The 72,089-nt window shown below is 33.5% G+C and overlaps 1 long non-coding RNA gene across 3 annotated transcripts; it reads left to right on the forward strand.

Annotated features, from left to right (window-relative positions):
- Nucleotides 1-17,929: 17,929 nt before the first annotated feature.
- Nucleotides 17,930-46,923, forward strand: LOC118194885 (uncharacterized). 3 transcript variants are annotated; one of them, XR_004759168.2, is made up of 6 exons: nt 17,930-18,110; nt 26,160-26,564; nt 26,748-26,860; nt 29,388-29,484; nt 33,826-33,971; nt 44,954-46,923. It is a non-coding gene; the product is annotated as an uncharacterized LOC118194885 (long non-coding RNA). The 3 variants fall into 3 exon arrangements; XR_004759166.2 differs by lacking the exon at nt 29,388-29,484 and having other exon boundaries at nt 17,933-18,110; nt 26,142-26,564; XR_004759165.2 differs by lacking the exon at nt 29,388-29,484 and having other exon boundaries at nt 17,934-18,110.
- Nucleotides 46,924-72,089: the final 25,166 nt, after the last annotated feature.

A 72,089-nucleotide genomic window follows, 5' to 3' on the forward strand; every position in this document is an offset into this window, starting at 1 on the left:
CACACACCTCGAACCTCTCAACCCAAGACTAACTTAGATAATTAGGACTATGGCAACAACCTGCCTATATTCTTTATAATGTTTACTTTTGCAATTAATGTACAGGTCTAGGACTCGCAAGACCAGATCGTGCCAGTAAAATCTTCAACAGCAATGAGTTTTTCCTACACTTACTAATCGTGTATTTAAATTACAAGTTTGTGATAAATAGGTTCAAGAAGGGCAGGGTCAACTTATGTTATCACCTCAAGTTTATGAATGATATTATTATTGGTATGGCATTTTTGCCTTCTTAATTTTAATAAATATTCAACTTTTTATGCAAATCTTAGGGAAGAAATATCTGTATTTATGTGATCAATTGCATGTTTGAATCTCTTCCCTAGTGATCAGCATTACGTGCTTAATTTGTTTTGTATAAATTATGTGCATGTTCTAAGGTGATAAAACTAACTATGGAATTAATGTAGGTAAGTTTCTCTTTAGACTACATAGCAGTACTTAATGATCAGTTTTATGTATTATGCTTATCAGTTTTATTTTTAATTTTCATGTATTATGTATGCATTTTTAAGTGTTATGTATACAGGCATTAGGGATCAGCTTTCTGTATTTCTGTACTCAGTATCATGTTAGTTTTTCACTTTAATATTCAGTTTTGTACTTATGTATGTATTATCCTGTCTGCAAGTACTACGAAAGAAAATGTGGGTGAATGGTTCAATTTGTAAAACAACTACAGTTTAAGTATGCGCAAAGAACTAAATTATGCAGGAATTTGTTATCTTAGTCATAACAGGTACACAATCTTTTAAATGTTCTTACATAAGAGTCAGGCACATGGAAAGTTAAATTATGTTTGGGCGCTAGGATTTTTTTTAATCATCTTTTAATCTCTCTCTTTATTCTTTTTTTTATTTTTTATTTATTTTTTTTAAAGTTTACTATGTGCAATAATTTAATAGGTTACAACTTTCCTCCATGCAGGACCAACGATTTCACAGAAGCCCCATAAAGATACGACGGTTGTGTCACGATAAGCACCCGCATGTAGACATTTAGCAAGTCCAGAAAATCCACGGCAGTTAATTTTTCAGGCAAAGCCCTTCTATCTTTACTTTATCTAACACAAGTTTCTGTCTATTCTAACAGCGATTCTTAACAGTCTTTTGATTGCTTCTTTGCTTAATTTTAAGTAGTTCCTAACAGGATACTCTTTCCCCGTACAACAACATCCAAGCTTATATGTAGACTATATGAGGCTCTTAGCCGTCTATTCGGCTGCGTTCCCGGAGCAGGATGGAGCAGAGAGTAGATGGTTTCTGCCAGGAAGATAACACACTGTGAGGCTAAGGCCAGGTCAGTGGTCTTCCTTGGTGGCGCTCACTCACTCACTCGTAGTGACCTTTCTTTTTGTGGATGGTATTTGAATTTTCATAAGTGTTTGCACGCCGTCGCTGCTCCTCGTGGCTATCGCATTATAGACTCAAAATTCCTGCAAAACATCTGTAAAGATTGGTATTTACTTCGATCATAATAACGGTTTAATTTTATCCACATTTGCCACTACTTGTTCCCCATCTTTATCTTCCAAATATACTAATTTACTAATTCTTTCAATAATGTATAGGCTTTTGAATCGATTCCAAAATTAGGCAACTCGCCCGTAGCCTGCCGATAATAAAGAATGTTTGATTTTAAGAACCTGATCTCCCACTTTATAAAACTTCCCTCCTATTAACGTAATAATAAATATTTTGTTTCTCTGTTTCTCTGTCTGAAGTTTTAACTGCTTCATCTATTAGCTTTGGATACCTTTCATGTAGAAGTCCGGGGCTCTCTTCTGTACAAAGAATAATTTTTCCAGCTGCGTAATTAACTTTTGGCCTTAGGTAAATAAGGAGAACGTAAGTATATGACATCACCAATAAGACCTTGGGAAGTCAATGTCAGAAACAATTGCAGGGTGCTATTTAAAATTCGACCTCATGCTGTACGTGTTACGAATCTTTATTATGCTGTAAATGGCCCACCAACAGCCGAGTGGTAAAGTCGCTGAACACTGGTAATCTCTTTGAACGGGCTGACTGCATGGGCGTTTCGGTGGTTTTCCCCTTGTGTATACGAGCCATTTTTCCATAGAAAGTCCTCCATGAAGGCATTCCTCCTCTTAGGCAGATATCTCTCGTGTGCTTCGCCGTAATCAAGTAAACCAAACCATTATACTGTAAATGGCTTGACTTCTTTTGTATATAACCTGATACCGAGTATAATTTATCAATTGTTTAGTGTGTGTAAAAGCATTTGACAGAACAAAACGTTCGTTAACAACAACTTGTTATTGTTGTTATTTCTTATCCCACTTGATCGACAGCAACATCTAGATCAAGTCCACGAACCCGTAAATTTTCAAACAATGAAGAACTGCTCCGGACTGGAAGCTGGCTCTTCAAACTGGCTCCGGACTTTCTTTCTTCCTGAAGCTGGCTCTTCAGGAAACCTATGCATGATAAGATATGGGCTGGAGTGGCCTGGGTCAAATTACATTTCGGGCAAAAGGGATAAACTTTAAGGTCCGACACATGTCGTTGAGTACGAAGATGACCAATGCGAAACCTAGCGAGAGCTGTCTGTTCACATCTACTGTTTGAACCGATCATAGCAGCACCAGGGCAATTACAATTGTACCACTCATGACTAGGCGCCTTGCTTCAGGTATAGATCATTTCCAATTTAACCTGGGAGGCGAGTTCCAAGAAAGAAAAACAGCCACCTCTAGAGTAGAACTCTTAAGATTGCCCTTCCTGTCTGGTAGATCTGCAATCTCGTTACCATAACCATCTACATGTGATGGTACCCACTGGAAGAAAATCTTATTATGGGCACTCAAGCGGCTCAAGTATTGAAAAATATATAACAGTCACCATGTTTCCTCCACTCAGCCAGGTGTTGAATAGAATTTCAGCTATCGCTCAGAATCCAGATGTCAGAATGACACTCTCACCAACACAAAAACTCAAGGCCTCCTCAATAGCTATGAGTTCGTCACGGAAAACTGAGCAGTAATCGGGGTTTCTCCTACAGATCCTAATGCCATTCCCCTACTTGATAAACACTTCGCTACGTGAGGTAGCGCCATCACTTCTGCTACCATCAGTGTAAAACTGCAGTGCATTACCAGGGAAGTGATGTATAGTTTCGAAAGCAAGCTGTTTAAGATAAACCGGGTGCTGCGTACCTTTGTTAGTGTAAGAGCAGAGATCTGTCCTAAAGAATACTCGATCACAAAACGACGTAGTAATCTCAGTACCACATGACAGAGAGGAACAGGAGTACGAGAGCCAAGTTTTCAACACAAGTTATTACATCGGTCTCTTCTGAATTCAGAATACAGCGGTTTAATATTATCGTTTCAGGTTTAAGACAGACATAATATCAGAAGAAGGAAATGTCAGAAGTTCGCAATGACGATCATTTCTCTTGAAAAAAGAGGCAAGAGGACTTCAAACAGCTAAAAATGTAGTACTCTGATTAAATTATAACCAAATAAACACCATCTGAGCATTAAACAACTGTACATTTAAAATTTTTGTGAAGCATGAATAAATGAAAAGGTAGCAAGAATGGCTGTTGTTAACTTATGGCGACAAGAGTAACAACTAATTTCTATTCTCTTCTCAGAAACTTCATACAAATTCAGTACTCACTCGGTAAAGGTCTAATTCAGAAGCTCTGTTGATGTATCGTAATTTCAGCATCACATAATCCGGTTAGAATTCAAGAGATTTTGAAATACCAATTCTAGGAATCATGGATTCAGTACTGATCAACAGTAAAATACTCTTCAAATTTTATTCTTCTGCAGTTTGAAAATGATCTCCTTGTCCATGTGTTTGACTCAAAACGCTTACTGTAGTGAACAAATGGTAAAACTTGAAATTGACAAATCAGGTTTAACTGAGAGCTAACTGATGGTTACAAAATAAAATTTTAAAACAAAGGTGTCTCATATTGCCTGTTTTGTTTTGTGATGAAAAATGCAGTTCGAAAAGGAAATACGAAATTTGTCTTCTTCTCAGTTTCTGTTGCAGGTTATTTCGCTATTGTTTACTTGTGAGCTATAAATTTTAAATAATCAGATAGAAAAGGAAAAACAGAAAAGGGAGATTTTTAACCAAACAAAGCCGCGAAATTATTGACATTTTTAAATCATTTAAGATGCAAAATTGCAGAAAACGCATGTCCTCCCAGCTACTTTCGAATAACAAAACATAAACGCGTACCCGATACATTACCTAATTCATAGCTACTCTGATGCGTAAAAGTTGTTTCTAGAACATCAATTCAAACAGATTCAGTGGCAGTGCTCTTAGAAAATCAAGTAATCGGAAAAACCGAAGCAGATCATAGAGTAGTAGCAAAGAACGAAAAATCGATGCCTCTGCAGTCGGGTATTAGCACTTTGAAGGTTACAAATTTACATTTCGAAAGGAGAAATCTAAAATGCAAAACTGCTTGTGTGAATATGTGATAGCAAGAATGAAGATCTTTAAACGCTCCTCCATACAGGTACTTTTCGATTACATTTAGTCTGTTGAAGAGTTAATGATGTTTAGGTAACGTGAGCATCGCAAATTGTTCTTCACGCTCAGCTTGAAAACTTTTCAATGGAAATACGTGGCAAGAAAATTTAATCAATCTTATGTAAAGACCCTGAAATGCTCTTAATAAAATGCTTTTGTGAAATAATAAATTAATTGATGAAATTTGATGACATATAATTAGTGAATCCATGAGCAAAATTAATAAATAAATATTTTAGAAACTCTCTTCAGTTTGTGGCGAAAGTATAATACAATTACACACTTCCTTATATAATCTTCTTGACTTTATTGTTGAATTTTGCTGGGTTTTATTTTTGCGAAAGTGCGTGAAATAAAGTCAAAATAATACTTTGAAACTTAACCGTGACCAATAGATTTGACAATCACTAATGAATAGAACAAAGACTCGCTCTCTCTCTGTATCTCTCTGTATATACACACGCATAGATGAAATAAAATTGAAAGCTGAAGATTTATATCACATTTATGTTGGCTGCTTTTACAGTTAGTCAGCAATCTTTTAGTTGTTTACATTTTTCATAACAATAAATTTATCTATAATTACTCAACTATTATTCCTTAAAATTTGCAGACGGTATTTCATTTTCCACTCTTATAGTAGTCACATAGGGAAGGGGTGGTCATGGGACATTATCAGTTGCTTAAAGTTCCGAATTTCAACAATTCGTTATATTATTTTATTATGTTATTTTATTGATTTGATTTTTTTTTTCAGTTTTCATTTAGTTACAGTTAGACTGTTAATCCCTTATTTTGGCTTAGTTATTATTTGTTGATTACTTAATTACGTTCGCAGCATGCAGCTCATTGATAATCTTAATTTGAAATTGCTGAACTTTTGTTTATAGAAATATAAGTATAGGAATCGAGGAACCGTCTATAACCAACACTGTCCGCTGCTGCACTTTCTTTCTTAATGCACGAAATGTAAAAGATACCAACGTAAATAGCAATTCAAGGACGGGAGCGTATCTCGTCCCGTTCGATCCGTCTGTGAAGAAGCCATACGGCAGTTTGGTGCTGTTGTCACGAGGCAGATGTATGTAGTTTTCTAGGTTGTTATCAGAGGTATGACAAGGGATTTGTGGACAGCGTTGCTCATATTCGCCGAGATCGTAACTCTATCACCATAACGTATGCGTGCGGTGCAACCTTGTGACATTTACGACTAAGTGGTGGTATAATGAACTTAATATTTTCTAGTCCCATCTCCAAGTGTTAGATATGTGTCTCTGCAAATATGTGTCTAGTCCCATCTCCAAGCATCTCCATTAACCGCTAGAAAATGCCAAGCAAATATAAAATGGTGTTCTGTATATAAGTGAACCGCACATGTTTTTTCAATCAATAGATAAATTTTTAACTCTTCACACGGATTTGTATTTCTCAGCGTCACCTTCAGTTATCAGGCCGACTATACATAAGTAATTGTAAGCGAACCGTAAATAAGGGAATAACGCAAGTGACTACTATGAATGTGACAAGCAAATATTACACAGGAACTCTGCAAATATGTGAACAGCACATATGATGTACATTAATATACCCAGTTGATATTATTCAGCATGATGCATCAGAATAGCTTCTTATATCTAAGTTACCACTGACTTCTAGAGTAAGCATTCTCTGTAAACTCAGAATCACAATGCATAAAACGTTGCTAAAATCCTCATTCAGGACAGTCAAAGTCTTGACAGGTCTCTTTAATAACCCTATGTCACAAATACCCATCTTCCGACGTAACTTTATAAATTACGCTACAAATTGTAATACTTTATAAAGATTTTTCTGCATGCCTTCGTGATGCTATCGAGTTGCATCACGAAGTTTTATGTTCTCCAATGGAAGATGTTTTTTAAAAAACATCTTCCATTGGAGAACTGGATTTTCTAGAGGCATTTCACATTCATAAAAATCTTTCTGTTCTAGTTAACGATCCTAATTCCAATCCAAATTTGCCTTCGGCTTTTAGAGAAATTATGTTTTAGTTCTGGTTTCGCCAACAGATGGCGCCACTTGCTTATTCTTGTCCAGGCTTTCTTATCTTATCTAAACATTATTTCCTATCTTGTTCATTTGCGGTTTTGCAGCTGAAGATGATGGTTCGGTAAAACCATCGAAACTAGTCCTGTGAAAATTTTGTGAATTAACGCTGATTTTTGTTGTTTGACTTCTGAATCAGTGTGAGATGACGTTTGAGAAAGTGGTATTTTCAAATTAATAGATGTTAGAGTTTGTGAATACCTTTAGAGGAGGTCTTGAAAATCGAAGTGTATTTTTTATTTGAAATTATGCAGTTATCCAGGGTGAAAGGTCTAATTTGAGGATACCGTATTGTGTGATGGAAGAGAAAGAGTTTTCCCCGTTCGCAACCGAAGGAATAAACTCTCATGAAACCATTTCATCTCACATGTGAGCTTTCTGAAGATTTTCGCTAAGTTTCCTCATGCATATCAGATAAATGGATATTGGTAATAACCAAAGGTTCGTACAAGTCTAATGATTTTACTGACGTTCTTGTGCTTATGGAGTTTGCGAAATAGGAATTACTTTAGATTATTTCTTCTGGTCAGGCATTTGAACAATGCGTTTTGGTCTCCCACGTGCAGTAATCCACATCAATCTATGAGCAATGGCGTAAAGTGTCTGAGAATATGCTTCATCTCATCAAAGGTAAGTGTTAGTCGTTTCATGCTAGCAATCCTAATTATGGAAATTTTGACCTATCTGATGCAGTTTATGATAAAACTATAAAAGGCTTAAGAAGTCAAAATTCCAATGTAAATCTATCTTGATAAATCTGGTTAAATAGCTTCAGATAACAGGTTTTTGGATAATGGCATCATTAACGATAACGGTCCTTAGGCCTGTAAAAATTTTAAAATATTGAATCTTGTATCTCGGATCATTTTGTCTCACCCAAAAGAGTCTCTCTGCCCCTGCTACATATATATATATACCTATTCAAAACAAATTTATTAACTTAACTTATGATAATGATAAAGTTGTTGGTAATAATGATAATGTAAATAATGTTATGAATGTTAACATGTGTGATACTGATAGCGAAATAGACACCCAGATTGGGCAGACTGGAAATTCTGAAACCGTTTAATAACGGAGAATTAAACTGATTATGGTTGAACCCGATGTAGGATTCTCTGAAATTTTAAAGATACTGAGATATGACACCAGACTGACCTTCTAAGCAGTATATTCTTAAAAATATTTCTCAAATAAGAAAGAAAGAGATATCATCTGCTATCTAGATGAGCCTAAAATAGATTATTATGTGATTACCAGCAAATTTGAGAGGCCGATTGAAGTTGTCTTAACTCATAGTTGCCTAGCACATGCGAGCAACATAATTTCACTTTCACAGTTTAGGTTCCGGAAGAACTTATCCACCTCTAACAAACTGTATACAGTGGTCGAAATAATCTCCGAGAAATAGCAATACAAACGGTCAGAAGTGGCCTTTTCCTTGATGATGTCAATGCTTTCGATCATTACTGGCTGAACTCATTCATATACATAATTCACAATCTGGCCTTCCCAGATTACACCAAAAACACGATTAAATCCTACCTGGCAGACAGATGCTTTTTCATATTCCAGGCAGTGGTTCACAAAGGTCTCTGTTACCACCCACTTATTCAATATTTATGTAAAAACATTCCACGCATACCCAACACCACACTTGCAAAGTATGCTGTTGACACAGGGATTCTTGCTCAAAGTGCAGTTTTAGTCCAGCCCATACAAAACTTACAAAATCACAGCCAAGTACTTGACACCAGGTTAAAGCAATGGAAGATTATGATTACCGTAGACAAATCTCTATTTTTTTTTTCGAAAAAGAAGAAAATCAGCAAAATTCTCCTGTTTTATGAATGGGTTTTACCCTGAACTTAGCAAGTCCCCTATCTTGGGATGAGCCTTAATAATTCTCTCTCATGGACCCCACACATTGCTTTGATCCTCCAGAAGTTTCGCGTACATACTCCTAAACTCTTCCCTTAATTACTGCAAAACAACGTTCTGTCTATTGGTAATAAGTTACTCCTTTATAAATCCATTTTGCGTGCCGTATTGTGCTATTCCTGTCCAGGTTGGGCGTATTCCTGTAAAACGAATAGAACGAAACTAACAACTGCCCAGAACAGTGTCCTAAGGCAAATCTCAAACTCTCCCTGGTACGTTAGAAACAATAGAAGCCATGAGAAATTAAATGTTTTCCAACTCAGAGCACATTATTATCGCCTAGCAAGAAAACCCTTTGAAAATCGGAGGAAAATTAATAACTTCTGAAATTAAAATCTCAGCTATGATTACAATAATCCAAAAAATAGTAACTACCTGTGACTGTTTTAAATTCCCAAATTTTTGTTAAAGTATGCTTTTCTTTATTTTCTTGCTCTCTATATATGTACATTTCCTGATACTTGTTTACCTCTGTGTTGTGATACGAGCACCATCTGATTAAACACCTACCTATTTTTGTTCATCACCAGTTAGCAGCTTCTTTTAAGTCAGAGTTATTACTATGTCTTCGGCTTCACTTGATTTTTTTTTTTTTTTTTTTTTTTTTTTTTTTTTTTTTTTTTGCAAATTTTTATGCCCCTTAATTTATTGTCTTTCAACCATTCAAAAATTTAAGTGTATTCGATTTGGGGTAGGATCTTGAACGTAGGAGATAAGTATTTAACATTGTTCTACTAATCAAGGTCGAATTTTACAAAAAGCTATAAATAGCTGAAAGTAAAGAAAGTAGTTTTTTGAAAACAATTTTATGGCACCTACGTGCATAATATGATTTTAATTTTACATGTACATATATCGATATAGTAGTATTTAATTTTCGTGTACTCTAGCTGCTTTCTATTTGAACGTAATGAATTGTTGAATGAAATGTTATAAAGTAGTTTAGTCTTAAATATGTGATGATTACCTTGTCTGTATAAATGTTCGGCCTTTTATTTGGGGAATGTTCGGCCGTTTCATTAAAATGTTAATGTTCTTGATACGCACGTTTTATTTTAGATTAACTGCCAACACTGTAAATAGGAAGTACAGCATACACTTTACAAGCAGCTCTATGTAAGACTGAGTATCTGAATATTAAGTTATGTATTGGGTTTAATGGATTGGTGTTTAAAACTCTCTACAAAAATATATTGGGAAGTACTTAGAATTTAAATTTTTAAATGTCTTCAATGCGCGATATTTGCTGCATCATTGTAAATTTGCTTGTTCTAAGAGTCTAATTGTCTTTATGTGAGATGCATCTTAAAAGCAGTTGGATAGATCGTATTTCATTTTACTATTTTATAGTCAAGAATTTTAAAATAGACATTTTCCGAACTTGCAAACTTGGATTATGTTTACCAAATTATGAAATCCTGAGGCAATGAAATAGAAGCATGCAGAATAACAGCACGTACAAAATGAATAACTAGACACATCTATTTCGGAGCATTCTATTAATGCCTCAACAAATTATTTAAGTTATCTGATTTATTTTTTAAGTGAACTTAAGTTTAATCTTTTTCTAAGCATATCAAGAAGTGGCCTAAGTGTATATAATTAGTCTTCTAAATAAGCGTTAATAAATTACCACTTTCTTCTGTTTTTTAGGCTAAGTGTAGTGGCTTCTGTAATTATAAAAAAAGAAATTGTAAGCGATTACATAATACGTAGTTAAAAGGAAAATTACAGGTAAGGTAATTTATAAACGTTTGAAAGAAGTTAGACGTTTTGGCAAATGTTCAAAAAACGGATTCAAGTTTAATCCAGATTCAGTTTTGCTTTATTTTCTTTTCTATTTGCAGTAGATCATTCTGCGATATGAACAATGAACTCAAAAGTCAGATGAGTCAGTTTTCTCTCCAAGAGGGTAAAGTAATTTAGTGATTAGTTGAAAGGTTTCACCATTAAAATTTAACAGATAGAATATTAAAAGTATGTCAATGCGTTCCAAACTGTGCATTGCTTACACGTAATTGATAAAGCGTAATTGTTAGTTCGACTCAACCATTTTGACAACGACTTAGTTCAGAAATTTTAAGTTTTATATTTTAAAATTCATAAAAAGTTTAGTAGCAAATTAGTAAAAAAACGCTTCTGATAAGATTTATCCCAACTGTTAAATTTTAGTAAAAATAAATTTTTATGAACGAAGAAAGTTTCTTGTTATTATCGAAGAAAGTTTCTTAGCATGGTGAAGTTTCATAAAGCAAGAAAGATAAGTACCTGCCTAAAATGAGTAATGCTCTGCAGTTCCAAATGTGTATATGCGAAACATACGTAAAATATGCAAAATAAAATTCTATATTGTGCATAAGTGTAATAAATATTTCGTTACAAGTAAAGGGTATGTACATACAGGTACAAGTTGAAGCAAGGCGGATATCTGTACATTCAAGGAGGCATATTAGATACCACCCGGCCTTGCTAAATGCTAAGGTTCAGCCCAGATGGAATTTTGAGGTAGAACTTCCGAAACTAGGCAAGGGATAGCTGCCAACCCTTTGACTTGAAAAACAACCTTAGACCATTATTGTCATCCTTGTAGCAGTTATCTATTCGCTACTTTTCTGAAGAAGCGTTGAATGATTAAAATGCTATGTAAAGGAGCTTCTTCAGAGAAATACTCGGATTCTTCAGAGAAATACATAATCGTAGAGAATTATAATTTACTTCCGTTTACCTAAATTTTTATATGTGTTCAGGTTACTTCAAAATAATGGTACGTTTAACAGGATTATTCACTTAAGCATTTCCTAGCATATTTATTTATGGTAATTAACCCTCGTTCTGTCTGAAACATCCGAATATAGCATTTTATCTTAAAGAAATAAGGTTAGTCCACTTCCAGTTTCGAAACTAATAAAAACCTCTTCCTGAAATTTACATCACTCGCACGCGTTTTTTAAGGTCCAAGTCGAAATCCGTTATTACAATTCAACAAATAATTTCCTTCTATAAATCTGCAGCGCAAAAGTGAAGCAGAAACGGGAAGAAAGATAACATCATGTGAAACGAGAGATGTTATCTTTATCATTAAGTTCTTGGATTTCATTTCGACCCCATTATCATGCGTTATGTAGTAGTAAACCTTTTTGTTATAGTTTTGACTGTAGTTACTTTAAATTTATTTTCAATGTGTGAACAAGAAATATATTTTAAGTAGCGGTATAAAAATAATCAGTATTTAATTAAGTTTGAAAATTTAGGTAGGGTTAAAAGTCCTTCTCCTGAAATTTTGAAATTGTGCCTTCTATGTGAAAAAAATAATTCAAAATTTTCGAGGTGAAATAATATGTGGAAATATATTACGAATGAAGAATTTATAAATATGATTTGCACAAAAGCAGATAAGGTAAATATTCCCTCCTGGTGCAGTATCAAAACAAAGATCATAAAATATTATTTGACTGCCCGCGGAATTGGTTTCAAGAAGCTTTTCAAAATAAAAAGCAACATGGACAAAGTTTTGCATCTCCTGCTCTCAATAGGAAGACACTAAATTAGAATATGAATAGACAGGTTAAGACAGACGTTTTTACTGTTCAGTTCTGTCTGAAAAATGTACAATAGTTGCTGCGAAAAAATTGTTGCCTGTCTCTTCAAAAAATAGTTCCCCCTCCCCCCAGTAGCTGAATGGTTAAGGCTACTGAATCCTGCAAATTCATCTTGTGTTCAAATTCTGAACAGACTGGATGTACGGTTGGTTTCTTAGTGGTTTTTCTTCCATGTGTGATGTGAATATAAGTCTTCCTAGAAAGTCCTCCACAGAGGCATCATTCATCATGAACGAATAGCCCTTGTGGTCTTTATGATACTGAAATAACCAAACAGTTATGAATAATAAGTAATAAGCTTAACATCAGTGCAGACATTAGTCATAAATTTGTCATGGAAGATCTCATGGTCTGCTAAATCAAACTTACTCTTGTGTGACCTTAAATCTGAGGCTCTGTTTTGGCATATTATTAAGAATTTTGAATGGAAGATTTATTCATACTGTGAAAGAATGATCAGCTGCTGTTTACCTTACTAATCAGTGTCTTACAGTATTGTAATGGCTTGTATGATTTTTCATAATGTGATGCTGCATTATGTTTTACTCTTCTTTGCTATAAAACAAGTATATTCCTAATCAGGTATTTCTTCTTTCGTAAGAGTGTTATGTAACATGATGTGATGGATTTGTTTTTGGAGTACAGAACAGTATCTTTTTAGATGTTAATAGAAGCAGTGTATTTTATTTATTTACTTATTGCTTTAAAACAGGTTTTGAATCAAGTCGTTTTTTATTATGTAATAAACTTACTTAAACTTACTTTTTAACATATTAATGTGATATATGTGAATGACATAAGTCTGTTAGGCTAGCTCCTTTAATAGAAAAAAAGAACTAAAATAAAATGATGTACCTTGAAAACTTTTTATTGAAAACAAGACTACTATCTTTACAGTGTTGGCTAAGATTTATCCAGATGGTTTTTTGCATTTATTCTGGCATCTCCATATAAATTCATATAAATAAGAATTCAGTAAAGTAGGTCTAATACAATATTCTATATAAGGCTGTTGACTTAGAATGAAAAAATATCTAATTATTGCAGTTTGTTTTAACAAAATTTGAATAGAATGGAATAAACTGCACTACGTTAGGAAAAAAAAGAGTGAAAAAACTTTTTTTGGCTTTATTTTCACTATAAGTATGCGTTTTGTATATGTTTGTTACTAGAGGACTTAGCCTATAGATATGAAGCTAAATAATATTTTTTTTTATGTTTTTACTTATGCAAATTAATTAATAAGAACAACTGTGATTTAAGCATTGTCCTTGCAGTGATATGCATTGAATCTTATGTATGTTCTGGAATTATGAATTATCATTAAATATTGAGATATGTATAATATTAGCAGCATATGCATGTTTTTTTCCTCATTTATTCTTATAAATTTATCAGTATTTTTTCTACGTATTATGAAAAGTAACTATCAGAGCAAATAAATGTATTAGTAAATAGTATCTGTAAAGTTCTGTGTGTAAAGGTATTATTTTTATTTTTATGTATGTATGTATGTATTATTTTTTTATTTTATTCTGAGCTCAATAAAGAACAAAAAAAAAAAAAAATTTTGGTATGGAATTTTTACTGTACTAAATCTGTACAAAAACTGATTTCTTAAATATAGAATCCCACAGCCATCAGAGCATGAAAGTAGTTTCTGTAGCATTCTGCACTTTATTCTAAAAACATTATAATTTAAAGGTGTATATCTTGAATCAGTATTTAAAATCATAAAGCTTTTAAGCATTTGCCTTTTCTGGAAACGCATACGAATTTAACATTTTTAACCAATATGGCACAATAATAGACGTTTGATCGCATGTGAACAAACTTCAGATAGCATATTAAAAATAAAAAACAAGAATTATATGCAGACAAGATTGCATAGACGTTAGGAATTTTTGGAAACAGGAGATATGAAAATGAGCAACGCCCTCGCCGGGACTCAAACCACGGATCTCTCGAATACGCGTCGAGCGTGCTGACCACTACACCACGAAGGCATAAGAAGGCGGAAGAAATGCCTCATATACTCCCCATTTAAAGGGCGACTGGGGGATTAGGGGAACCAATCGCCAATTGTAAGCAGGAGATGTGAAAAATTAGCAATGCCCTCGCCGGGACTTGAACCACGGACCTCGTCGAGCGTGCTGACCACTACTCCACGAAGGCGGGAGAAATACCTTATAAGCTATTAAATTTTTCAGAAATTTAAAATGTGAGCTGGCATGCACTTGTGTATTTATCATGTAAAATTGGTTTACAATTTTAGAAAAGTATCTGTTGATTCAGAAAAGCTTTAGAACTTAAAAATTACTGAAGTTGTATTCATACCACTTTAAGTGGTTCGAGGAGCATAAAGATGAGTTTTAATTGATGTCCTGGCCAAAGCTTTAATGTCCTTTCAGTATTTTAATGCGTAGTGTAAATAAAAACAATATTCTGAACTCCATCAGTGCTGAAATGTCATAGCTGAGAAATTAAGAATTATCATGCAAATACAATACTGAGAGGCTTATAATTTTTATATAACACATGAAATTACCTTGAATTCTAAAAGAAAAATAGTTAAAGAAATATGAAAATGCGATTTTTAAAACCAGTATAACCTCACGCAAAACGAAGAATATATCTGAGAGAAATCTCCTGTCAAAAAATATGTTTTGAGATGCCTAACATTATGCATGCATTTAAAAGTAAAAACTGAAAATTCAATAAAAGAAGCCTTCTTATGATACTCAGTTTCAGGATATCCTTAATTACCTGTTAATTAATTAATTAATACCTGTAATATTTTTTACTTCTTCAGTACATAAAGCTCTACCTGTTCTACTAATGGTATTTTACGAGCTTCACAAAAATTTAAACGACAAAATGAAAATATAAATTACTGAACATAATGTAGAATGTACAGCGATAATCAAAGATCTTTCTATTTCATAATACTGACAATTTGTTACATCAATGATAATCACAAATTTTATGCGGAATCTGCTATGTTATTAAATGAGGAGTTTTTGTTGAAAATGAGGGTGAATTATTCCAATACTACATGCAATTAAATCATGAACATAATAAATTAAATTAATATGTAAGAAGGAGTAAATAATGCATAGTTTATTGACATGTTAAATTTTACGAATAAGCTTTGTTAGCTTGTGCTATAACATGAAACTAACACATTTCATTAAAAAAAAACTTTTACTCTGAATGAGATCAGTTTATGCCATTTAATTATGCAAAGTCCATTTATTCTACGAAGGGCTAATGCAACAGTTCTAAGAAATAAATTATTGCGTAGCACAACAGCCTGGAAATTATCTCTACCAGAAGTTAACACTTATTCTAAAACGCATGCTTAAAAATGTTGTTATTATTAGAAAAATATAAATTTACAGAAGTAAAGTAATGAAGTAATGTCTCTAAAATGCATCCAGCCTAAAACTATAAAAAATCCCAGCATTCTAACTCAGCGTTCCCACAACGCAACAAGCTTCAGTAATGAGCCATTTCTTCCGTTCCGAAGTTTGTTATGACTAGAATACGTGACGTCATAGGAATTTTCAAACCGCGTGCTTACGCTTGAAGTAGAGTCGGTGTTGTCTTAACCCGATAGAGCACACTTGGGATGTCATGGAGCGGCACTTCAGAGTTCAAAAACCACCATGTCGGAATCCCTCGACTTTGCGTGACCTCTGCTCAGACATTTGGTGCAACCTGTCTCCAGCCGTCTATCAAAAAGTTCTGGCATCAATGCTGAGGCGAATTTGCAGCTGTTTTAAAGGCCTTGCAAAAAGTCGCACAGCAGGTTATTAATCACCTCTGGTCATAATGTTTTGGCTCCTCAGCTTATATGGTTAGGCGAAGCAGCTGAGAAAAACGAAGAAATTTCATCTTTTAATGAAGATGATACAGAGAATGCAGAAGTGATGAAGAGAATGAAATGTCTGAACTTCAAATGTTTAATTGAATGGTATATATATATATACTCGAAGAATTACAACACGTGATCTAATTAACAAACTTGTAGAAGTTAAATATGGTTGTCAAGTATTAATGTAAAATCCAAAACCAAGAAGTGGCTTAATTCACTTTAACACGAAAATATTTTTTGGTAAGCAATGGAACTCCCCCCCAATGAAGGGATTTAGCCATTATAGGCGTTGTCCACTGCTAAGGCTGGAAGCGGTGGAACCTAATAGGCGGGCTATCGTAGCTTCCTATTAAGGAACAGCCATCCATGCCTTTTCCGGGATATGAAGTAGGGCTCTTTAGTAGGGCAGTTATATGACTAAAATACAAACACATGTAAGAAAATCAATAAGTCTTTCAGCATATATAGAGAAGGTGGGATTAATGGCATTTGTAAATATCTCAAAGCTGGAGTCGCTCAAGGATCGGTACTTGCACCGACTTTTTTAAATTTATATATAAATGATCTCCCACAACCCCTTTTGCGTAAAACAGTCAAATATGCTGAGGATACCATTATTATGTTACGCTCACGCAAACCACAACATGCCATAGAAAATTTACATTTTGGAATTAACTACATAAATCTTTTGTGTAAGTTCTGGAAATTCAAAATAAACACCAGCAAGAGCAATATTGTTATATTTAGAAGGTATCGTAAAAATCAGCCAGTTAATATTAACATTACAATACATAAGTCTCTACTTCCAGTTGTCAGTTCAACAAAATATCTAGGAGTCATTCTAGATGAACAATTAACGTTTAAAGATCATGTGGCATATGCTTTGACCAAAGCCTTCATGTCAATCTACAGTTTAATAGGGAGAAAAATCAAAATTTAATCTCAGTATTAAGAGAACTTTATATCTAGAACTAATTCGGCCAATACTTTTTTATGCAGCTCCGTGTTAGGCTACCGCGCCAAAATATTATCGTCGCAAGATCATCGTCCTCCAAAATAAAATCCTTAGAAGCCTAGCAAATTCACCATCGTTTGTCAGAAATCAACAGATACATCAGGATTAAAAATTCCTCATGCCCAAGATTAGTTACTGATGACCGCGCATAATTTCTTCAGAAGTGTATAAAATTCAGAACATCACTATATAGCACAACTTGCAAACTATGATCCAACAATTGTGCATCCATTCAAGCGTCCTCGTGCTATTGCATATTAAATTTCGCCAATGGAGGCCCAAAAGTGCAATAACCTCGTTTTTCTCCCTGCTCATAGTTAATAAATCTCATCAAAGCAACATATGACTAAAGACTGTGATTTAAATGGCAAATTATTATGACTTTTGTTTTGAATTCTTTAAAGCGGGTATAGGACTTTGTTGTACCTTACTTCAACCCATATTATTACGCTCAACGCATTGTCATTATTCTAGTATTAGCCCATTTAAACTTGGCGAATAATTTTCAAGTCCTCATCGCAAGAATACAATTTCATGATACATAATTTACTTCATCTATGTTTATTAAGTTTCAACTGTATTATGCATTTTCCATATAGCAAATAAAATTTTCATGTTTGTTTTACTTAGACACTAATCTAAGTCGCGCAAAAGGGTTTATTCTTCTATTTCCAGCCTCAGAGCACAGGGCCAACCTAGAGGTTGATGGCTCGAGAACCACTAGCGATTTTCGATGACATTTGTTTATGAAGCACCAATTTAAAACTTTGTTTCTAGTGTTTGGCAACAAAAATGTTTGTTTATGAAAGGTAGGTAGCGGTTTTTGTATTTGGCATTAATTGAAAATATTTGGTTTTTACATGTTTTTGCCCATTTTTTCTGGTGTGAATTTTTTTAATTAAATTCCTTTGATTTTAATGTTTAGTTTCGAAATAGATGATTTGTTAAAAGAATATTGTAGGAATAGAAACTAAGAAAATTTTCAATCTGGGTACGATTTATATCATGAAGTAAGTTAAGAATAGTTTGCAATCCAGATTTATATATGTGTTTGGGGGGATGTTTATGTATTTATATTAATATAATGAAGTTTAATTCCTTTCTGATTCATTTCTATGATATAAATTTCGTGTAAATTTTTATAGTAATCATAATAATATGTATGGTAATGATATACAGTGGTACGTCGGTATACGTCCGTCAACTTGATTTACGTCCTGTATGGACGGGAAGATTTTTTGTTTGGTATACTAAATTTGGCTAATCTTTGGAATATGGTAACAGGTAGTTTGGTGACATTTTGGTAAGGCGATAAAGGTTACTAGCTAGGACTTTAGCAGTGTACATGGATAAAGTCAAGAGTGTGCGCAATGCCATTTTTGTGCAATTCTGGGATGTTTTTTTAAGTGAAAATAGGTCGACGTGTACATGCAATCCGTGTCTGTGCAATTCTTAAAAACGTGGCAAGCAGTTTGCGATTCTGCACTTTCTCCCAATTTCGCACCTAATCTTCGTCATGATTAAGCACTTTTATTCCATAAAAGTTCTAGCATAAGCGTAATTCGGCTAGCAGATTGTTGGAAAAAAATGTTGAGTGTAAAAAAAAAAAATACATGCCTTTACTTCGTGAAAACAAAATGGCGTTCAAACAAAAAACTAGCAGGTTGCTGTAGCAGGGTTGGTCGCCAAAAAATCGCCAAGTTACCATAATCCAAAGATTAACCCTAAATTTGTTTGAAATACGAGTGGAATTCGATGAGTTACGACTACACTTGTTCAGCTCATTCTAGGCAATGCTGCGACTGCCTATGAGCGGCAGTACGCCTGTTTCTACTGTTCAGTAAAGAACTCGTGCTATAACTCTGACTTTTGAATTGATTCTGTGCTTTTTCGGGTATATATATATATATATATATATTTTTAGGGGGGGAACTACTTTTATATGTGCCCTCTCCAAAGTTTGACGCCAAATTTCTCTCCAAAGTTTGGCGAGAAACTCTACACCGACATATTACTACCAAAATTTTTTGTCTACATTTTGAATTTTAAGCCTAAAATGTCTCCAAAAACCAAGTTTTGAAGACACAATTTAAGCTTAAAATTCCGAAACAAACACAGAAAATTTAGATAGCGAAAACGTAAAGTTTCTAACCAAAAATATTTGGCAAGAATTCATGCACACAACAATACATTTTAACTTCAAAAAACATCTATGAATTGCACATTCTAGGCAGCGAAGGAATCTATGAACTACGCACACCTCACTTCAATAAATTATCATAACAACAATAAATTTTAAAGAATACCATGTACACAGCATTCTGTTTAAACTTTAAAAAAATCAACGAATTACACAATCTAGGCATTGCGCACAAATCAACCAAATAAACTAAACTAAATTACAAACAATTCAAAAACAATAACAGCAGAAATTCATAGTAAAAAAAACAATGGGTACAACTCTGATAAACGCCCTAATTTCACCAAATGTGACAATATGTGTTTTGCGCTGGTTTTTGGCGCGATTGCGTGTTGTGTGGCAACCATGTCGACGTTGGAAAGTCCTTTGGTGGAGTAGTTTCTTAATTGCTAGTTGGCTCGTGTCGCGTGTGTTTTTGAAATGGCCTGTGTTGCGATGAAAGGCAGATGTGGTGGGAAGGTTTCAGCTGCGTATTTTAGATTATGTGCAGAGTAAATTTAGTATGAAAAGGTACGATGTTGGAGTTGTTAACGAGTCTTTTGTTCACGGATGTATTTATGGAGATCGTAGTGTATTTTTAGAATTTCTGTGGGAGTCGGGACTTTTAAAACGGAGTTTGACGTGTCCAAAATGCGGAGCTGATATGGAAACTCGGACGAAAAATGGTGTTTCTGATAGACTTGTGTGGGTTTGCAGTAAAATTGTTGCTAATAAAGTATGTGGGTGTCAGCGGAGTTTAAGGTTTGGATCTTGGTTTTCGTGTAGCAAGTTAACGTTGGAGGAAGTTTTTATTGTTACTTTCGAAATTTTGAATCGTAGGAAGGCATGTGATATAGCAAAATTGTGGAAGTTTTCTTCACAGACGTTGTGTGACTGGCGAAATTTTATTAACGAATGTATTTTGGACTTTGCATGCTCTGTATCTGAGAAGATAGGGGGGAAAGATATTTCTGCTTTTAAAAGAAGCTTTCATTATGGTAAGTGCATTTTATTTTATTGTTTTTATTTTGTAGAATGTTATATTCATTGTTTTTGGTATGAATTTCCGTTTTTATTGTTGTTTTTTGAATTGTCTGAAATTTATTTTAGTTTATATTCTTGATTTTTTTTTTAGTGTAGATTGTGCAATTCGTAGATGTTTTTTAAAGTTGAAACAGAACTCTGTGTACATGGTATTCTTTGAAATTTATTGTTGTTATGTTAAAGCGAGGTGTGCGTAGTTCGTAGATTCGTTCGTTGCCTACAGTGTGCCATTCGTAGATGTTTTTTTAAGTTAAAACATGTCGCTGTGTACATGGATTCTTGTCAAATATTTTTGGTTAGAAACTTTACATTTTTGCTATCTAAATTTTTTGTTTTTGTTTCGGATTTTTAGCTTAAATCGTGTGTTCAAAACGTAGTTTTTGCATGTGCGAAAACTGTGTTTTTGGAGACATTTTAGGCTTAAAGTTCGAAATGTAGACAAAAAATTTAAATAGTAATATGGCAGCGTAAAATTTGGCGACTTGAGGGCGCATATCAGAGTAGTTCCAAACAATGAATGTAACGTTCTACAAAATAAAAACAGTGAAATAAAATGCACTTACCATAATAAATTCCTAAATAAAATTTCGCCAGTCACACAACATCTCTGAACAAAAGTGCCACGATTTTGCTATATCACATGTCTTTCTGAGATTCAAAGTTTCATAAGTAACGATAAAAACTTCCGGTACTTTTCCGTTTTGCTAGCGTAAACGATAAAGTCACCAATAATGGTACAACTGATGCCAAACGGAATATCTTTGCTGGTAACCTTTTACGTTTCGTTTTCGAAACAAGTCGCAGCCATTTCTTATCAGATTGATTGTTTCTTTCAATACTGGCATACAATTACATAGAATTTTTACAAGACAGTTAAATTTTATGCCCAAAGACCATTCGCAGTAATTAAGTCAATTAGGATGCAATCACACCGCTCACCGGAAGGCAAAAATATAGAAAGGCAAAATCAAGGGTTAAATTCATCAATTCTAATGAGAATGCACTAGCGAAGTAAAGCACTGCGGTTTTACATAATTTCTGAGTAAGCTATTCGTACGAATTGAAATAATTCTTGCATTTAAAATATTATTCCAAATTAAGATTTAACTTGAAATTAATATAGATAATTACTGAGAGAAATAGATTGTTGTAGCGTAGTTTACGTGAGATGAGATCACTTGGGGTCACATGATAAGAACCGGCGCATCAGGATGTTGAACCATGAAAGCATAGTAAATTCTCAAATTAATATCTTTTTACAAATTTATTGGCTTTTTATAAAATTTTAAACCGATTAAAATCAAACCATATAAAAATAAAAAATTCTTAGAACTAACATTTGTTAACATTTTTTTATGTGCATAGTGTATGCTGTCGCCAACAAAATCTGCTTGGCTGTTTGGAAAAGTACCAAACTTCCTCCAAAGTTAACATACTACACGAAAACTACAATCGAAATCTTTAACTCCGCTGACAGCCACATACATACTCTGCTGAGCCTTTCCTTGAATTAGACATTTATGGCTGTGAATAATTATTTTACCCATGAAAAATGTAAAAACATTAATATGAGTAACACAAAAATTTGCAGGTTAGTCTATAGTTTAGGGTATCCCTTGGATTATTGCCAAGTTGTTTAATTTATCGCCAAGCTGTTGTTTCATTTATGGTAACCTGTGTAGTTGAACGTTATGGAACCCTGTTATGACGTGATTGGTTGTAATGCATGATTGCAGTGATTTTAACTGATAGAAAAATATTTGTAAGGGCTTACTTAGGTATGGATGTATGTTAGGAAGTACATTGCGTATTTTGGACTTAACACCGTAAAATGCCTGTTGTTGGTATGATTAACTTGAAGTTTCAATCCACTTCAGAATGATTGAGAAAGAAAACATTGATTGACTGGTGTGTAAATGAAGATTTAAATGGCTTCGTCAACCTCTCGGTAAATTACGCAGTGAGATTTAAGGATATCAAAACTGTAGCTCATATTAACACTATGGAAAATATGTGGGGTGCAATAAAAAGGGATTTTTTAAAGAAATGCTACTGGAAATACGGAGGATATTTTTCATTTTTACTTTTGTGAATTAATGAGACAACGGCAGTATACAGTTTCTAGGTTTGATAATTTTAAATAGTTTTTGGATGTTAAGGAATTCTGTATGTTGCACATATCGAAGAAACATAAATTTTTAAATAAAGTAAGTCGATATTTTCTTTTTGTACTGCGTAGATTAGATAACATGTATTTCCATTCTTATATTATTTCCATGTTTGATTTAAAATGCAGTTGTGGTAAGTTTTGTTCCGTTGGTTGTGGTGGTAGAAGAATATGTCACATGTTGTGAAAAAGATGAATATAGTGGCAACTTACCCTAGGATAAGATTCAGGGACAAGATACGCCGTGACGAGAGAGTGACAAACACGTGAAAACAGATTTAATTCTTGCTTTATTGAATACTACCAATGTTGAAGAGATATTTTTTTTTTGGATACGTTGTGACACATGGCGATATGAGGCCTCCTCACAGAAAAATAAGTAGATCAATGCTTCCACAGAGACCTTTGAAGGTGTGGTATTTTGCAGCTCAATCACGTGTAGGTGCTCTTCATCGGGATTTAATAGGTTGCTGGGCGAAAAAGCCAATCCCAAGAAGGAAGAGATCAGCTAAAATTTTGTAGCTACAGCATCAGAAAGAAAGAAAACTCGCTTCCTTCATACACCCATGGAGACCCAGAAAGCTTGCACGATAAATTCAAAAACTTTGCATTTCACCCCATTCTTACTGTCTTTCTCCACGCACCATCTCCATCTCGCACCTTCACAATTTCCTCCTCTCGAGGTGGACAAAATTACCGCTTTTTATAAAGTTCCACAGTTATACTGTAGTTAAGTTTTGCAGCCAATGAAAAAATCCAACGTCAGAAGGCAACCAATCGCAAAATACCTTCAGCTACACAAGCAAACCAGAGTGAAGTGGCTAGTTGTCTGATGCAACACTTTCCGCCGCTTACAACAGTTGTCTGATGAAATTCGTTCCTCAGCTTACAATACAAGTTGGCGAAAAAAAAGGAAACTGTCACCAATGCAATCTGATAGAAACATCTAAATACTGCCTTAACGTTGTAAATAATTAATTCAATGTGACCTCGTCACAGCAGTTTATTGAGGTTTTATATTTTATATTTTATTGCATTATGTTCTAGAAACCATTTTACTGGAGAGGGCATTGGATGTAAACATGAATGCCTCCAAAAATTCGCCAATTTTTGCAAAGGGGTACCCTGAAATATATTTTTACCAATTTACCTTTTATTCAAACATTTACGTATGAAAATAATCTAATTTCCTGCTGGTTTGATATAGCTTGTAGGAAAATTTTATTTGTATATATTCCCAAAATTGGAAAGATTTTATCACTTTTGGTTTTACAGATTGTGTGAGTAAAAACTTAATTACTGACACATATTGCAGCCTTCATATCCACTAAGGTAGGAAGTTTACTTTCCATGCATTGAGTTTTCTTAATATTTTCTTCAGCACGAAAAGAAGAACCATTGTCAACCCAGAGCAGAATTTTTTGCAATTTGGCTGAAAGTTCATCTCACTTTTGTACCTCTTCTCTCTTCAGAAATGATTGCCATTCTTGCATTCATGTTTCTTGATGTTATCCATGGACTATGATTAGATTTATAGGAAACAGGGAGAGATTTCTCATTTTTTAAGCATCCTGGCTTTGAAAGTTTCTAGCTACCCAAAGCCTATAGTGCTCAATGTCATTCCTATGGGCACTTGCAAGAATTCTGATTTGTACATTTGACTATCTTCAGCCAGTGCATTAAACCTATCTAACTAACCATTGAGCACGAAAAGTCACTCTCTCCAATGTATCTGGCAAATTCCTTGGTTTTTGTCTGAAGCATTTGTCCTGATATTGACAGATGGCAGCTTCTTTGAAAAAAGAACCATTTCAGCAGTGTTTCTTCAACATCGTCATGTGTAGCTTTCCTCAAATTTTATCTCATGTCCAAATTTTTTCCTTAAGCACAAATTATCAAGTCTCCATATTTTCATATAGTGCCAGTTGTAGATTTGAATTAACTGTATTCCTGGGAGGTATGTATTTGACTTGAAGAATTTTGTATTTTTCAAATAATATTTATCTTATCCTCAATACAGAATGATGCAAAACTGCAAGCACTTTATCACAGCAATAAGGAATTTCAATGCAATGAGTGTTAACAAAAGATCTTTAAACATATATAAGATTTGGTAGGCTTCAGTTGACACAACTTAAGCTAACAAAGTATCGGGCAAAATATTTTTCAAAAATAATAATCTTTAGTGATTGGGCCCATTCTCATGTGTCTTGGTTTATTAAAAAAGAAAACTGCTGCATTTTGGGTTTTAAAAACTTTAGAGCAATGGTTCTTAACCTTTTTTTGCTCTGTGCACCCCTTTCACCATTGTCACCGCCATTCCCAAACTCAAAAAATACAGACATTTATTTAAATTTAGATTATTTTTTAATGTGTTTCATAAATTAAATGTAGGAAATATTAATAAATACCACACTTTAATAAAAGCAGTTTTCTATATTCATAAAATTATATGGTATTTCTCCTCGCCTTTTTAGCGTGCCTTCATGTTGTAGTGGTCTGCATGCTTGGTGCATATTCGAGAGGTCCATGGTTTGATTCCCGCCAAGGGCATTGCTCATTATTCATCTCTCTTGCTTTGAAATAATCTAATGTCTCAACAGTGGTGCCTGAACTAAAATGGTGGTGGATGACAATTCTCCACCACCAGGATTTGGCAATTCGGTCCCCTAATCTCCAGTCGCCCTTTAAAAGGGGGAGTATATAAGGTATTTCTTCTGCCTTCGTGGTGTAGTGGTCTGCACGATCAGCGTGTATTTGTGGTTCGATTCCCAGCGAGGGCATTGCCCATTTTTCATCTCTCTTGCTTCGAAATAACCTAATGTCTCTACAAAATAAAACTAAATACATAAAATTAAATACTTCCAGATAAATAAAAGGCTGACCACATTCCTGCCTCTTCTGGTTGAGAATCTCTGCCCTAAGGTGATCCAAAAGAATCAAATGTATCTCCCACTGAACATTGTTTGGTATGGTTTTGAGGTAAGAGATGTGACTTGTCCCTTCTTTTTTTGAAGGTGATGTGGGAAATGCAGTTATGCTAAATGCTGATTGTTATTGTTGCATGAACATAAAACTTTTGCTTCCTGCTCTGAAGTAAACAAATACCATGAAAATTTAATTTAATCAAGATTGAGTTATCCTCACACAATTATAACCTTGCTTGATGAAAAATTCATTGGATGTATTTTCTTACTTCATGGCAAAGACTGATAATGGCCTGCAAACTTACACTTTGAGACTTCATTTAATAGGATTATGCCAAGATGAAAGTTTATTTGAGGAAGCTATGGGCAACTCCAGAGCTAAAAAAAAGATTTTCTGCCTGTTATTAAAACAGAGACATATAACTTTGTTTTAGAACTTCAGTGACAGAACTTCCTGCTGAGAAAACGGAAGTAAGTAAGTATGCATGATGTGGATTTCCAAAATCAGAGTGTACATAGGAGGAAATAAGACAAAAGTTCTTGTGTTTTTATGCAGCTCTGATTGATTTAATGTATTTTTAAAACCTACACAACTAATAAAACAGCTCATAATTTGGTAGCCATTTGTTTATTTTGTGTTGAAGATCATGTGAGACTTTTCATTTCTGAAATTAATGACAGTAGACTCTTTAATTGTGATGTTTCCAACAATTAATTTTGGCAGTTCTTTTCATATGTCTAGGTGCAGGAACAGATTAAAACATGACACTGCTCATACTTTGAACCCATTCTGGATGACTCCATGCAAGCCTTGAACATCCATGCCTGTAGAGGTAACATTATAAAAGAATGGTGGCTGCATGCTGTTCATGAAATCCACAACATGAGAGATAACAAGTGAAACCTGTCCAAGATAACCCTAGAATGAGTCTGTCATTCCTGCTTTGGAATCGGAGAAGTAGCCAAATCCTTGATCCCACCTCAGCCATACGTGTGGAGAAAGCTTTAATGCCCAGGGGAATCAGCAGAGAAATTAGACAAGTTAATGCAAGGCCATGCAACTTTCCATCATGAGAAAAGTGGTACGCTGACCAGATTGGACTGTTGTACTCCTGTGGGAAGAGAAGCAATGAGTGCTGCTTTCTGAGTGAGTTTGAATTTTCTTGAGCATTGCATGTCGTAAATTATGTCAATGCCTGACAGAGGTGGCGAGATAACCATTATAAACAAAAACTAATTTTGATGATCAGTATAAAATTAAAAATAACAATTTTTATATAAATAAACTTGTTTAATTTTTAATAACGACTGCATATTATCTGTTTTGCAGGTGTGATACACAGGCACTAAATAATTTGTGCTCTCTTTGGAGTTCATTTGGACATCTCCTAGTTCTATTTTTTCAAATCAATCAGTTTTCATCACTGAAAAACACAGAAAGAGGTAATCATAGTTTTTCTTAATGAATATAACTATGAAAATCTGTACTTTTGCAATTCATATTTTTTGTAAGAATTACAGGATGGTAAATTTCATATAAATAAACCAATTTAAAAAATAAACATGTTGCTAACCTTTTATGTTAAAATAACATGCCAAATAATGATTATTGGAGAAGTCAAACAACAAGAATCGGCGTAATCTTTGTAAATTTTGCAGGACTGGTTTTGATAGTTTAATCACTGAAGATTCCTCATCAGCTGCCCAAGGGCAAATGAATGAGATAAAAAATGGTGATAAGATAAGAATAGCTGGACAGAAGTTAGATGAAACAAGAAAACTAAAACATAATTTCCTTAAAGGCTAAAGGTAAGTTTGGATTGGAATTAGGGTTGTTAACTAAAACAGAAAGATTTTTTTGAATATGAAATGCCTCTAGAAAATCTAAATTACACATGGGAGATGTTTTTTGAATAATTTTGGCTGCAGAAAAATGGAAAGTGGGATTTTCAGACCAAAAGTGCTGGGCAACTGAGGATTTCTGTTTCCTTTTTTCTAACCTATGCCTCATGTTCTTTAACATGAAATTTTAAGGCTCTGTGTTATTTGAGTGACATACTTGAAAAATTAAATGAACTAAATTTGTCACTTCAAGGAAAAAGTTGCAACATATTCATATTCAAATCAAAAATCGATGCTTTAGTTCAGAAAATTACCATATGGAGAACCATGGTGGAAAAGGGTTCATTAGAACTGTTTATCACAACAATTGAATTTTTAAGTGAAAATGATGAAGCAGATCATCAAAAAAGATGACTTGTTAAAAGTGATAAATGAACATCTTCTGTGTCTTGAGAAAAATTTCCCTTCGAATTTTAGTGCCAAAGAACTAATATGGTTTGTGAAACCATTCGGAATTAATGTGGAAAATATTACTCATTTGTCATTAAAATCACAAGAACTTACCAAGTTATCAAATGATTGGAGGTTGGAAATTGATTTTAATGCGAAGTCCTTAGAAGATTTTTGGCCAGGAGTCACAAAAGAATTTCCAACGAGTTTTGAAACTGGCTTAAACTTTGCCTTTTTTTTTATATCTATGACGTATTTGTATGAGAGGATATTCTCATCTTTAACCACCATAAAATCAAAGTGTCGATGAAACATAAAGAATATTAATGAAGTGCTACATCCTGTGGTGTCAACTCTTTTGCCAAGATTTGATAATATAATTAAAAATAAACAGGCACACCCGTCCCATTGATCTTAATCCTTGCTTAGCGCTGTTGAAAGTAAGTGGGTTGTCTCAGTAGTGATCTTCCAAGTGGCTACACTAAATGGACAAATAATAGTTAAGACTATAGTTAATGTTTGAATGCACCCAAGTAATTGAATTAATTTTTATTATTGTATCATATTTTTAAGTTTATTACTTATTTAAAATTTTCACATTATACTGTTTTAAAATTAAAAATTAAAGTTAATGACCTAAAACTGCAATACTATAAAAGTATAAGGCATTATATATTACAGTACAAGTGAAGAAACTGACAGTTTCACTCATGCATGTGTTGGATTTGCTCAATGCTTATGTGGTCCCACAAAATTTTTGAAAATATTATGGGGTCTCCATACCAAAAAGTGTAAGAAACCCTGGTTAAACCATCAGAACTTGTCATGCAGAATTTACAAATATTATGCTGATTCTTGTTTTTTGACTTCTCCAACAAACATTGCTAACCTCTTAAATGAAGGTTCTTATTATTTGATCTCTAAAGATTCTTCATCTTTGAGATCTCAAAGAAACTGATTTAAACACTTCATCTTACCATTTAGCTAAATATTTAGATTCCAGATTTTCTCCTTTACTAGTCAGAAACACTTAAAAATAAACATAAAAAAATCAGCAGACTTTATTACAATTATTAAGTCATTAATTTTTAATAATTAAATGATTATTTATTATAAAAATAATAAATAATTAATAATTAAAAATTTAATTTAGTATTAAATTTAATTAAACAATATTTCTTTTAAAAATTTCATCATGTTTCATCTGATGTAAAATCATTGACCAGTGTTCCAATAAAAGCTGCTCTCAAATGTCTAAACATTATGCTTTGGGAGTTTGCTTTCTCATTGATTAAAACTAATGAGTTAATTTCTCTTACTCATATTTTTCTCAAACGCATTTGATATTCTAAAATAATTATTACTGCCAGATCGAAGGATTAGCTTTGAGAAGCCCTTTCAGTCATATTTTTGCTCATGGTTGTTCATTATCATGCTAGGAGGAATTATTAATTTACATTTTCACTGTCCTTCATTCGCTTTACCTCATTGTTCTGTTTTGATACCACATTATACTCTTTTTGTACTACTTGTACTTTAATGCAAATGCAACTGTTTTTATCTGTATGTTGTAAATAATTCATTGCAAATATATGTTAGTGTATTCAAAACTGAGTTTCTGTTGTGATGTGTACTGACTGAAAATATACGTCTATGATAATCTTTCCATTCTTCACAGGTATAATGATTCAATATAAGATAATGATGGAAAAGAGTGATCTATGATTTTCAAAGTTATCAGGAGTGAAAATTGCACATCGATAATGATTTTTAAGGTTAAAATGCTATGGATTTCTTATTCTCAACCTTCTACTTGTATGTGTAATGGCAAATTACCTAAAAATGTATTAATTGCAATATTGTGAGGAGTTGCATGATCTATTGTTGTTTGCAAAAGAAAATTATGTTGAATGAAGGGTTTTTTTTTTTGTTTCTTTTATGAGAAATGTCCCTATTGCAGATGCATAAGTAATCTTTTCAATAACTCTTTTATTTAAAATTTTCAAAATATGAGAATTATATCTCTTTTTTTAACCTTTCATTTTGCATAAAATATTTTTTATAGTTGTGATATGTTCTTTAATGTGTGTTAGGTGAGAAACCTAACAAAATTCATTGTTGAGGATTATGCGAAGATATTTCAGTTGTTTTACTAGCTTGATTTTTTTTATTATTATTTAATTTAATTATTGGGTTTCTTTAAAATTTTTGGCAGAGGTTGTTAAGAAATTTTTCCACGAGTCTCCCCCCCCAATATATGGTGAGTTTTTATTTGCTACAATTTCAAATATTTAGAGTTTCCTTGCAGTTAGATTCTAATTGCCTTTTTAATTTGAAATTTATGTTTACTATTCATACTTTCATCGCAACAATGGTATACCTCTGCCCTATTCCCTGTTCTAAGAGTTCCCATCTAAAGTTAAATTCCTTTAAAACTTGTTTATTGTACTTAAAAAATAATATACAGTTGTAAGGGATGATAATTACTATCATTATTTAGAGCTTGTCGATGGACATAAAAATAATAATGAAATAAAAAATAAAAGTCATACATCTTGCATAAAGGAATTTATTTAAACTATGATGTTTTTCAAAGCAAGGCACGACACATAATTCAAGCTTTGATGTGCATGTTTTGCACAAATATCAGGTTTATTGTCAAATTTGGTGGAAATTACACAACACATTTCCTTTTTGGTGTAACTGTGGGTGTTGTGTGCATGTAGTGTTGGCCTTCCAATTGCAACATATCTGAAGACTTATGATGTGTGAAATAATTTTTAGGAACTGGTACATCCTTGCCTTCACTAGAGTTCAGTAGCTAATGTATTACTTCTTTTCGAAACTAGATCTGATGTTGCTTTTGATGGATTTTGGTATATAACACATAGGAACTAGAAACTGCTATACCCAAATGTTCAAGCAGTTTTCTGTACCATTTTAGTGATTTCCTTAATGGTAAGTAACAGGAAAGAAATTGATAAATTTTGTTGGCACCACACAAGTTTGTTGTAATCTAGAACAATGTCCTGAAATTGGTAACCTCTGAAACAATTTTACACAGCCTCTGACAGGGTTGCCATTCTACTTGGAAAACCTGAAAAACTGGGAAAAGTCAGGGAAATTAAATATTTCAGACAAAATCTGGAAAGTCAGGGAATTTCATATAGCGATTCCCCAAGAGAGTTATTTTTTACGCCAACGTTGGAAGCAATCACTTTCTTGGCGAATTATGTATCTCGTAAGCGTCATTCGGGCAGCTGATATAGAGCCAATTTTAGCACCTCCAATCAGATTGTCTGTTAGAAAGGCAAAACAAGTTTCCAGTAAATTCAAGAACCAAGAGATTTGCATGTGCATGTGCAGTGCATGTTAAATGAAAGAAAATACCTTCCCATTCTCTTATAAAACAAAATCGGTTAAATCCCTAGTGTATGGTACACACAAGATTTGGTGGCATGATGAGCAGTAAATGGATCATTTTGGTATTGACGACAGTTGTCAAAATTGTGCCAATGCCATACCATATACTAGGATTTTACCGCGAAATCTTTTAAACCTTTTTTTTCTTTTTGATAAATGCCTTACTTGTCATTTTGCAGTAAAATAACAAAATAGTAAACAGTCATCTAGGTTAACCATTTAATATAATTATATTTACCAAAATATCACTGATTATTATAATTCAGTTTTTAATCTTAAAGTAATTAACTATATTTTAATGCTATTCATATCATTTAATGTGGCTTTTTCCTTCTAAATTTATTATTAGTTAATAATACTTTCAAATTTCAGGCAGTTTTGTCTGGCATACTTCTGAAAATAATTCTAGTACTATGATGACATACCATTACAAAATTTAATGCACATATTTTTTGCTTTTGTACTGCTAAATAAATATAAAATACCTGAATTTATTAAAAAATATAATTAGTTTTCTTTCTTTTGTTAACCTGCAAAATGTCTAAAAAATAATCCAGTTAATTAGAGTTAATTAATTAGAATTAGAGTTTAATTTAATTAGAGTTAGAGAAAATAAAACTCTCTCAGTTAGAGGCAGAATTAGCTTTAGCCAACACTAGGAAAGACTTGCTACAAAATCCAAATGTTGGGACGGACACCTCAAATCGCAATAGGGAAAATTTAATTAAAAAAGTAAAAACATTAAAAATTTTGGTACCTACCCCAAAGCAGAATCCAGGGCGTTTAGGACAAAACAAGTACCTAAAGATTTAAAAACAGAAATCCTATTAAATATTTTGGGAGAGAAGGTCACTAATTTAATGGTATATGTGAATGAAGAAGAGATTAATAATTGCGATAAAATAAAGGCTATAATTTTAAAGGAATTTCAGCCAACCCCTCAAGAGTGCTTAAATCATTTTCATTTTACATAAAAATTGTCATCCGAAAACTTTGTGCAATTCACATCAGTCTGTATATAGACTACTTAAATGCAATTAAAACTGCTTTATTGAACCTCTCATTTCGTACAGAGTGATTTTTATTCTCATACAGGAATAATTTTTATTTAAGTTTTTCATAAATTATCTGCATGTTTTGTAAGATATTCTTTTTACTTCATTTCAATTTTTGGTTTTGCGTGTTTTTTTAGAAACATATACGCATCAGCTTGTCTAAGTATGGATTCAGTCAGAATCATTAGTAGTTGTATGAACATTTATATTATTATGAAAACATTTTTTGCATATTTTTCTAAAGCACAAAAATCTTAGTGATAGCTTTCTTTGCATTATATTATATTTTAAATTAATTTTTATGATTGTGCAAAATAATTTTCCTGTATCCATGCTTAACACCTTCGCGCCGATTGTCACGTCTACGTGCCAGCAACGAACACACTCACTTCCCGGCCGACACGTAGGCGTGCCAGAGCATTTTCTCGTTCAGCCCCCGACTGTCATGTATTTGTGCCAGTGTCTTGGAACGTTTGAAAAACTATAATTTCTGCCACAAGATGGCACTGTATGTCCATATGGTTTCAGATACATGTACATTAGACCTTCTACTCGAAATGAGATAAGCATGACTCACATACACGTGTTTTTGATTATATAAACAAAAGGGGAAATGAATGTTTCTGAATGGTGTGATTTATGATGTCTCTTTAAATTCGCACGTGGTAGTTGTTTATTGTAAGTAGAGAAGTTTTATTTTCGCTAAAGCGTTGGGTATTTCGGTTTAAATTAGATCTTGTTAGATGTGAATTCTTTCTGTTTTTTATAGAAACAGACCGAATAAATATTTTTTAATAGAAAATTTGCTAGATGTGAATTTTTTCTGTTTTAGAAAATAATTAGATCTTGTTAGATGTGAATTCTTTCTGTTTTTACCGTTGCAATCACACCAAGATCAGCAGAATCATTAAATCCACTCAGATTAACTGAAAGTCATTTTCGAAAACTTTGTTCAGAAGAAACTGATGAGAAAATGAGACGATGATGCTTCGTTTGTTCACATTCCCAGAAAAATCCTCCAAAACGCCAAATGAGTTATTACGAGTGCAAGGAATGTAACGTAGGACTGTGTGTAGAATCCCTGTTTTCAAATTTTTCATACGAAAAGAGAATTTTAAGTAATATATTTAGTTTTCAGATGTATAATGTTAAAAGTCATAAAATGGTAAGTAATGAAAATAAAATGTGTAAAATATGCATTTAAACAAGAAATAAGGTAATTAAAGTATATAGTATAAAAATATCTATAAAGCATAAGCCGTTTAAATACTCTATAGAGCATTATTAAACGATGCGTTGATACTTCGGAAATTTCATGGATTTAGGCTTAATAGCAAAAAAGCCCCCCGCTCTGGACAGACTCTCACGTAAGACACTGCCGGCCTCCGCGATAAACGCGCGTTTGCGCTACCCGGCACGAAGGTGTTAAGTATCTAGAGAATGTTCAACCTGGTCTTATCTAAAAGTGCTGTTTCAGTTTTTTTCTTTTTAAAATTTCTGAAATCATACAAAAAGTGCAGCCTTAAAATTTGTCGAAATTAGTAATTAATCTTTTTATGCCACTATGTTTGCAAATGTAGTATTACCTCTAGTGTGTCTTAAGATACTGGACATTAATACCTGTAATGTATTTTTTAGGCATCAAAAGGTGTACAGATGAATGTAGACTCTGAAAGCAAGGGGAGTAGTGCATGATGAGAAAATAATTTTTAAAGTGGATCAATTAGAAAGAAATATAAAACTGGGGAATATTGTTGGGATCATAAGTTATCACACAATGTTGTGTAAGTAATAATGCTCAAATCATCTGAATCTGATAATGCAAAAATATTAGACATATGGAGATTAATTCTTATGCAATTATTGGTTCTTGTTGCACTTGAACTATTTTTATATATCCTATTCTGTATCTATTATGATGTTAAGTGTCTCTAAGCTTCTTGTTTTGTCAGTTTTAAATTTCTATGAGAGAATGTAATTTTAACTTTTTGTATTGTATTTGTATCTTTCTTGAACTGAATTTTTGACATTTATAAACTATGGCAGTTGTACATTTATGAAAATTTTCATAGGTCTGTTAAAAGCAAAGGCCTGGAATAATTCTAGGCATATTTGTATGAATCATGATAAACTAACATGGCACCTAAGACACAATAACACGCCGAACAAATACTAATTCAGAAGTCAAGCAACAAAAAGAACAATTTGACTAATTCAGAAGTCAAGTTTTCTGTGAAAATTTGAAAATATTATGCTGATTTTGTAGAAAATTTGAAAATATTATGTTGATTTTGTTTGACTTCTGAATTAACATGGCACTTATAAAAGGTGTCTCAAAATTCTACATACAGATTTTGAGGTAAGGTACAGAACATTGAGATTAATCATATTTGCTACAATAACTTAAGTTGCATGGGGGAAATAACATGGCTTCCTCTGTGAGAATAAAGTTCATTTTTGCCTGAATCCTTTAAGGCATCATACCAAGAACAATCCTTCTAATCATTTATTGTACTGGCTGAGATCTATACTCAGAATCTCAGCTTGGTGGTATAATATACTGGAACTGGATGAATGCTCTATATTCTTGAAGGTGTGTTGTATAGTCCAGTGTACCTCTGCAGAGGCTGGGTCGAGGAGGGCAGGCTTTGGGCCTGAACAGTATTGTTCTGGGGCTCTAAACCCCTCTGTGGATTCCTCACTTCCTCAGCCTGATGGGGGAAGCCTATAATGGCACAAGGTAGATAGGAGCAGGATGGCTACGATATATTTATCACAGTCAAATGATCCCATGTTTCTAGCTTGGCACTAGCAGAGCAGTAATGTCATTGACCTTTACTGATGCCATTATCTTGGCAAACATTGCCATTAACAAATCCATACAGCATTCTGCAACAGCACTTAGTTTTCATTGCCAAATATAGATGATGCCACTAGGCCAAACTACATCACATGGCGACAGTACCAGCACAGCAGCCATTTTGGTGACTCAAAGTAATTACCTGCTGTGCTACCATTGTTTTCACTCTGCATGGCAGTATTGACTGTATGTTGATGCTGTGCCTCAGTTTTTTTGGTTTCAAATTACATATGGTAGTCGATGAAAATGGTGAAATTCATGCACTTATGAGTGCATATGGCAAAATACTCCACTAGAGACCCGGCTGACAGCTCAATGTGCTTGCTTCTGCTACCATATACTGTCTAGCAAATATCATACCTATTAAAAAAGAGCACTGTGAGATGATTTCACGCACTGCAAATCAATAAATCGGAAGTTTCTGAAACATACAAATATGCTAGATGTGAAAATACAAAAGACAGAAATATGGTATTTACATAGGTTCTCTCTGTTCTTAGAGAGTGGTCTTCCCAAGCATAAATTCCAGGAATTGGAATCCAGGAGTTTGGGAACTTGTGACCTTCTGCCCTTGCCACTAGTGTGTTGAGATAAGATGATAGGAATAAAATCATGTATAGGATTAGATTATAGGATAGGAATAAAATCATGTATAGGAGAGATTATAGGAATAAAATCATGTATAGGCACGAGGAACTTTACAAATTAGAAAGCTTGCATTTTAAAATCTTATTTTAAATCGATAACTGAACTTACTTGTGTTAGGAAAGCATGCAGCTGTAATAATGACCAAGTTTATGATTTTTATTCTGAATTATTGATATTGAGTGATTTAGGAAGTCATAAAAAATAAAATCTCGTTAATAATATTAAATCTTTATTTTAATTTTGTGTATGAAACTAGTGAAGATTGGACTGCATAAATCAAGAGCTACATATATGTTTTTAAAAACCTTGCATGGTTATTTCATATGTACCCAGAATTTAAGGACAAGTATCATTAAACAAAGTTGCTACTTCACCATTTACTGAATCCTCTTGCTATGAGAAATATATGTCACAGAAAGCTTCTGAATATGCTAATTTCCCATTCTTTCATTTAAGAAGCATTATACTGAGTGTTCTTCATTATGTTGAGTACTTAAAAACCAGGATAAAAGGTACCATTGCATTTGTGAGAAATTCTGAATGAGAAAAAATGCTTTGAAACTTGGAAATTTTTGCCACTTCCTCTAAGGTGGCATCTTAATCAATGTAATGCAGACAGAAAGATTATAGGAAAGTTGAAATATTGCCTCAATTTTTGATGCAGTTGAGGTTTAATGTGCTTGCTTTTAAGCTACTCCTCCATTAGATTTCTTGCATGTTGACATGCATTATCATCCACAAAAAGAAATGCTAGACCAACTGCTGTGTCATGAAATCTTACAAAGGGAATCAAGGACTTTGTCCGACCTATAATAGTATCTCTTGTAAATATTGCGTGATTGGGCCAACAGATTAAAGAAATTCAGTTATTCCATAACACAGCTTGCTTTGAAGGTTCGAGATTCAGTAATATTACTGAGCATATTTCATGCTTCTGTCCAAATCCTTATACTTTCATTGTCAGATTGTAATGTAAATTTTGATCCATCTATGAAGAGTACAAGTAGACTTTTGAACTCAAATTTTTCAATTTGTATGTAAATAAATCCACTTTGTATATACTTCTCTGTCTTTGGAAATTACTTATGATAGACTTTTACTATGTTGTTATTGTGCTGTTAGACATATTCTGTAGCATTTTAATTTTAACATTAGCAATATTATTTTTATATACTTTGTAATGAGAGTTGCAGTTTTAGCTGTGGTATATTATTCCATATTGGTATTTACTTCAAAATTTTTATTAGATCTGTTGATTTCAGACAAAAATAAATTCTAATCAAATTCTTTTTATTTTTAGTTATCAGAATCAATGGCTCTCTAACTAATTCATATAGACGCTCAGAAACTTTGGTGAACATTTTTGTTTTTTGAATTTCCATCAAAAATAAGGCTTAGTTTTAACTTTTATCTGTATCTTTAGTTTTCAGTTATAGTTACTAAATTCCATTTAGTTTTCTGAAGGTTAAAACGTTTGGACCCAGAAGTACCATTTCCACCTGAAAAAAGACACTGATTCAAAAGGATAAAAATCTGAAGTCAGAAAAGTGTGCAGACATTTTAAATAATCATTAAATGACATTTTCAATTTTAAAAATTCAAAATGTACTTTTTTATATATATTCGAGGTAATGGTCTGTGGTGCTGGCTGCTGTACTGATGGGCCTGATTTCAAATTTCAGAGAGGACATGGAAGTTTGCAAGCATATAGTATCTGTATGGCAAGGAAGACTTAAAATATATGGCAAACCTCTTGAGAGATTACTGGTAGGGGAAGAGGGGGTGGCTAACTCTTATACCACCTTCTAATGTGTTCTCTCAAAATTGGGGTAGAACTGCAGTCTTAGTGCGATACTTTGATATACGGTGTTTATTCTGGGGTTCTTTCGTCCAAGCGATACTTCCCAGATAAATAGTGAGTTCCTGCGGAGCCTTACATTGAAAAATTTCCCTGACTTATGTCCATGTAAGGATGTAGATAATTCTAGAAAGAAGTACTGCCACCATTGCCATGTGAATCTAGCATTAGAAGCTGCAATCTTGTAATGACTGGTAAAGCTGGAGGAGGCAGGGTCAGTCCAGAGAAGGAGCCAATCAGCATCGTGATAGATGATGCAAGGCATGTCGTGAAGTAGAAAATCAAGGATAATTCATGAACTAATTTGAGGAATGTCAAATATTGCCACTTAAAATGTGTTTAATTATGTAAGAATTGTCATACTGAAGCACACTTAGTGCAGTAAGGCTATACCTGTATGACCAGTGGTAGAATTTTGATGTCCTGCCCTCTTATAGTTGTACCTGTTTGTGTACCACCTGCTCCAAAGGTAAAAGGCAAAAGTGCAATAATTTGAAAAGTACAAGCTGTTGTATGATATGATTTTCACTGAAATTTGCAAAAAGCATGGGATTTTTTTAATTATGCAAAATTTTATTTGCAGCATACTTTCATTTTCCACAGGCAGGTGATGCTTCAGTTTTGTTATTAGTTCCCAAAGTAGTACAGCACAGCTTGCAGTGGAGGTAGAATTTCAGGTGTTTTGTGTAATGGCCAGTTTTCAGAAAAATGACTTAAGATAGTACACTTTGCATAGCATCATAAAGTTCTGCTGAAATTTGTGTCACATGATTGCAAATAGCATTTTTCAGTATGGCCAATAACATTAGCTGACTGTACACCTGTGACTTTGAGTAGCCTCATAATAAAAGCTCACCAGGTATAATGTGTGGAAATGTTTGTGTAGGAAAGTGGCTGAGGACACTGTCAATGCCAAACGTCGATCATGGCAGGTTCTTATAGATATACTTTATACTTCACAAATGTTACACTGTGGAAACACTTGCTTCTTTGCAAGAAAGTAATGATGTTGTCTCTGAAAAATGCTGCATAATGCTTGCGTATGAAGAAATTGAAGGGGGCCTTAGTGAATGATGTAATGAACCCAAACCACACTGTAACCTCTGGTTTCCATAATCTCTTGGGTTTTCTCTCACCTAGATGCAACAGCTATGTGCCTTTGCACTTTTTATTAAAAGTGCATGTCATCAGTTCATGTGGCATTTAGTAGATAATTTGCATGGTTTTTCTTTTTGTTGAAAAACCCAATTTGCAAATTCCTGACAGCTCTTGAAATTGATTAATTCTAATTCTTGTATATATATGCTTGATTTTATAAGGCTACCTTCTTAGAATGATTTTGATTAATCAAATCACAGTTCTGCAAAAAACACTATTGCTGTAGAATAGATACTGTACTACTTGGTGAAAAAAAATAATACTTCTACTTAATCTCTAAAAACTTATATATTACTGTGCATATTTTTTGGATTTTTGAATTTTTACTTTCTAAGTTACTTCTGGATTCACGTGGTATATACACATGTACATTTTGCCTGTAACAGCAGAATTACATAACTGTTCTAAAATGTATATTATACAATATTTGTTGTCTACTCATTATTATTGTATTGTTTATATGATATTTATATTTACCAGACGAATATGAATGGTTTGTCAATGTAACATTTCTCAAACAAAAGCTTTATTGGCAGCAGTATATTTTATTAAATGACATTTTAATTCTCTGCTGCCCCTCACAAAATTAAGGTATTTGCATCATGCTCGATGTTTGCTTCTTTTCAAGCAGTATTTGACAACTTTATTAATATTCTAGCAATTTTCTAAGCTTCATTCCATATAAGTATCAGCACTGAACTGAATTTACTTTGCATTGTTGTTGTGGGATCTGTGACAAAACAATTTTTTAATTTTTATTGTTTCTGAAAAACACACCCTTTTATTCAAAATTTACATCAGATTTTAAAGTTGCTAATTTTTACATAGGCTTGTTCCTTTAATTATTTAACTTATTTCATTTCTATTTCTCTTAGATGTTTCCTGTCGATCAACTCGGATAAGAAACAACAACAAACAAAGAACTCTGTCACTTTATTCTTATATTCAAGTTCAAAGTGGTTAGAATGAAACTAAAATTGTTACACCGCAAAAAACAATGGGACAGTTCTATAACTCCCAATGTACTGGGCTGATTGATGGAATTCAAATTGCGTTTTCCATGTCTCAGATGCGTGACTTAGGATATATATCAGATTTATATATAACTTTCTCCTAACATAGGTATTTTGCCACAAAATCAGACTTTTTCTGAAGTAACATACCAATTGTTTTCCATATTTCGAATCTACAACTCAAATTAGGCCTAGATATTAAATTTTGTAATTTTTGATGAGAAATTTATGGTGAAATTTTAAAATTTATCTTGGTGAACTTTTTTTCAGTTTGCACCTAGGTTTGGTTTGATATGGTTTATTTAATTACGGCAAAGCATACTAGGGATATCTGCCTAGGGGGAGGGATGCTTTTGTGGAGGACTTTCTAAGGGAAACTGACTCGTATACACATTACACATGGAGAAAACCACAAAAACGCCCATGCAGCCAGCCCGTTAGGGAGATTCGAACTTCGGACTGAACAACCAGTGTTCAACGACTTTACCGCTCGGCCGCGGGTGGGCTAGTTTGCACGAAGTATAAATCACTTGCCGAACTTCTTAATTTATAGCAACCTATTTTCTTTTCCTTTTTCTTCATTGTCCATGAGTGGAAAAAAAGTCATCATTCATACTTTAAAATAATTTTAACAAAGTGCATAAACCACATTTTCGTTATTAATTAGCGCTTGCAATAAATACAGCAAATTTCAAATTGTGCCAAAATGTAATTTCACATATATCTTAGGAAATTTTGAATAAAAAACTAATTTTTTGTAGGTATGCTTCGAAATATATCTACTTTAAGAAGATGGCAAAAATTTTACAGGTTGTAAATCAAAATGTTTTTCAAAAAATTTAGAAAAATTATTTAAAAATACAAATTTAAAAAATAAATCATAAAAAATAAGTGAATTTTATTTGGAACGAACCTAAATTTCGAAATATCAAAGGAAGAATCAAATAAGTTTAAAAAAAAAAAAAAAAAACTTTCCAATTTTTGCAAGTTAAAGGTTCTAAAACTTTCTTCATCTTTCCAAACAACTTTTGTTTTCCAATGCTTTTTAACTCTTATCAGGAGGTCCAAGACTTTGTTCTGTAATTGTGTAGTGTATTTCATGTTTCCAATAATGCAGTCATTTAGATAGTAAATGCTGTCAATTTATTCTACTCTATTAGTGAATACTTTTTTTTTATAAGTTTGAAATAAACTAACTTTTAAGTTATACTTTATAAGTTTGAAATAACTAAGGTTTTATTTGCAATGTTTGAATTTTGTCTGTCCCTACCATAAGATCTTTAAGGATGCCAAGGGCATTTTTTTTTTGGGTGATTGATTGGCAAAGTTAAACATTTTCAAGGTCTGAGATCATGACAAATTTCTTAAACACTATGTATAAAACTAATTGCATTTTCATGCTGTTCAAATGAAATCGGAAAGCAATTCAGGACTGAGACAACTTCAAATGGGGAAAAGTTATTGCTTAAATTTAGTATTTATTTGAACATTTTCTATCCCTCATTTACCCTGGAACTGTCTGCCAACAAAAAAAAAAAAAAAAAAAAAAAAAAAAAAAAAATGCTGCAGTGGTCTAAAAGGTTAGGGAATATCTGGATTCTTAGGTAGATGAGTTAAAATTTATCTTTATTAATCTTTTATTGAGTTGCTTTTGCTGTATGTGTGTTAAACTGCTGGCAGTTAAAATTACTACATCATAAAGGTGGCATGCAACAAATATCAAATTTGCATCAAATATAGTGTTAGGTGGGATATGCGAATGAGTGGCATTCCAGTGCATGCACATAAAGTAGATGTGAGTAATGCCATCTTCGCTGCATGTAAGTGGGAAGATTGTGCAGATGGTTTCTCATTTGGAAATCACATTTGAGTGTTTGTGTGTAGGTCATTATATGCCCTGTGTAAGAAGGACCAACTCCTACTAGCACATATCAGAATTTGACTATGCCCAGATTGTGGCATATCAGTTCTGTGATTTTGCATTCTGTAGCAGTCATCTTTGTGTTGGTCAGGATTTCATGATTATCAGGCAAATATGAAATTAATAGGTCAGTGCGGGCCTTACTGAATGCCATGCAGGATCTCAATGGCCCTGGATAACTAAGAACTGAGAGGACAGACATGCTGTCATTTGTTCCTTGTACCTTGAGCCAGGAACTTGGCTTTTGTGCAGGAGGAGCATGTATGTATGGACAGTATAACAACTTTTACAGCACCATGGACTGTTAGTACTACAACCATTGTTGTGTTTTTCCTTGACGCTGAAGGAAAGACATAAGAGTGGCAGCATATGATCTTTTCAGAATCCCAGTTTTGTGTGCAGCATCATTATATGATGTATCCTTGTATTGAGGTACTGAGAATGAACATTGTGAGGTTGTATTTGTCATCGGCATACAGGCTCAGCACTTGGCATGTTTGTATGGGTTGCCACTGGTTACATATCCCAATCAACTGTTGTTTGCATAGCCAGGAATGTGGCCAGCTGTCATTACATTTGTGATATGTTAAGGTGCGTGACTCTATCATATATTTGAGGCTTGCATGGCACCCTCTTTCAACAAGATAATGCACAACTCCATGCTTGTGATGTCTTGACATTCCTCAATACAGAATGTACTTGATTGTTATCCTGGCTAGCATGTTCTCCAGATCTCTAACCCACTGAGAATATCTGGTTATGAATTGCTAAGAGACTGGCATGCCACCAGTCATCATCCACTGTTACTTATAATCTCTGGCATAGATTTGAAATTGCATGGAATGCAGTACCTATATCTCTCATCCAAGCTCAGTTCAACTTAATGCCCAGCTGGATTACAGCCATTGTTGTTGCCAGAAGTTGCAGCTTTATGAATTCTGCACATTGTGTGTCCCAAGTCAACAGAAAATTTAATCATGTATTCCTCCCATTATACTGCATATGTACTACATGATTCTGCTATTTACTTTCCTTTTTGGTGTAGCAATTAGCAGCTGTGTAACAGCTGGTCTCTCAAATAACTGCACAAGAGCTGTCAATCAGTACAGATTGGTTTGTGGTTAAACCCACTGCAGATAATCTAACTGATGATAATCAGTATTCTCATTAAGAATTTGTTATTGTCTAATAGTTGATTCTAACTGTAAACCATGTCTCCATTATCTCACCCTATCCAAAACAAAATTTTTCTTATTAAAATTTTTCTTCAGCAATATAACTGTAATGAATTCTTTTGTCATCACCTGTCACAAGTCACCTTAAAAGTGCTATATTTCATCTCTAGTGTACAGCAAAGTGCAAATCAATACTCATGTTTGACAGTTTTTTCTGGTTGACTTTGTGTAGAACCCAAACACCAAATGAAAACTCATATTCATGTCAAATGATCTATTTGCTGTTTACTGTACATTGTGAGGCCTGTCTTCTATTTCTTTACTCATGATATGTGGCTTTGACTTTATCAGCATGCATTGATAGTATATAGGTATGTTGAGTAGTCTTCTGACTGTCTTTTTCAGTATTTGCGTGCAGACAACAGTTTACCTTTTCCATTGACAGAGGCCCAGATTTATTTCTGTCAAATGTCTGAAATGCACATATATAGGAATTTCTCTGGAATGGATCCCCCCTCCGTTGAGTAGAATGCTACAGCATTAACAATAACCTACTTAAGTGAATTGATTAGTTCTTTCTTGGGAATCTTTGTGTAGTTTAATCAACTGTGTGCAATTTCCTCTTAGGACAGGATTGCAACTGTGAGCACCAGTTGCTTAAAATTGATGTTAAACAAAGGAGAGGGGGAAAACTGCATTTAAATAAGAGAGCTATTTTAGTTGCTTCAAAATAATGGTTGGCATGCCCCGAAAACCAATGAACCATGCACTAACATGATGGGGTAAAGCATCAGGTAGAAAATGGATGCAGGTGTTAAGGTGACCTACCGATATCTAAGTGTTCGACTGTTTCGAGTGACTTTGTTGTGCAAGAGTTAAAGGATCTGTAAAATTTCCTAATGGATTTCAGTATATGCCTGGATTAGTTATTTTTTAACATTTCTAACACCTTCTGTATCCAATACATATGCGTAGCAAAATCTTTGATTACAGTCCTGTAATTATTATGAGACTTAATTTCTGTTTGTGCTCATTTGCTGACCCTTTTGTATTTACATAGTTATTTATTAATATTAGCAGCAATAAACCTGTTTTTATCTCCAGGAACAACATCTACACTTTGTTTCTTCCAAAATAGCAAACAAAAGGGCAAATTGATACTTGATGCTAATGCTTTTTAGCTGTAAGTTCAAGTGAAACCAACCACCAGCAAACAAAAACTCTCCTGTTTATATCAGGTGATCTTTTGGTATTAACTTTGCATAGTTAAGAATCTGCCATTTCTGTGCTGATGGATAACTGGATTTCACTCTCTCAGTGCCTTCAGTTCTCATCCACCAGCTCGCTTAGTTACCATTAAGGGTAATAGCCAAACCAATAACCAGAATAAACTAGTAATGCAGGAATGTTTGATTTGTAAGTGGGGACTGTTCCATTCATCACTTTGTTAATCACCATTTGTTAATCACAATCAAGGTAAAAATTTTGCTTGAGAACATTGTAAATCACTTTTGGTATTGAGATATACTGAAAAAAAATTGTGTATTTGTCTTCTACAACATTTTCATGAAGGTGCAAGTTATAAAGTATGATATGAAGCATTAGCTGCTTATAATATGATATCATTTACCTCTGACTAATATTAATGGAATTTTAATTCTGTGGCCTACCAGTAGAACCATGGTATTAAGGTTATAATAATAATCTGTAAAAAATTTTATTGCAGTTTATTTTATTTTTGTGCATTTGGTGCACTTGATTTTTCAGCTGAAAATCCATGCATGTACTTTTCAGTAACCTTCGGCTTAGTACAGTTGACCTATGATGCACATATGTTATGCTGTATAGGTCTGTTCCTATGTAGAAATTTTTCATGTATAAACTATGTATTATTCATATATTTATTTGATCCAGGAGGCATCTAGTGAACAGTGCACTATTAATAACTAAATTTATAGGAGTTAAAATTATTATATGAGGATTTGCATCTGTCTATTATACTGCTGCCTGAAACTCCATATTTCAAGGATTCAGTTATATTATTTTTTAATCTGTACTTGTTTTTTCATATTTAAGGTATCAGTTATATTTTTTTCTTCTGCCAATTTGCATTAATAGTTATCTTTCTTACAGAGGAGAGAGAATGTATGCAGCAGCCATCTGTTGCCAGCCAGATGTTAGAAACTCTGAAACATCTTCACCACCAAAAGTCAAGGAGCATTTATTATAGCGAAAAAGTCACTTTGCCTGAACAAAGCAAGTTTTGCCTAAAAAAATAGAAGAGAGAGGAAAGGAATATTAAGGAAATTATTTCTAATTGCTCTAATTTCTCAATTGCTTCTAATTTCTCAATTGCTCTTTCAAAAACTGAGACTGTATAGTTCCAATGTTTTATTTGCCAAATGTTGTGTGTCTTTCTACCCTTACAGAAATAGTATATCTTTGAAATAGAGGAAAAACTAATACAGTCAAAAGTCGTTAATTCGGACTCCCATAATCCGGACTTCAAAGCTACAAAATTTCTGCGCATGCATCGCGTTGACGCATGCGTGTAAGAACTTTACGGCTACAAATGGGCTTGTGCGTTTAATGTATAACGGACAGTATAAGGTATGCTAAAATTATCTAATTATCTATTTCAGTTAATGTTGCAGATTGCGTTGTTCCTTAATCTTCGAATTGGATCCGGCTTATTATTTTTTGCAAACTGTTAGAGCAATGTTATAAAAGTAAGCTTGGACTTTCAATTATGTCAAATAGAATTTCTGATATATATTTACTAATATGTAAAGGATTTACAAAGCGAAAGTATATTTCGAAGTTCATTAAACAAAAAGTGGAATTGCTGCAAAAAATGGATAAAGGCATATCCTTTGTTTATCTAAACTTTAACGTTTGTTTATCTAAACTTTGTTTATCTTTAATGCCGCGGCGAGCGCGCAATGAATTGGAAGTTGATCTGTCAGCACTATCCTTATCTTCAGGGCAGATGTTTTTATTTTATTTGGCTTATAATTACTTACTGAATGTAGTATTTCATCTCGATGTACTCCGTCTTTGATATGAATTAAATCAAATTCCTCGTCATTATAATTCGCTTTTGATAGCGAAGAAAGTGACAGAGGTTATTAAAACGAAAAAATTTCGATTGACAAATTAGTCGGTAGACACAGCAATTATAGGATTTGAACAGCGGAACTTTGTAACTGAACAAGAAATTATGTCTGTTTATAGAATTAAAGAGAATGTATTATCACGTAAAAACGAAGCAACTTAAACAACTTACATTGAAAGAAATGTTTATAAAGTAAACAAATAAATATTAAGCTTTTTTTTTTTTTGTAAATTTTGATACCCTTTAGATCATAATTGTTCTTTATTTCATAAATTACGGTTTCATATTTTTAATTTTATAATTTCTGCATGCCATCTTACCAGATTTAAACTGATGATCTATAATCCGGAATCGCCGAAGTCCCGACGAATCCGGATTAACGACTTTTGACTGTATTAAAGATGCCTCAACTACTCTAAAATTTTCATCAGCTGATTTTTTTTCATGGCTCCCCCATGTACCTTGTTAACCAAAAGCATAGTTTTCTTCCTTATTAAAGCTTAATTAGCTTCTGTTCCCATATTATTTATGTTTGTCTTAATTATATATTGTGCACAAAATTATGCATGCTAATTAAAAAGTTTAAAGATTGAGTTTCTTATTTAAATGATATAAATCATTCATTTTACAATGGGCTAGGTTAGGTTATTTAAATATTGAAAAGCCATGAAAGCTATCTATATAAGAGGAGAGATCCTCTGTGAAGGACCTTTCTGAGGGCTTGAATGGCTTGAATTTATGTTACACTTGGGGAAAACCACAAAAACCAATTAGTCAGCTTGTTTTCCTGAGATTTAATTATCAGTATTCAGTGATCTTAACTACTCGATCAATGTCAATAGTGGAGCCTATCAGTTTGTGATAAAGATGGCATCGGAAATTTACTGTAAAATTATGTGCAAATTATAATACAAGGAACATGAAAATTGATTTTGTATTAAAATTTCACATTATGTTAGCATTAAAGACCTGCATGAGTTTCACTTGATTATTTTACTATGTTGCATTTGTGGTGTACACATAATGTAAGAATATAGCACAAAAAATACCTTTGTAAACAGAACGATTTATGTAAGTATTATTTTTAAAGCTGCAGAATCATTCATAGCATCTGATTTCCAATAATTGTTTAGTATTAATTTAATGCCAGTTATGAAATAATTTTAATATGTAATATGTATTTATTTCTATGGATAATTTTTATTTTTCAGTTAAACAATGAAACAAACACCGCCTACTTGAAGGAAATTATAAATTCCTGAATATTTTACTGTTTCAATTAAGTAAAATACATATATTTCAGTCAGAGGGGTACTTTTGTGATATACAGAGGGTGAGTGGGGATACCTTTGTGAGTAATTTCTAAGGAAAAGTACAGTCTTTTTACCGTAATCATCAGAAAAAAACACATTCATCACATTTTGCAAGTTGTTTTAAGAATTAATAATGCATATGCACGAACATGCACTGCATTTTACAATTGCAGTAGTTTTACATATTCACTGAAATTTCACTGTAAAATGCTTGTTTGTATTTAATTAAAATGTCATTTAAAGGAGATGTTAACATTTGCTAAAAATATGAAAGTTTCATAAAAGTCTTACAAATGATTAATTGTTTGACAGGAGATCCTTTTTTAATAGCTTTATAGCATTTTACATATCAAGAAAATGCTGAAAAATTAACTTGAATATATGTTACACTTCTTTTCTTTATTAATTACTCCTGTCACCAACCATGTAGAGTCATAAAGTTTGTCAAATGCTGGGATCTGCATTTCAGACCAGAGCCATAACAAGGATTTTCAGTGCCTACTGGCAGCTGAAGAATTCATGCCTTCTCGTGTTTGCTAAGAAAGGAAAACATTTTATTCTAAAATTCTGCAACATCAACCCTCTGGATACTGTGCTTGGGAATGGAGTTTACTGGGGGATAGGATGACTCAATTCAGAATCACACAATTTAAAGAGACCTAATAAATGGATAAAATGTATGTAAAATAATTTGCAATGAAAATCATTTAACAAAGTGAGGGGAATGAAATATTTTTTCGTGTTAAAGGATATTGGAAAAAAACAAACATATATTCAACAAAATTAAATTTATTAGAGTACATTTGATTACATAGATATGTATATAAGCATGTATTTAATAAAAATGATTGAAACAAAAACGTTCACAAGAACTTAATGAAAATTAATACAAAATTTTCAGGTTTTTTGAAAACAAAACATTTATTGGGTTTTTATTATTCTTGGAGTCACTGAATTCTATGCAGAGTGCAACATATGAACCAAAATCACAGATTTTTACTCACACTGTGATGTACTCATCACCGAATTCCAAAGCCAACTAATGAAAGATGAGATGTGATGTGGCGTTTGTAGAGGTGGAAGGTGGTGAAAGTAGCTTAGATAAAGAAAACTGGCTTGTGTCGCAGGCTATTCCGAGGATATTTCAAAGCCAAGTTAGTCTCCTTTCTGGAAAACCGTTTCTCTTCATTTCACACCCTTCTTAAATCTCGCTTGCGAGGCTGGTGTTTTCCGTATTTTGTTCATTTCCAGAGAGGATATCTTTTCGTGTTAAGCAATTTTCGTTTCATGTTAAGAGAAACAAAATGCATGAAAATATATAATAGTTTGTCAGGGCCGTTGTATTATTTTGTGTTAACCGATATTTCGCTTGAGCGTTTTCTGTTAAATGTATTTCACTGCATATGTAATATGAAAATGTAAGTGTGCTGTTGTAAGATTGCAAGTGGTCTTTGTGAGTACCTGTCCTAATCATATATTAAAACAAGAACATGCTATTTTGCACAATCTTTGAAATTTCTTTGCAAGTCATGGAAACTTTGATGGCTTTAATATCATATTCACAATGGTGAGTTTTGTTTCAGATTAACCACCTGCAATATGTGCTTGCTTAAGATTGTAATTTTGAGGTATTTAAGCACTCTTATTCATGAGTCACAAGCATAACCCCAGATAGAAGAGGTGTAGATGATAATTGGATACAACACATGACTACAGATTAATTTGTTATTAGTAGATAAACCCTATTCCAAGCAATTAAAGATCAAAATGTAACTTTATGGGCTGTTGTGCAACTGTACTTAATTTGACTATAATTAATTTTAGTAACTGATTAGTTTTGTTTAAGTGATTATTTAGAGTTTGATTTGAGCTGTAATTGTTTTACTTAAAATTTTAGTTTTGTTAATATTTTTAACTTAAAGGTGATTTTGATTTAACTTATTTAGTTTCTCTTCAAAAGACCTAATTTAGTTTTGTTTGGTTATTATGGTGGTTTGTTTGGATGATCATAAAGGATTCTAATTAATTTTTTTGTTGTACTAGTTTGGCATATAAACTTAATTATTATACTAATTTAATTCTGTTTAATTTCTACCCTTTTTCCCGTAAAGTTATTGAATCTTTATTTTCTGACTGAAATGGTAATTTTGACATTTTGTAACAAAGTAAAACTCATATAATAGAATTGAATTCAGTGCGTGTATTAAAGAAATTAAGCAAACAACTTTTACTTTAAATCTCTCTTATTTTTTTATAAAGAGTGGGGCAGCATTAGCTGAGACACCCATTTCTCCTCATTGGAGTAGTCATGATAGAGAGCCTATATTAAGGCAGGAAAACATCTGTGACAAAACAGGATACTAGATGTCCTTTGCAGTGATGCTGCATTCCTCCTCCTTGTAATAAAGTTTTTTAAATTAAATAATCTGTTGTCATTTAACACTTTTCTCAAAATATGCTTGGCATTGCTACATTTCATGTCAAGATTTTTTATATAAATTAACATCAAAACAGGCTTTGAGTATGTATTTGTGCTTTAACTAGCATCTGGATTTTAAACTAGTAGGGGAATAGCATTTTTTATTCAATTGCACTTGTTTTAACAGAACTTTTATTTTCTTACTCATTGTTTCATTGTAGTATTCAAACACACACTGGAAATATTATGCCTGGAAATGTTCATTGAATTGCAAATGCAAACATAGAGCTAATTACTAATACTTTAAAATAATAAGAGCAGGATTTCTGCAAATATAGTTTATTTCTAAACAGAATGCAGAATAGTAAGCATACTTATGTTCCTCACTTAGTCACACAGAAAAAAGAGGACTCTTACCTGACATGAATATTACTAATATTTTAGTTTTCTTCCATTAAGAATTTCTTTCATATATTATTTAATTTCTTTTTGTTAAAATTTTGCAAGATGAACTTTGTCATTTCAAAGTTTTACTGCTCGTACTGATTGCGATGTTACTGCGTGGTTGGACAGTAAGAGCTTTGGAATTCCGTTCTGACCTGATTGCTGTGATAAGAACTTAAAAGTTGTTAATTGCAACCTTTCTAGCAGCACTATCACAGTAGTTTAGTATGTCTTCATAGTAAGGGTTTTCAAGTGATCAAAGTTATTCAGCTAACTAGACTCAAGGGCTCCAAAGTAATTAGACTGCTGTCTAAGACTGACACATCCAGGTCACTTTTTAATCTTGACTATCTAATATATCTTAATATAAGTAGGGACTCTCATGAGACCAAGTGCTGGTCCACGCAGTGATTCCATTCCTGAGCATTCTTCCATGCTCAGTTCTGGTGTCGCATCTAGGTTGTGTCAAGTGTAGTGGATAACATGGATCTCATGAATGTGAAATCGGAACCCCCGAGATGTACAAATTGCAGTTTAAGCCATGTAGCTCGTTACAAAGCTTATGAATTTTATTTTAAGCCGTACATAAGCTAGAGTAATATGATTTATGTCAAATGTATTAGCAGGGATAGAAAATTTACTAGTAAAACCATCTCTGGATTCAAAGAGCATAATCAAATTATCTGAGGTTAAGGTGATCATATGACAGCTAACTGCTGCCCTGTCTATGCTTAAAGAAATCCAAATAACCAATCTTGCTCAGGTCTTTCTTGCAACTCAGAAAGCTGGCAATGCAGACAGGAACTCAACTGTACATCCTGAATAATTCTACCCCAGCTCAGTGTTCTCCCATTAGTCCTTGTTTGTGAAATGTGCAAAATAGCGTACATAAACCTCACGAATTTCCCCATTAACATTCAAGAATAGGACATTGCTATATGTCTCATCTGTGAGAAACTTACAGCTTCTTCTGTCAGCATCAAATTGCAGACTACTTCATATAGAGATATGAAGAAGCTTCCTCAAATTTTTGGCTCACTTATTTATGTTGAATGTGTGCTTAATTCCTCTCGTCTCAACGGATACGGAATTTATGTGGTATTTGTTCTCAGCTCAAAAAACACCATCTGAGAGTGTAATTTCTCCAACAACTGAAGAACGATGTGCAATTAATTATGTGCTAAATAACCCAAAGCATATCCATGTGCCACATAAGGCAACTTATCGCCCCAACATCATCAGTCATCGCTATAACATAGTAGACTTTTTATAGCTACCTTCAACATTCCCATCGCCCTCAAGGTAATCAATGACTTATCAGATCATGGGCGTCTAGTAGCTCGTTTAATAATCAACAAACCTAAGGAGTCGCATTTTATGAAAAGCAGAGTCTGAAAGCTCTTTCATAATATTGCTGTTAACTTCATATTTTAACACATACTCTCTTAAATATATATGAATTTTAAGTTTTACTAACGTTTATTTTATTTTAAACTTTGCTATCCTCTCTCATTTTCCATTCCTGGCCAAAATAAGCACGGGTAGGATTTTTATGCTAATGAGTTTGCAACTGTAAAGGGTATTTAAGAAATGGCCTTTCTGCTACCCTGCTACGCGTGTGCTTTTTAGTCAGTTCGTGTCTGCCTTTAGGCCAGAACTTAGTTCCTGCTGATATAAAAGGCATATTGTAGTATTTGCAACTAGCTCACTACTTACGAGGTTGAAAATGCCAATCTTCGTGTTAATAGTCTCTGTAATGTCTTTTAGTTTAATTCTTATTTAATTTAGTTATTAAGTGAATATTTTTTATTTTCTACGTTTTACACCAAAAGTGCTGATCTCTGTATCCTGAAGTGCGGGAGCGCCTGTAGGCTGTGAGAAATAAAGGGTAACGTTAACCCTTCTTACTGTTTTGTCTGTTCCACGCACACACGAACAACATAGCTTGAGTAAGCTTCCTGTTCCGATTCAGGATTCCTGGATGTTTCCCAAGGCAATTAGAAGGAACAATAGTCCTGACAAATCTAATTCTGATATTGACATTATAATTTGTGATATTACTGTCAAATTATCATTAATATCAGAACAAGCTATCGGTGCAGTAAATGATAGTGTTCATAGACAGGACTACTCACAATAAGAGAAGAAATCTAAATAAAGCTCTCGGAAAGTTTGAGACCTAGTATTTACAACTGAAGAATTAAGAGTCCTTTCCAAGAACATCATAATGAAACAGGGAACAAGATTGAAATCTCGATTTAGATGATGATTTCTTTGAGAAATTCATTTGAAGTAAAGCCCAGCGGTTACAACCAACCAATCAGAAGCACATGTAGGACTTGTTCTCACAAACTTGGATAAAGAATGTTTTGCAACTCTCTTAGTTGACCATTTCATTCCTAAGGATTTCTCTTCGGATAAAATATCTTGCATACTTTAGAGGCTCAGAGCCAACAGCAGATAAAAGGTCCCTCTTTTCTTCTACATCTTAGATTCTTCTCACGGAAAAAGTTCCATTTTCGGACTGTACAGTTGTCAGGCCCCAAATGGGATTCTTCAAGGTTTCTGGCAAGATTACAATGTTATTTGCTGTATACCAGAACAACACCGAAGTTTCGAAGAATCGTCCTTCCATGACTAAAGGGAGAAATTCCTTTAGTTCAAACCAACGCTATCTTGTGGTCCCCATTGAAATGGCCAACAGATTGTGATGTTACTAAACCTCCAGTCTTCAGCAGATAGAAAAATTTGCACCTGTCTTTGTACTAAATAAACTACTACAATGAGAAGTTGATATATCAAGTGTCGACTATATATTCTCAATGATGTTTTTAGCATGATCTTTGCCTAAACGCTCAGTGCCGGAGAGAAAACCAGGGACAGGGAAAAGTGGACGGAGCACCAGAACTTCGTCAGTGACTTTTACAGGTGTTGCTCCGCCACACTACTGTACCCCGCTGGGCTTTTAGTTGGCACGCATCGGATGCTAGCCTACCAAGACATTTTCATAGTAATTTTACATTAATATTAGACTTACGTATTGAATATACAGTTACAAAGACATAGTATACAATTATTGCAAAGAAATTAACCTATTAACAAAAGTTGGATTATGGCAGATTGAAATAACATAATTACTTTGAACATACATACAAACTTTCATTGTACATTGTACTTCATACAAACAATATATTTACATTAGTATATCTAGTTACATCGAATTAAAATAAACATCATTTTAAGGAGCTAATTGAAGAATTTTTTTTTTTTTTTTTTTTTTTTTTTTTTTTTTGCATTTTATTATACTTAGTTGAATTACTAAGGCGACTTCTCTTATTAATACATTTCCTTTCATTTTTTTAACTTGTTACACACAAATGCATCAGCACTGAAGTCTTACATTATTATTTTTGTAAATTAATGTATCATAAATACAGAAAATATACATTAGAAAATCACATAATACTTACATTTACACTAATATATCTAATAGAGTCTTATATTATTTATATTATTTTTTAATTAATGATTTAATTATTACACTAATACAGTCCAAATTCTTAATGTAGCTATTTTATAAAAACTATTTAAACCATATTTAGCCTGTTTCAGACACTTGCAATATTTCTGAAATCTTGCATTATTTTTGCAAGTTGTAGAATAAGAGGTATTTATACAGATGTGATAGCATCTTGACATATGTCTTCTCTTTTATATGCAAAAAGTTTCTTCATAATCAAGGAAACCTTTTGTTGTAATTGAGGTATCGTTAGCATGCATTTAATGTACTCAGGCGTAATTTGTGACCTTCCTTTGCAGTGTAGCTCTTTTGTGAGTTGGCACTTGAAAATATAGTGTTCTGGGTCTCCCTTTTCCCCACATATGCACTTGTCTGAATCGCTCAAATTTCGTGCAAAGTAGTACGTGGGGAAAGGACCATGTCCAGATAAGAATATGTTGATGAAGAAGTTATAAGAGATTGGATCATATGTGGGTTTCTTGTAGAAGTTGAAAAGCCTTCTACCTACTTCTGCAGTTTCCCATTCAGTTTGCCATTTTTTTAATGTAATTTTTTTCAACATATGTTTCACATACGATTTAGGGAATGGGACATTGATTGAAGGTAGAGATGGGTCTTGAGCTGCATTTTTAGCAAGTGCATCTGCCCTTTCATTTTGGGCTTGTCCAGCATGCGCTTTTACCCACTTTATTTTTATAGATGTTCTCTTGCGCTGTGATAATAAATCGTAGATATCTTGCACTATTGATGATTTGTTTCTTGCATCATCGACAGCTTTAATTGCCGCTTGGCTATCACTGTAGATGGTAACATATGTTAGATGCTTTTGATGAGATCATAGAATAGCATGTTTTATGGCTGAAAGCTCAGCTTGGAAAACGCTGTTGTTGTTCCTTAGGTGTTCTTTCCATTCTGTTGTTTCTTGTTCTGAGAGGAGTGCAAAGAACGCGCATCCTACTTCTTCGTTTAACTTTGACCCATCTGTGTACACGACTGGAAATGAAGGTACACTGAGGGTGTCTTCTTTTGTAGATATTCTGAGTTTTGCATGTACTGCAGGGTGTCTTAGGTAAGGATTTCGTGGCTGTTCAAAATCAAGGGGGCACAGGTTTTGATCTTCTAAATCTATGTTTTTCTTGAGGTGGAATAACGTGGCTAAGTCTGCATCTTCTTTTGCTTTCAGGTGGAGGGGTGGGATTCCTGTTAATACACAGAGAGCTGCCGTTGAGGTAGTTCTGTCTGCTTTTGCTATTTGTAAGAGGAAGGGGCGTTGGATCGAAGCTAAGAGTCTTTTCTTTTTCACTGTCATAGGATGAGTCCATGCTGATGCCCCGTAGAGGATTATTTTTTCAATCACGGTATTATAGAGAATGTTTTGCATCCTCGGCTTGAGGCCCCACGTTGTGCCTTGCATCCTTGCGAGGGCTCTAGAAATAGTTGGGGTCTTCTTCCGAATTTCCATGAGGTGTGGGATCCAAGAAAACGTTTGGTCAATTTTCAATCCAAGAAATTTGATTTCTTTTGAGATCTTGATTCTTCTATTATTGATTTTAATGCAAGGTAGCCTTTGTAGCGATTTGCCCGGTTTTGGAAATAAAATAATATGTGATTTGGGCTCTGAAATTATTAGTTTTTGATTGACGCAGAGGGAATGGAATATGGAGAGAGTCTCGTTACTATTCTTTTCTAGTATGTCTCTTGAATGCCCATTTGTTACAAAGGCCACATCGTCGGCAAAGGCGATGAGCTTTGTATGGTCCGGCCACTTGTAGGAGGTGATATAATTGAAGGTGATGTTCCACAGGTCTGCACTTAGACAAGAGCCCTGTGGACAGCCCCTCGTTATTCTTCTTTCTACTATACAGTTGTTGCTGGTGATTATCGTTGCTCTGTTTGTTAGGAAACTATTCATTAGCTTGAATATGTTCTGAGGGCATTTAATGTTGCGCAAGGCTTCAAGGATACCAGGCCACCACACGGAGTCAAACACATTTTTGAGATCCATGCAGAGTACTGCTGTATGGAGAGCTGAAGATTTATTCCTACGGATCTGCTCTTGAAGTTCTACTATCACATGTGATGTAGATTTGAGAGGTCTGAAGCCGTATTGGTTGGGGCTTATGGTTTCATTTTTCTCTAAGTGGTGGCATAATCTGCCTGCGATTGCACGTTCCAGAAGTTTACCTATTGCAGGTAAGAGGTTGATTGATCTGAAGGCTTCCGGATCCGTAGGATCTTTATTATTTTTCTTGAATAGTATTGTTTGTCCCTGTTTGAGACAATTCGGGAAGACATAAAATTTGAGGCAGAGGTTTAGTAGTTTGTGGAACAGAAAAGGCATTGCGTGGTGAATTATCTTAATAATCCTGTTGTCTAATCCGTCAGGTCCCGGAGCTTTATTATTCGGAAGATACTTAATAATGTTTGAAATTTCTTGTGAGTGGAATTCCACATCGTCTGGAGTATTTGGAGCGGTATTATTGTATCTAATGTCGGAATGTGAGTGGCCATCGTCTTCTGTATTATCTTTTAGGAAGACAACATCTAGAATATTGTTGAGAATCTTTTCAGTGACATTACCAAGCTGGCAGTTACGTGAGAGTTGATCTCTCGAAAGACCGATATGTGCGGGACTAAAAACTTTACTTGTAGCCATTTTATACAGCTGGCCGTATGTATCTTTATTACTACAGCAGTAATTCTTCCAGCTGCGTAATTTTGCTTCAGTTATTTTCTTTTTGTAATTTGCTAATTGTTGCTTGTATTTTATCCATATTTCCATTTTCAACCCTTCCGGAGCACTTTTCATTTTTCTACGAAGGGCCCTTGTATGTTGCTTTTCACGTCTTAATTCCTTTGTCCACCAGTTAGTCTTCATAATCTTGTTGTTGTTACGGAGTTTAAATGTGTTGGTCGCTGTCTCCTGTATTGTTTTGATAATTGTTTCCATTAAATCATGGACTGCATCGGGTGATGTGCATTTATCTATAAGTTTCTCCGCATACTGAAGACATGTGGAGATTTTTCTTCCAAATTGCCTTGCTTTTTGCTTTGAGATTGAAAATCTTCTTAATTTGAGGTCGGGGATTTCTTCAGATAATTCAAATGAGATGTAGTTATGATCTGAGTGGCTTGGATCATCAAGAACTTTCCATTCTTGTATTTTATTGGAGATACTCAATGTTGACAGTGTCAAGTCCGACCATCCTTTACCATTTGTAGGAGTGTCTGAAGAGAGGTTATGTATATACAGATTGTGTGTAGCAATAAAGTCAGCTAGTGTATGTCCTCTATTATCTGTATTATTGTAATGCCACATTTGATGGTGAGCATTGAAATCACCTGTAATCACGTGCTGTGATCTTCTGAGAATACTAAAGATATTTTCTAATGTGTGGAGATTCGGCCCCATATCCTCTCGTGGTGAGCAGTAAATGGAAGTAATTAATAGCTGTTCTGATTTACAGTTAATACTTATCGTCATCACATCTTTATGGCTTAATATAATTGTAGGGGACCATTTGGTATTGGTGACTATAATACTGGCACGTGGGTTAACTAGAGGATCCTTTTTGGTAGATTGAAATATTTGCCAGTGAAGGGGAAGGCATCTAACTTCACCTTTTACGCAATACGGCTCAGTAATGCAAATTATATCATGATTGTTATTTTCAATTACTTCACTAAGTTGTTCTGACGCCTTTTTTCCTCTGCCTAAGTTTATTTGAAGGATTCTAAGCTTGTCCTGTGGAGGCGAATTATTGTGTAAAATTGTCGTAAACAGTTGAGATTGGGGAATTGAAGGGGCGGCGGTAGTACTTGATGGATTCATGTACAGAAAGGGAAGTTTAAATTAACTTAAAAGAAACTAGGTAGTAAGCTAACTATTCTTCTTGCTTTGATGTGTAAACTGCAGCAGCTTTAATTTTTGAGATTTCCCTCTGATATAATGGGCATTTGGGGGAGAGAAAACCAGTGGAACCTGGTAGTGGTTTTGGTACGTGCCTTCAAGTATGATATAAGAAAATCAACTGAATGACTAATTATGTTTCCTTAAATGGCTGACGCAGAAAATTTTGCAGAAATCATTTTTCTATTTCTTAATTATTTTAACTTAGCTTTTTTTTTTACTTTTTAATTATTTTAACTAGTGAATTTTATGCATAAAGAAGAAAATTTATGCCCGAGTCAAACTGGGAAAAAAAAAAAAAAAAAAAAAAATCTGTCTACATTCATCCATTCCTTTACGGTACTTTGTACTCTTGGTGGAATTACAGCTTATCAAACGTCTATTATTCTAACCGGTATAGTGGGCTATGCGATATGGAATTGGAAAAATAAGAAACCCTGCATTTCTCCCGAAGGAAAAATATATGGTCATAAATCGAAGACATCCGAGATATCTGCAGATAAAATTATGAGCAGAATATCCTTTCAGGAACGAATAGCTAAATGAAACTTAATTTTCTTCTTATGTTTATTATAAATACTTCATTATTTACATATGTTTCTAAACTGGTAATTATTTACCAGAGTATACAATAAAAGTTTATGTGGTACTAAAGGAAAGAGGTTTCGATCACAGTGGAAGAATTGTTAAGGAATCAGCTGCCAAATGAGTTTCTTGAATTAGTATTATTTATATGCTATTCTCAGCAGTAACTATATCAGTCCCAAACATTTGCAGCCTTGACTCTCTGTAAATTTACCTGAAGAGACTTTAGTTGCAATTTGGAGTAGTTGGTTGCCAGCGCGATTTTTATGATTAACAACTGATTGGGAGTGTTCGGGTATGTAGGATATATATTGGCTCGCGTGAACCGCGATCCATTGTAACTGACGTGCCAATGCTTTGATTTCGGCGATAAGAGTTTATAAAAATTTTTTTTAGAGGGACATTACCTGTGTGAGGGCGTTTGACCACAGACTTTTGTTCTGACGTTCTTCCTAGATCCTTCCTTGCCTTTGAGTAGTAATAGCATGTGTTCATTACGGGATTTACTAGAAGGTACAAGTGAGCTATTATGTTTTGCGATGGAGGAGGCAAAGAAGATTTGATAATTTTCTCAAAATCCTTTTCTTGCCGTTGGGGCTTGGTCTTTAAGATCAGAAATTACTGTGAAATTTTGTTGCTGGAAGGCTGCCTGTTCTCGTAATCTTGCAATGATTCCGTCCGGTTTAGCAATACAAATTTCTTGCTCTGTGGTTTAACTGTTTGAAATTTTTTATGGTACAAAGAATGTTTTCAGGATTCTGACCATTTAATTTTCGATTGTTGCTTCGTATTTACCAGGTCTTTTATATTTATGTGTTCAGCACAAAATATTGTCAAACTTTAAAGCGTCTGAATGATTTCTCATATTTGGAACAGATTGAGAAATATTGGAAACTGAGGGAGAGTTCTCTCTGTAATTGTTAAAAAATACATCTTTGCTTGCAAAGAAGGCAAAAGTGTTTTGAAAATCCGAAATTAAGTAATGACTTGAATAGAAATTTACAAAGATGCAATGAAAGTTTTAAGATAACTGGATGTTAACGTTTTTGCAATGATATAAACCTTGCTGGAAAAATCCTTATACAGTAAAGAAAACAATCCTCAATATTTGAGAAAGTAAAAGTATCAGGAAGAAATTTACTAGAAAGTATTAGGAAGAAAAATTCTTTAAATTAATTAGAACTAATTTAATTTCCAGCAGAGTGATGTCACTGGAGTCGGGTAAAGAAACATCATTATCAGAAAAGAAACATTATTATTATTAGTATATCAGAACAAGATGAAAAATGTTATATACTTAAAACACAACTAAACGCAGATTTTTATGTTATACGATACGGCAATACAACTGTAGGGCATACGGATTAAAAGAAAATATATATTTTAGTATTTACCCTGAAGCATGGAAAAAGTACAAGAATGTTACTAGCAAAATGGCGGCAAATAAGTTCTGGACATAACTTAAAAACACGAGAAAAATATTTTGATAGGGTAGAAGTACGAAAACGTTCAGCAATTAAAAAAATGCAAAAACAATTAGAAGATAAAGTCCTATATTATTGTAAAAAGATCGATCTTGACAATCTAGTGGAAATTTAGGACTTTTAGCTGAAAAAATTTTATTTTAATCTTGTTATAATCAAAAAAGACTTTAATGGCGTATAAAACATTTTGAAAGGAGGAATCTGTTACAAGTAATAATCATAGCAAGATCAGAAATATATCGTGTTCTCATTAAAATGGCAATCACAAAGAGACACAACACTTAATACACACACTAATCACTTAACTGGAAGGAAAAATATGGTTTTATCCTTTGAAGGAATAAGACACAAACGTGCTTGCTAAAATACGATCGGGTGATTTACAATTGAAAAATTTCATTGCGTTGGTACTTCTGTATCAGAATAATATTATTAGAATATCACGCTATTAAATTGAAATGTAAGCATATCATATCCTTGTTCAATTGTTTACATACGTATATTTATCTGCTACAGCAATTGTGTAGATAACGACTTCGATTTATCGACAAACGTTGCACATTTATGCAGTTTTATCTCTTAAGACTAACAAACCTGTGCAGTTTTATGTGTTACTAAAATAATTAAGAAATTGTGATTTACTAAAATTTTTATCTCTTCCGATAGAAGCAATCTAGTAGCTATCGAGAGGCCGTCAGTCTATCCTTTTCTTTCATCCTTGGCAGACACCACATTTCCTCTGGTTGAGGTAGCAAACCAATTTCCGTTTTGCGTACTGATGGTCAAAAGCCATAATGTCGCAGCACACAGCGAAGATGGGCAGGGAGCCATTGGCAGTAAGCGTTATTTTAAGTGGTTGTAAGTCATACAAAGAAATTCTACACGTTATTGGAGAATTTTCCACAGATAATTTTTGTTTAACTGGCAAGCACATCTTGGAGTTGGTTCTTATATGTCTGACGCTATACAAGTAATCGTACCCTTTGTGGGATACAAACTGCGATGTTGGAAAAGAGAATGCAGACTCAAATCTATTGCACAGTGTAACGAACGATCTTCATGAGTCACTGGCGATCGACTTCATGTAAAACTGGCTTTTTCATTACAAGTCTTACTCCGGAGGCCCATGAGTAGCAACATTTGCTCGTTTGGTAAATCCTACGGGCTTTGCTGCTTCAGTATCCATATGAGAGGTGAACTTGACGTCTGTGTTTGACCTCCTTTTAGCTGTAGAGAAAAATAATATTATTCTCTGGCTTTAATCTTTTTGAAGCCTTGCATTTGCAGTGTTGAAAACTGATACTTTGTCAAAGGATCCTTTTGTGTGCATTGCTTGTAGAAACATAAAAGAACGCCTTGAGATATCATAAATGCTTTTACTTTAGAGTGATGCTTATAATCGTGACCTTCTGGACGGCAGTAAGGTCACTTCTGTCCATATTTATTGTGATTTGTATAATGGGAGACGGTTATGGTTAAAAATATATGTATAAATACGGTTGAAACTATATGTATAACCTGTACAGATAAAACTATGAATAATACTGCATTATGCATTAGAACGAGGTCATCCTGCAACGGCACTGATTCAGTTAATTTCATATAACTATGCATATATCGTATAACACCATTTTTCAGTGTTCTACATCATCTGAGGTAATGATTTCGTTCAAATCTTAGAAAATTGTAAAATAATTTTCCATGACACGCACTCATGTTATTGGATGGCTGAAATATGAAAAAAAACTTGCAGCTGCTGCCGGGTGCGTTGCAGCATGTTGACTGCATGAGCATTTCATCGTTTCACCTTGTGCAATATAAAGTAAACAAGTTGCACTTATGAAGACCTCTACGAAGGCATGCTTTAGTAGCTACAGAATCATCGAGTACTATATCATAACTGAACAGCCTGTCAATCAAATTTCTTATAAAAGTTATCTCGAAAGTTCAAAGCATGATACTCCAATTAATGAAAAACACAGTTTTGATAACCAAGGCTTGCGATAAATTTGGACAACATATTCTCGAAAGCGTACGCTTATCGTTTTTCAAAAGTTTTTGCAAGTGACTAGCTTTACAATATGTTTCCTATCGTAGTCAAGAGTAATTTCATTTCAAAAAACAACATTGTTCCTACAGAACATGATATATCTCCAGTATCCATATGAGAGGATATATTAGGAAGAAAAATTCTTTAAATTAATTAGAACTAATTTAATTTCCAGCAGAGTGATGTCACTGGAGTCGGGCAAAGAAACATCATTATCAGAAAAGAAACATTATTATTATTAGTATATCAGAACAAGATGAAAAATGTTATATACTTAAAACACAACTAAACGCAGATTTTTATGTTATATGATACGGCAATACAACTGTAGGGCATACGGATTAAAAGAAAATATATATTTTAGTATTTACCCTGAAGCATGGAAAAAGTACAAGAATGTTACTAGAAAAATGGCGGCAAATAAGTTCTGGACATAACTTAAAAACACGAGAAAAATATTTTGATAGGGTAGAAGTACGAAAACGTTCAGCAATTAAAAAAATGCAAAAACAATTAGAAGATAAAGTCCTATATTATTGTAAAAAGATCGATCTTGACAATCTAGTGGAAATTTAGGACTTTTAGCTGAAAAAATTGTATCATTATTGATAAGTATGCACAGGTTTGTTAGTCTTGAGAGATAAGTATGTAAATTGTGTGTAAGTATGTAACCTCTAATGTTATTTTTCAGATATGACAGAAATTTAGTTATATCTGACATTGCAAACTGCTATACTCTGCAAACAATACTGTGAATCCAGTTAAGCACTGTGTAGCACTGGAATACCCTACAAACAGTACTGTGAATCCATTAAGCAGTGTGTTTGATTATTAAGCAAAATATCACTCTTCAGTTAAAATTAAATGCTGTAATTTTTTTGAACTATCATGCTTTTTATTATTATTTGTTTAATTATTTTTATTAGAAATTATTTTTATTTGTTTAATTTTGTTGCCATATTGCTGACAGTTAAAATATTTTATTTTAAATGAATATATTTATGTCGAAAGGTTAAATTAAAAACTTTAAAAATTTTGAGGGAATACTAAATTATGATGAAAATTAATGATCCCTCTGTTTTTGATATAAATCCATCATTTTTAGGAAAAAAAATTAAATTGCGTAACATTTTTATGCATACGTATAAATGTATAACTTATTGCAAGTACTAAGTTGTTTTAGAAAGATGATATTAGATTACTGCTATTATTACTAAATTATGTTGTAAAGTAACGCCATTGTTGGACTGAGGATTTCTTCAAGACATTGTACTTTTTAATCTATTAGCATTGAAAAATATTGTTTTCCCGCAAACTTGTCCTTTTGTTTAAAGTTAAATTTTCGTAACGAAGTTCTCATTTTCACATTGCAAAAGCAATCTTTTTTATTATAATAAGCATTATCTACTGTATTGTGAGTGTATAAATATATGACATTTTTATCTATTAAAGTGATAAAATGCTGACACCTCATTTATCGTCTTATAAAACTGATGAAATCCTATAGTTTTTAATATAATTTGACTGTCGATACGCATTGATGATATGCTGGTGCCCATCTATCCATTTGCATACCATTTAAGAAGAAAAACATGGGAAAACATTCAGGGGAAATTTGCAGTTAATTATTAGTTATCTAATATTTTTTGTCTCGAAAATTCTAGGTTTTGAAGTTTTCGTCTATTCCTGAGTTCTTAACATGCGTAAATAATAATAAAAATGGTGTTTGAAGTAAATCGCTTATCTGATAATAAATAATTAAAATTAAAACCTTCTGTTTGTTTTAATTTTAGAGGTGGTATAATATATTTATATATGACAGTGAGTACACACATTTACGTATTAGCTACTTGCCCTACCAGTGGCGAAACATATCTGGCTCTCCATAATCATTCAATATATTTAAAATCCGGATCATTCAATTGACACATCACTTTCTCAAGTGTTTTTTAACAAATGTGAATAGTAACTTTTTTACTCAGATTCAAATCTTCCATATTACCACAGCTTCCAACATTGACAATATTAACCATTACAAGACATGTTTACTCACAGTTTAATTAATTGTTGTTGTTGCTAATGCTCGCTTGTCGGACCTATAGTCAGCCCACCCCCACGAAAATCCTCGTCGCAAGTAGCGCAACAGCCTTGAGCACCATTCAGGTGACAGTACGATATAGCTCAGTTTCGTCCGTGATGGACAGTACCACGGGGGACTGGTCCAAGAGTCTCCCACCCCTTTTTCCCTACCAGCAACCTCTCGAGAAGACTTTCAGCTCGCCGTATATTTAGATTACCACTATTTCGCATGGACCCTGCTGATTTGTTTACATTAACAAATCACTGCTAATGTAAGACCCTGCTGATTTGTTTTTCTGTTCCTTCCAATAAAAATATCTGACTTAAGGGCCCTAATACATAAAAAATTGGTCCGTATAGCCCACGGAAAAGGTTAACAAGATAGGTATATGTGATAGCTTCCGATAGAAAAGGATTTAGAGGACAAAGCAAAAATCCTCCTCCGGAAAGAAAATTAGCCGGAAAGTAATTTTAAAAGTAAATTTATCCGAAAAGTAATGCAATTTCTAGTTTTTATCAATTTTTTGTGTGGGAAAAAATTTTGGGGGCATATGGCCCTTTGCGTCCCTGGGTACACCATTGCTGAACCATTTTTATTCTCCTACCCTTGAAGCCCCAAGGGGGATCAAACAATAATTGTAAATAAGACTATTCAAAGGTTAAATAGAACTGAAAATGATAAATTAAAGTCTGTATTAGGAAGTAAACAGCAAATCACATAATTTCGAAATTAGTTGATTCATATGACTTAATGCATGTAAATTCACCACTCTGACTATGTCATCCTTACAGGGCAAACTTTAATAATTTTTCCTAGTTTACAATGTAACGGAGTGAGAGTCTTGTTACTAATAAGTTCCATATCATTATATTTTAGATTATGTTGTAATTTGCATCATTTAAATCTCTGCTGTAGCCTTGGGCCCACTATCCGGCTGAACGGTAAAGTCGCTGAACACTGATACTTCAATGTGGTTTCTCTTACAGGTAAACAATCTGGCTGCGTGGGTGTTTTCGTGATGTCAAATGTGGGTAGAGCAGGTTTCCCTCAGAAAATCCTTCACGAAGGCATCTTCCCTTTAAGCATAACCCTCTCGTCCCTCTACTGGAACATTGCTAAGGAGAACCTGTATTACAGGTAATTGCGAATTCTTTACCACCACTGTATTTAAATGCACCTTAGAGGGATTTTGCGATGCACCGGGGGGTCTGGACTCTCAATTTTTGAGGCCCCACTATTCGTTTAAATCATTGTTCTTTCCTCCTGATGTCTTTTGGGTATGGTGGCGGTCTTCATTGAACTTCTTTTCCGTATTATTATTTTCACTCGTTGACGGCCTGGCTGCAAAACGTCTTCCTCCCTTGAATTTATTTCTTTCTGTGGCAGGCTGTCGGGAGAACTGCTGATGATATCCCTGAGTAGAAAATCTGGAGCTTTCTGCAGTCCGCCAGCTCTGGAATTTCACGGCTAATTCGAATAATTCTTGAAGCGTTCGGGGGTTTCTCAGCTCCATGGAATCTTGTACTCCGGGTAATAACCTTGGTAAAATTATTTTACTAACTTAAATTTCCGTAGAATAAACTCTGTAAGATCCTCAATTTTCCATTGATAAAAGCTATACAGTTCAGCTTCCGAGTTTCGCACGACCTTTAACTATCGGGAAGGCATTCAAAAGTGCCGCTTTATAACTTTCAAAATTGTAGGTGAGGCTTCCGACTTCTCCAAGTAAAAATTTCCGATTCCTTTCCAACATGACTCCGCCTGTCCTCGGACGGCACTCGACGCAATATCTACTTTCTACCTCTCGAGTACAGGATACAATTGGAAATGATTATCAAGGGCTTCCAGGAATGAAGTGATGGAGTTCTTGCCGTCGAATACCACTGCTGGCTTGATGGACGCTCTCATTGTTTGCATTAGGAAACCAAATCTATCCAAAGGGCTAGTCACCATCGAGCCTGCGACTTCTGAATCTTGTGGTGATGATTCCCGTCTTGATCGTTGGCCATCTGATTCGAGTAGAAATTCGAGCGCCAAATGCAAGATCTACTTGTCTATCTTCTTATGTAACAGGTGAAGTACGTATAGAAACACACAGTAGAATTAATCTACACGGCTCAGATAATTCTGTTACCTAAAACCGCGTCGAAACTTAGTGGCAGCAATGTAATGGCTGTTACGCCACGTTAACTAGCAATAAATGCAGAATCAGAAGCTCACGCTACAGAGATACAGGTAAAGGTAAAGGTAAAAGTATGGGGGACACCAGTGATGTACCATAGGTCAACTGGTAATGCCTTCCCATGCTAACTCTTTGAGAGAAAAAAAGGGGGGGGGTAATTGCAAGTTTTATAAGAATTTGCATGGACTGAAGCTTTTCAAAAGGTCTAAAGTTTGCCTATTATAGTACATCGTGCAATTCCACAGTACGCCCCGCATCCAGTATTTATTAAAACTAATGGTGTAGGGCATAAGTAGATTACAAAATAGTAGGAATACAATTTGAGATTCACAAGATAAATTAAACATCTGATTTGGTGCAACAAAAATAGGAAATAAACGTAATTAATAAGCAAATAAACATAATGAGATAATTATAATTAGTACTGGCAACACAATGTTAAATGAATTGTTATAATAATGCTAAAGAGGTAGGTGTCCATGGGTTATTTCAGATATATTGGTTTATTTCAGTTTATAAAGTTCACGAGCGGATCCATTTTGTCCATAGTCACAGCATGTAAAAGTTCACTAAGTTTAAACTGTATGTGGACTTACACTTGACAAAGATCTAGGCCGTAGAAAGAGAGTCGTTGCATAATTTTCTGAAACTTTGGATATTGATGTTTATCTTTAATTAAAAATCTTTGGAATGCCAGGAGGTCAGTTCTTGGGGATTTTATGTGAGTATTCTCAGTTAAGGGGCGTGAGAAAACGTAGTGATCAGGAGTTCCCTGTTCCCCACGTATGCAGATGTCAGAATTTGCCAAATTTCTTGCGTAGAAATATGTGGGGAAGGGTCCATGTCCTGTTATAAAGTAATTTCGGGAAGGATTCGAGTTCAGAGATGCTAAGTTTACATTGGGCATCAAGTTATATGTGCGTCTTCCCTGTGGAGCATTGTTCCACAAATCTTGCCAAGATTTTGAAGCAAGTAGAGATACAGCGTTTGCCCGCACTTCCTCTAACTTTCCCTCCTAGAACTTAGTATTTAAACTTTTTCTCCTCAAGGTAGAATTTGCATTACCTCGCGAGCGCTACCAAGTTTAAATATTCTGGCATTGACAATTAGGGGAATGAAGGCTTTTAGGAAAGCTTAAAATTAAACTTAACTTGTTAGTTAAAATAAATATAAATCCCTACAGCGTGAAAGAGCAACTCATATAATTTGGCTTAGTTCTTTTATAGATGTCCGATGTTCGTTACATCAAAAAGGAAAATGCTCTTTTGTTGCGATTGATTAAAAAATTATTATTCCATTCTTTCCTTCAACTAGGAACAAAACTGCAAGCATTTTATATAACTTACGCATCTGCTCATGCTATCCCATGGTTTAGTCCTGTCTCACATATGATTTTCTGAAATATCTGTAGTGGTTACCCCCAGTGTAACTTACTGGGCAGTGGTCTAAAAAGGCGAGGCTTGAATATCTGCATCAAAAAGCGTGACGCTTATGTTTAAAAAGGAAAAAAAAAAGATAAATTCATAAAACATTCATTGAGCATCATTGTTGGTATGAGAACTACATTTCTTTCTGATGGTTCGCTTCTGACATTACTTGGCCTCAGAATTACTATTTAAAAAAAAAAAAAAAAAAAAAAGGCATAAAAGTAAATCTGAAAGTTTTCAGATTTTAAATTACGTCCAAAGGGGCGTTTTTTTAACGTTATGTGTGTTACCTTTATTTAGTAAATATCTTGTTCTTTACACTTAAACTATAAATTTCAGTTCAATTACAATGTCGCAAAATAGTTTTAAAATGAGCCTATTTTTAGAATTTCCGATACACAGTTCCGCGCGCTAGAGATGAAAAGGTTTCCCCCCGTAGATTGTTGCCATTGCTCGCTTTCAAATCGTTGAGTTTGTTACTCAAAAATTCGTTGAAGTTTTACAAAATATTAAATCGATAATAAAACAAATTCCAAATTTCTAATTTGGGCTTCCACATGCCCATATTTGCAGTAGGATTACGTCATTCAAAATTCGATAGCTCTATGTACCGTTGTTTTATCACAATGCGAGAAATATACATACATTTATGCAGATTTTTCATTATTTAATTTCTTCAAACATAATGCAGGATCCTAACATTTGGTGGCAACAGTTTAAAAAGTAAAACGGACATTTATAGTGATTCAACGCAAAATCGCAAAACTAAAACAATAGTCCTTCAGGGACAAAGCCCCTATGGACTAAAAAAAACTGAAAGCTTTCGTATTTTATAATAGGCGTTTTTATAAAGTTTTCTGTGTTACCTTTATTTATTAAATATCATGTTCTTCGCCCTTAAACCAAAAAATTCAGTTCAACAGCAATATCGGAAAATAATTTTAAAATGAGCATATCTTTAGAATTTCCGATACAGAATATCGCGCGCTGGAGATAAAAATGTTTTTTGTTTTCCGTACAGTGTTGCCATTGCTCGCTTTGAGTTTGTTAATCAAAAATTCGTTAAAATTTTACAAAATATGAAATAAATAATAAAACAAATTCCAAATCCCAAATTTGGGTTTTCAGATGCCCATATTCGGGTGGAAACTTACCTTATTCAAAATTGGATGGCTCTAGGTACCGTTGTTTTATCACAATGCGAGAAACATACATACATTTATGCAAATTCTTCATTATTTAATTTCTTTATATCAAACTGCCAAAACGAAATTAGTCCTTCCGAGCAAATTGCCCTTTGGACTAAAAAAAACTCGTCTTCAGTGGACGAATTAGATTTCCTGCAAGCTTTTAAAATACGTAAGAATGTTCCTGTTTTCGTTAATGATCCTAATTCTAAACCTATTTACCTTTAGCTTAGATGCTTCTCATTCATTTTTGCCCTACTAGATGGCGTTAAGGTTTAATTTCCTTTTATTTTGACAGAAGCATTTGGCTAGTTCTTTATTTTCATATTTTTACACTTATGTTCATGTTTCTGTTTTATTTCTGTTATATGGCGCATTGTACTTGCATTACACCTATTCCTTTTGCTAAATTTTATTTTTTCGTGTTAGAAACCTGAGTATCTCAAATCAAATTACTTGTCAGGATTATGACTTTAAGCAATAGTTGTACATATGTTCTTTCTGTTTTATAGCATATAAAAGTAATGGTAATACATCAAACTAATCGCGAATATTTCATTTATACATACGAAAATAAATATGAGCGTTGACAAAACGTTTGTGGCACGTGCGCCCTGTTATTCAACATGCTTTTTATATTGACATAATAAAAACGCAACCATGGGAACAATCATTTCTCTTCCTGTTGATGGAAATCGAACAATGAAATATTAGATTAAGTAAGAGAAAAGCAAACAATCGGTAGCAGATGATGTCGTCGCATATATCTTCATATCAAGAGTAATGGAATGGGTCATTTACAAAAAAGTTTCAATGGGAAATTTTATTTGCTCTTCTTAGTGACAAGAGATCGTTACTTTTACACAACTATTTTAGGAGTTATGTAATCTGCACAAGCTCGATATTTCATACTTGGATTTAAAGCTCATGGATTATTTTGTAAATGAAAAAAAAATGTCACTTTACATTCTTCGCTCTAAAAGTTTTAGTGCCTGTGACTGAATTCGATTTAGATAGACATCGATGTTTCGGTTTACGCTCCCCGTCTGTTTTGGAATGCAGAAAAAAAAAGACTTTTCGTTTTTTGTAACTGTTGATAACGTTTAAAATTTTTAACAGCTTGAAATACACATTTTCCGAAAGACTGGAGTTTTGAAACCAGTATGCAGACAGATGTAATCTCAAATGAACTACGTCAACATGTATTTTCACCAGCTAGTCTCCTTCTCAGTCTTAGGGGCTGAGTGATCTTTCGCATTGCATTTTCTAAAAATTTGAATACACTTTCAGTTAATTATAGTTTCAATTAAAAGGTCCAAGTGTAGCGAATTTAAATGTACATGCACGTAGTATCTAAAAGTTTGCTAATAAGAGACTTTAAAGTGAATTTACCTTTAAGAAATAGAAATCATTGCATTATTATGAATTAAACATGTATTTAGACTACTTCATGAGTATGCGTAAGCATAATGTGATATTAGTACATGAAAATGCAGCCTATGGAGCTTATCGTTGCGGATTTAAAACGCTAAAAGAACATCATGCGTCTTTAAAATAATTTTAAGAATATAACAACATTCAAAACAGATTACTCGGAATCAAATATTTTATTGCATTTAAATAGCTATTAACATTAGTTTTGTTCTTAGTCAAAAGGGTAGGATTAGATAAAATTACTAACAAGATGGAAATAGTACTAAATCCGTACTACTTAGTTTTATTCTACATTATCAATGGCTTTATCTAATGTAATTAAATAGATATTCATTTTTAATTGATAAAAAACTGTGTAAAAGTATGCGTTCATCCATATAAACATATTAGTTAAGACTCAGTAATGGGGAGTATTAGTAGGCTATTTATTAAATATTAAACAAACGTTTCTCGAAAAGAAGAAATCTTACCACCCTAAAAATTATCCCTCTAAGATTCTTAAATTTACTAAGATAAATACCGGTAAACTGCTTTTAAAAACGTTTAGTTAAGGAGCTCAAAAAAGACTTTATTGAACAGTTTATGCGAATCTTATGTAAGGTAAGAAGAAACAAAAAAAACTAAGTTGCAACGAAAATTGTATTTTGAAAACAAATTTTGAAGAAATGAGTGATATATGAAATGCATAAAATTTCTTTCATTTCATACTTGAGAAGGGAAAATATGACTGCGAATGTTAAAAGAAATCGGATAATTTTAATTGTTTGAAGAACTATGTGATGCAATTTAAGTTTCTCTGTGAATTTATTTCAAAAACGGTATTAAAAAAAAATTTGAAGGTTTGCTAAAGGTTAACCGAATATTATTTATTTAATGATTAATACGTACGTTTCGCATCTGACGTTAGCTAAGCGAAAAGCATTGCAGCTAACAGGAAGATTTAGTAAATATCTCTGAGCTCTTCAGAAACAAAGGGATGTTCCATCTTAGGTATAAGAATAAAGTGAATAAGAACTCTACCTCTTTTCACTTAAAATGTGATTGTAGAATAAATTTCTGCTATTATTTACTCAATATGGTTATGTCTTTAGCGCTTATGCGCATATTGAAAATTAAATAAACAGAACTTAAAACTTTTTAACTTATTTTAAAAATTAAATTAGCATTACTTTTTTACATTAAGAGGTTTTACCTTAGAATTTATATTATAACTTACATAAGTTTTTTTTGTTTCTAACCCTTACGTATTAAAAAGCATAAAAGCCAAAGGCATACTCTCCTGAGTATATGATGCCTTTCTATATTTATCTCTATGTTTTTAGCAGTCGGGCGATAATAGAAATGTGCTTTATCTTTGAAAATATGTGTTGTCTGATAGAAAAACGTTTTGCTAACGTGGTTATTATGTATACAAAAGGTATAAACGGAAATGACAATCGATAATAATGCTTAAATAAATTCGGCTTTAGAAATTTAAAAGCTTGCATTTTATTAATACAGAAAATCAAGAATTTCATCGAACGAAATAACAATTAATGCGTAAATAAGCTAGGCAACAACAATTTGTATCAACATCTTTTGACTAGCAAATTTGATAAAAACACTTTCTACTTGTTTGTAACAGCCATATAATGTTTTATTTCACTTATTTGGAATTTTAAAGTTACTTCTGTCGAGAACGTACATTTGACAAACAAAGATTGTAAGCTGCAGAGGGTTTAAATATTTCATCCTCAGTCAAATGTGACTAAATTTGGTATAAGGAATGTGACTAAATTTGTCTATTGTCAAATGTGACTGCACTATTGTCAAATGTGACTAAATTTGGTATAAGGAAAAGATTCCGTTTTGAATGTGCTTTATCATGTCGGAGAAAAATATACGATTTTAACTAAAATAAAGAATGTATAGTAACAGCAAATGTTTCGCTTCCTAAAAATACTTTTTTTTTTTTTACATTCTCAGAGTTTATGCTTTTTTAAATTTAAAAAAAAAAAAAAAAAAAAAAAAAAAAAAAACATCTATTATAGTATTCATTTGCTTGCTGGGGAAACGTAATTCTTGTGTTTCAGTGACTCGGCCGAATTGCGTTAAGTGCGCGAGAAAAGGTCGAGTTGCC

This window comes from Stegodyphus dumicola, chromosome X2 (genome assembly GCF_044657685.1).
Source record: "Stegodyphus dumicola isolate Sdum_Otavi_A_Nest chromosome X2, ASM4465768v1".
NCBI classification, from domain to species: Eukaryota; Metazoa; Arthropoda; class Arachnida; order Araneae; family Eresidae; genus Stegodyphus; species Stegodyphus dumicola.